This window comes from Oncorhynchus mykiss, unplaced genomic scaffold (genome assembly GCF_013265735.2).
Source record: "Oncorhynchus mykiss isolate Arlee unplaced genomic scaffold, USDA_OmykA_1.1 un_scaffold_227, whole genome shotgun sequence".
Classification (NCBI taxonomy): domain Eukaryota; kingdom Metazoa; phylum Chordata; class Actinopteri; order Salmoniformes; family Salmonidae; genus Oncorhynchus; species Oncorhynchus mykiss.
The window spans coordinates 122,792-194,880 of record NW_023493695.1 but is presented as its reverse complement, the minus strand read 5'-3'; the positions used below and the strand labels follow the sequence as shown (position 1 = coordinate 194,880).

At 41.9% G+C, this 72,089-nt stretch overlaps 3 protein-coding genes across 3 annotated transcripts in view; 2 read left to right on the top strand and 1 right to left on the bottom strand.

The window, feature by feature from the left end:
- Positions 1–198, bottom strand: part of LOC110487098 (toll-like receptor 13) — a 2,069-nt gene extending 1,871 nt beyond the window's left edge. Inside the window, exon 1 of the mRNA XM_021559022.2 lies at positions 1–198. This exon is cut by the window's left edge and continues 1,871 nt beyond it. The gene's annotated coding sequence lies outside the window, so the exon portion shown is untranslated.
- Positions 199–25,020: 24,822 nt separating this feature from the next.
- Positions 25,021–28,676, top strand: LOC110485316 (toll-like receptor 13). Its single transcript, XM_036973281.1, has one exon. It carries the CDS (start codon positions 25,413–25,415, stop codon positions 28,305–28,307), a length of 2,895 nt encoding a protein of 964 aa, XP_036829176.1. The 5' UTR covers positions 25,021–25,412; the 3' UTR covers positions 28,308–28,676.
- A 25,263-nt stretch (positions 28,677–53,939) lies between these two features.
- Positions 53,940–59,404, top strand: LOC110496441 (toll-like receptor 13). Its single transcript, XM_036973280.1, has one exon. It carries the CDS (start codon positions 54,336–54,338, stop codon positions 57,228–57,230), a length of 2,895 nt encoding a protein of 964 aa, XP_036829175.1. The 5' UTR covers positions 53,940–54,335; the 3' UTR covers positions 57,231–59,404.
- The last annotated feature ends 12,685 nt before the right edge of the window (positions 59,405–72,089 follow it).

Genomic DNA, 72,089 nt, shown 5'->3' with positions numbered 1-72,089 from the left:
CTGTTCAGTCGCAACAAAGAGCACAAAGCCAACCTCTGTTGTGCAGTTTGCTTCTGTGTACTTGACAAAATTAGGTGTGTCTATTCCATTGTCCGACAAGCATATCAAGTCCTCCAAAGCATACATAACGGGACTAGTATACGGAGTAAGCATGATCACTTCAACCTGCCTGCACCCCTTTGCCCATGTAATGAGCCAAGCATTGTCACAACTGCAAAACATCTGTAAATTATCAAATGCCAGAAGCTTAAGGCTAGAGAGAGGTTCAATAAAGCTATAGAATACATTATAAATGTTCTCTATATGCAAATACACTCTTTTCAAAGATTTCAAGTCTTTAGTTAAACTCCCCTCTAAGGAGTAAATCCTGCAGTGGTAAATTTCCAGATCCTCCAGTTTGGTCAAGTTGTGAAAAATGATGTCTGCAGAACGCTGTATTAAAAGATCCACCTGTCGTAGAGTCAGTTTCCTCAGGTGAATCAGCTGATTAATTGATGTTAAATCAACCCTTTTAGCTGAAAGCTTTGATCTGTAGTCAAATGTCTCCACAGACGTGAAGTACTTTCCCATGAATTCAGATCCACAAAGGAATTCTTCAGCATCAGCATGAAGATGGGTTACAGACTGAAAGAAAGGTCTGTCACAGTCCTGAAATGACACCGTCTGGCCTTTGAGCTGGAGACTCAGGTTCTGTTTAGATGTGATGTTACTGCCGATAGTCAACTGCATTGGCCTCATAGCTGAACTAATGTACAGATGAGTCAGTTGACTCAGAATTCCACCAAATATAAGTGTCAGATTCAGCTTGATCACAGGTTCTGTTAGTGGGTTGTGCACTTGCCCGAGAAACACTTGTCTAAGAGACATGAGGTGTGTGAAAGACATTGCCTCAATGTTGTGAATAAGTGGATTGTTCCTGAGGTCTAACCATGTCAAACTATGTAAACCATAAAATGTGTTTGCATTTATCTGTGTTATGTTATTACTTGTAATGTCTAAGGACTCCAGATTCGTTAATCCCAGGAAAGCAAAGTCTTCAATGTTTGAAATTAAATTCTGTGTCAAGTCCAGATACTGCAGCTTAACAAGACAGATAAATTGTTTAGCAAAAAGTATTTGTATATTGATTAACAAAGTGAGTTTTGTTAACCATGTGATTGGTTGTTTTTGGAATGAGCAAATCTCAGGGTTTTTATCTCTCAGGAAATCTATGTCTAATTGGTTAAGGTTTTTGAGACTGGAAATAAAATTCCATTTCAAATGGGGAGAAGGATGGACGGATCCAAGTCCACTTAAATACATATATTCTAGCCCAGTGCACAATTCAACACTGGACATAGAGAGGCTGCTTGTATTGAAATTGTTTACAAATATTTTCTTGATTGAAAGCAAAAACACTACATTACAGATACTTTCAATATCAATGACATTGATCCCAGAGCAACTGAAGTCCTGGATTTGTTTAATCCCAGACAGGGGAAGGTCCAGTAGGACTTCCTGGCTGAAAACCCCTGTTAACATTGTGAGGTTCTGGAGCCAAGCCAGTGCATCTTCCTCTATATGTGTTATTTCACCAAATGAGAAGTCAGAGAATGCTAGATTGTTAAAAACAGGTTTCATGCTTTCGTTGGTTATTAAAATGGAGCAGTTTGATTGGTTTATCGATTGTATCTCTGGTGCTACTATTTTTAGCTCTATAAGTGACTTTATAGTCATTATTCTGCATAGTATCTCTGACAAATCATCTACACAGGGTTCAATAATGATGAGACTTTGTAACAGAGGAATGCCATGGAAAACATCTGGGGACATTGCTGTTAACCTGTAACCCTGTATTGTCAAATCACATAACTTAACTAGATCTATGAATGTATGTGGCCCAATATGACAATCACAGCACCCAGAGCCTGTTCCCCATTTATCTATCAAGTACATATGTTGCAGATTTAGAAGGTGACTGTTCCCAGATGGAAGGATTTGAGTAAAACAGCCATCAATGTACAGGTACTCCAGATCCTGAAACTGAGAGAAAAAGCCCAGAGACATGGATCTATTTTCACCATGTGTCATAGATATGCAGAGGGTATTGATATTAGGGGGAAGTCCAAGTAGATCCTCCTCGATGGCTGTGACATCTTGACAGGCAGCAGTGTAACGTTCTGCATGATGAGGTATGTGGCTGCAGATCCAGGTGGGAAAGTGTTCCAAGTCTTCACTACTGTCATAAATCTGGCATTTAGGATGCATCCATCCACTAGAACTCTGAATCCACAGGAACAGGACGGCAGGGTGGGAAAACATAGATCTCATCTCTTCCAACGTCAGTCAAATCTACTGAGATAATTGTCAGAATAGTTTGGTTCCGGTGGATATCTCTAGGACGTTGGTTTGATACAGTAAAACCCTTATGAACGCTGTAAACAGTATGGAGTCTCTCGTCTTCTTGTTGTTTGTCAGATGGGTTCCTCCTTGGTAACTAACAGCAGTTCATACCTTTTGGTTGTTCCAGTGTTCTTCCCTTTCACCCCTGCAGTTGAGTTGTATCTCAAGGTAACAGGAGTAAATATTTAATGGTTAGTTTGGTTCCAAAAGTAAAGAAACTATAAAATGTCCCACAGACAATGAAGAAATGGATGCAGAGCTGCAACGTGTTCTCTGACCGCCACAGTTGATGTCTGCGTAGATACAAGGACCAGCATCCTGTTTGTACAGCACAGTAACACTGTATGTAAAACAGCTTGTGAAAGTCTATTTTTACCTGTTTTACATCTCTCTCTTTCATTTCCTGAAAACAAAAATACTGTCTATAAAAAATGACAATTGACACGAAGGACCTGTTGGGACGGGATAGATTTCAGAAGACTGATTAGACTCATTCAAACGTCTGTAGATTGTAATGAGACATGAATTGGATTACAGTACTTCTTAATTATTAATGAATTCTCTAGTAGATATAAATATCAAAAGAGGAAGTGGGTAACTTCTTTAATGACGTTGGGCTGTTGACATTATTATTATTATTATTATTATTACTCTATGGGCTGTAGTCCTCTTCAGAGCCCTGTGACATGCCTCTATAATGACATTATTACTCTGGGGCGGAAGTCCTCTTCAGAGCCCTGTGACATGCCTCTATAATGACATTATTACTCTGGGGCTGTAGTCCTCTTCAGAGCCCTGTGACATGCCTCTATAATGACATTATTACTCTGGGGCTGTAGTCCTCTTCAGAGCCCTGTGACATGCCTCTATAATGACATTATTACTCTGGGGCTGTAGTCCTCTTCAGAGCCCTGTCACATGCCTCTATAATGACATTATTACTATTATTATTACTGTTACTCTATGGGCTGTAGTCCTCTTCAGAGCCCTGTGACATGCCTCTATAATGACATTATTACTCTGGGGCTGTAGTCCTCTTCAGAGCCCTGTCACATGCCTCTATAATGACATTATTACTCTGGGGCTGTAGCCCTCTTCAGAGCCCTGTGACATGCCTCTATAATGACATTATTATTCTGGGGCTGCATGCTTTGTTCCACTCTTATTAGATATCCTACTGTACTCACTATCCTACTATACTCCTCCTACTGTACTCCTCCTACTGTTTCAAATACATGTGTAATGAATCATATACAGGCAACACTCAAGCAACACATTTATTTGAACAACTTCCAACAAATGTTGCTCAAAATCTAGCAACACATTGAGCTGAACAACTAGCAAATACATTTAGTTAAACAACTAACAACATATTTAGTTAATTAAAACTTCTTCGGGATCGGTGTCCCTTTATTGGCTAAAAGCTAAATTGCACCTAGCAACTGCATGCAACTACATTTAGTTATACAACTAGCAACTGCATTTAGTTATACAACTAGCAACTGCATTTAGTTATACAACTAGCAACTACATTTAGTTAAACAACTAGCAGCTACATTTAGTTAAACAACTAGCAACTGCATTTAGTTATACAACTAGCAACTACATTTAGTTAAACAACTAGCAACTGCATTTAGTTATACAACTAGCAACTACATTTTGTTAAACAACTAGCAACACATTTAGTTAAACACCTAGCAACTACATTTAGTTAAACAACTAGCAACTACATTTAGTTATACAACTAGCAACTACATTTAGTTAAACACCTAGCAACTACATTTAGTTATACAACTAGCAACTACATTTAGTTAAACACCTAGCAACTACATTTAGTTAAACAACTAGCAACTGTGTTTAGTTAAACAACTAGCAACTACATTTAGTTAAACAACTAGCAACTACATTTAGTTAAACAACTAGCAACTACATTTAGTTAAACACCTAGCAACACATTTAGTTAAACAACTAGCAACTACATTTAGTTAAACAACTAGCAACTGTGTTTAGTTAAACAACTAGCAACACATTTAGTTAAACACCTAGCAACACATTTAGTTAAACAACTAGCAACTACATTTAGTTAAACAACTAGCAACTGTGTTTAGTTAAACAACTAGCAACACATTTAGTTAAACACCTAGCAACTACATTTAGTTAAACAACTAGCAACTACATTTAGTTATACAACTAGCAACTACATTTAGTTAAACACCTAGCAACTACATTTAGTTATACAACTAGCAACTACATTTAGTTAAACAACTAGCAACTGTGTTTAGTTAAACAAATAGCAACTACATTTTGTTAAACACCTAGCAACTACATTTAGTTATACAACTAGCAACTACATTTAGTTAAACAACTAGCAACTGTGTTTAGTTAAACAACTAGCAACTACATTTAGTTAAACAACTAGCAACTACATTTAGTTATACAACTAGCAACTACATTTAGTTAAACAACTAGCAACTGTGTTTAGTTAAACAACTAGCAACTACATTTAGTTAAACAACTAGCAACTACATTTAGTTATACAACTAGCAACTACATTTAGTTAAACAACTAGCAACACATTTAGTTAAACACCTAGCAACACATTTAGTTAAACAACTAGCAACTACATTTAGTTAAACAACTAGCAACTGTGTTTAGTTAAACAACTAGCAACACATTTAGTTAAACACCTAGCAACACATTTAGTTAAACAACTAGCAACTACATTTAGTTAAACAACTAGCAACTGTGTTTAGTTAAACAACTAGCAACACATTTAGTTAAACACCTAGCAACTACATTTAGTTAAACAACTAGCAACTACATTTAGTTATACAACTAGCAACTACATTTAGTTAAACACCTAGCAACTACATTTAGTTATACAACTAGCAACTACATTTAGTTAAACAACTAGCAACTGTGTTTAGTTAAACAAATAGCAACTACATTTTGTTAAACACCTAGCAACTACATTTAGTTATACAACTAGCAACTACATTTAGTTAAACAACTAGCAACTGTGTTTAGTTAAACAACTAGCAACTACATTTAGTTAAACAACTAGCAACTACATTTAGTTATACAACTAGCAACTACATTTAGTTAAACAACTAGCAACTGTGTTTAGTTAAACAACTAGCAACTACATTTAGTTAAACAACTAGCAACTACATTTAGTTATACAACTAGCAACTACATTTAGTTAAACAACTAGCAACTACATTTAGTTAAACAACTAGCAACTACATTTAGTTAAACAACTAGCAACTGCATTTAGTTAAACAACTAGCAACTACATTTAGTTAAACACCTAGCAACACATTTAGTTAAACAACTAGCAACTACATTTAGTTAAACAACTAGCAACTGTGTTTAGTTAAACAACTAGCAACACATTTAGTTAAACACCTAGCAACTACATTTAGTTAAACAACTAGCAACTACATTTAGTTATACAACTAGCAACTACATTTAGTTAAACACCTAGCAACTACATTTAGTTATACAACTAGCAACTACATTTAGTTAAACACCTAGCAACTACATTTAGTTAAACAACTAGCAACTGTGTTTAGTTAAACAACTAGCAACTACATTTAGTTAAACAACTAGCAACTACATTTAGTTAAACAACTAGCAACTACATTTAGTTAAACACCTAGCAACACATTTAGTTAAACAACTAGCAACTACATTTAGTTAAACAACTAGCAACTGTGTTTAGTTAAACAACTAGCAACACATTTAGTTAAACACCTAGCAACACATTTAGTTAAACAACTAGCAACTACATTTAGTTAAACAACTAGCAACTGTGTTTAGTTAAACAACTAGCAACACATTTAGTTAAACACCTAGCAACTACATTTAGTTAAACAACTAGCAACTACATTTAGTTATACAACTAGCAACTACATTTAGTTAAACACCTAGCAACTACATTTAGTTATACAACTAGCAACTACATTTAGTTAAACAACTAGCAACTGTGTTTAGTTAAACAAATAGCAACTACATTTTGTTAAACACCTAGCAACTACATTTAGTTATACAACTAGCAACTACATTTAGTTAAACAACTAGCAACTGTGTTTAGTTAAACAACTAGCAACTACATTTAGTTAAACAACTAGCAACTACATTTAGTTATACAACTAGCAACTACATTTAGTTAAACAACTAGCAACTGTGTTTAGTTAAACAACTAGCAACTACATTTAGTTAAACAACTAGCAACTACATTTAGTTATACAACTAGCAACTACATTTAGTTAAACAACTAGCAACACATTTAGTTAAACACCTAGCAACTACATTTAGTTAAACAACTAGCAACTACATTTAGTTATACAACTAGCAACTACATTTAGTTAAACACCTAGCAACTACATTTAGTTATACAACTAGCAACTACATTTAGTTAAACACCTAGCAACTACATTTAGTTAAACAACTAGCAACTGTGTTTAGTTAAACAACTAGCAACTACATTTAGTTAAACAACTAGCAACTACATTTAGTTAAACAACTAGCAACTACATTTAGTTATACAACTAGCAACTACATTTAGTTAAACACCTAGCAACTACATTTAGTTATACAACTAGCAACTACATTTAGTTAAACAACTAGCAACTGTGTTTAGTTAAACAAATAGCAACTACATTTTGTTAAACACCTAGCAACTACATTTAGTTATACAACTAGCAACTACATTTAGTTAAACAACTAGCAACTGTGTTTAGTTAAACAACTAGCAACTACATTTAGTTAAACAACTAGCAACTACATTTAGTTATACAACTAGCAACTACATTTAGTTAAACAACTAGCAACTGTGTTTAGTTAAACAACTAGCAACTACATTTAGTTAAACAACTAGCAACTACATTTAGTTATACAACTAGCAACTACATTTAGTTAAACAACTAGCAACTACATTTAGTTAAACAACTAGCAACTACATTTAGTTAAACAACTAGCAACTGCATTTAGTTAAACAACTAGCAACTACATTTAGTTAAACACCTAGCAACACATTTAGTTAAACAACTAGCAACTACATTTAGTTAAACAACTAGCAACTGTGTTTAGTTAAACAACTAGCAACACATTTAGTTAAACACCTAGCAACTACATTTAGTTAAACAACTAGCAACTACATTTAGTTATACAACTAGCAACTACATTTAGTTAAACACCTAGCAACTACATTTAGTTATACAACTAGCAACTACATTTAGTTAAACACCTAGCAACTACATTTAGTTAAACAACTAGCAACTGTGTTTAGTTAAACAACTAGCAACTACATTTAGTTAAACAACTAGCAACTACATTTAGTTAAACAACTAGCAACTACATTTAGTTAAACAACTAGCAACTACATTTAGTTAAACAACTAGAAACTGCATTTAGTTAAACAACTAGCAACTACATTTAGTTAAACACCTAGCAACACATTTAGTTAAACAACTAGCAACTACATTTAGTTAAACAACTAGCAACTGTGTTTAGTTAAACAACTAGCAACACATTTAGTTAAACACCTAGCAACTACATTTAGTTAAACAACTAGCAACTACATTTAGTTATACAACTAGCAACTACATTTAGTTAAACACCTAGCAACTACATTTAGTTATACAACTAGCAACTACATTTAGTTAAACAACTAGCAACTGTGTTTAGTTAAACAACTAGCAACTACATTTTGTTAAACACCTAGCAACTACATTTAGTTATACAACTAGCAACTACATTTAGTTAAACAACTAGCAACTGTGTTTAGTTAAACAACTAGCAACTACATTTAGTTAAACACCTAGCAACTACATTTAGTTATACAACTAGCAACTACATTTAGTTAAACAACTATTAACTGTGTTTAGTTAAACAACTAGAAACTACATTTAGTTAAACAACTAGCAACTACATTTAGTTAAACAACTAGCAACTACATTTAGTTAAACAACTAGCAACTACATTTAGTTATACAACTAGCAACTACATTTAGTTAAACAACTAGCAACTACATTTAGTTATACAACTAGCAACTACATTTAGTTATACAACTAGCAACACATTTAGTTAAACAACTAGCAACTACATTTAGTTAAACAACTAGCAACTGTGTTTAGTTAAACAACTAGCAACACATTTAGTTAAACACCTAGCAACTACATTTAGTTAAACAACTAGCAACTACATCTAGTTAAACAACTAGCAACTACATTTAGTTAAACAACTAGCAACTACATTTAGTTATACAACTAGCAACTACATTTAGTTAAACAACTAGCAACTACATTTAGTTATACAACTAGCAACTACATTTAGTTAAACAACTAGCAACTACATTTAGTTAAACAACTAGCAACTACATTTAGTTAAACAACTAGCAACTACATTTAGTTAAACAACTAGCAACTACATTTAGTTATACAACTAGCAACTACATTTAGTTAAACAACTAGCAACTGTGTTTAGTTAAACAACTAGCAACTACATTTTGTTAAACACCTAGCAACTACATTTAGTTATACAACTAGCAACTACATTTAGTTAAACACCTAGCAACTACATTTAGTTATACAACTAGCAACTACATTTAGTTAAACAACTAGCAACTGTGTTTAGTTAAACAACTAGCAACTACATTTTGTTAAACACCTAGCAACTACATTTAGTTATACAACTAGCAACTACATTTAGTTAAACAACTAGCAACTGTGTTTAGTTAAACAACTAGCAACTACATTTAGTTAAACAACTAGCAACTACATTTAGTTATACAACTAGCAACTACATTTAGTTAAACAACTAGCAACTGTGTTTAGTTAAACAACTAGCAACTACATTTTGTTAAACAACTAGCAACTACATTTAGTTATACAACTAGCAACTACATTTAGTTAAACAACTAGCAACTACATTTAGTTAAACAACTAGCAACTACATTTAGTTAAACAACTAGCAACTGCATTTAGTTAAACAACTAGCAACTACATTTAGTTAAACACCTAGCAACACATTTAGTTAAACAACTAGCAACTACATTTAGTTAAACAACTAGCAACTGTGTTTAGTTAAACAACTAGCAACACATTTAGTTAAACACCTAGCAACTACATTTAGTTAAACAACTAGCAACTACATTTAGTTATACAACTAGCAACTACATTTAGTTAAACACCTAGCAACTACATTTAGTTATACAACTAGCAACTACATTTAGTTAAACAACTAGCAACTGTGTTTAGTTAAACAACTAGCAACTACATTTTGTTAAACACCTAGCAACTACATTTAGTTATACAACTAGCAACTACATTTAGTTAAACAACTAGCAACTGTGTTTAGTTAAACAACTAGCAACTACATTTAGTTAAACACCTAGCAACTACATTTAGTTATACAACTAGCAACTACATTTAGTTAAACAACTAGCAACTGTGTTTAGTTAAACAACTAGCAACTACATTTAGTTAAACAACTAGCAACTGTGTTTAGTTAAACAACTAGCAACTACATTTTGTTAAACAACTAGCAACTACATTTAGTTAAACAACTAGCAACTGTGTTTAGTTAAACAACTAGCAACTACATTTAGTTAAACAGCTAGCAACTACATTTAGTTAAACAACTAGCAACTACATTTAGTTAAACAACTAGCAACTGCATTTAGTTAAACAACTAGCAACTACATTTAGTTAAACACCTAGCAACACATTTAGTTAAACAACTAGCAACTACATTTAGTTAAACAACTAGCAACTGTGTTTAGTTAAACAACTAGCAACACATTTAGTTAAACACCTAGCAACTACATTTAGTTAAACAACTAGCAACTACATTTAGTTATACAACTAGCAACTACATTTAGTTAAACACCTAGCAACTACATTTAGTTATACAACTAGCAACTACATTTAGTTAAACACCTAGCAACTACATTTAGTTATACAACTAGCAACTACATTTAGTTAAACACCTAGCAACTACATTTAGTTAAACAACTAGCAACTGTGTTTAGTTAAACAACTAGCAACTACATTTAGTTAAACAACTAGCAACTACATTTAGTTAAACAACTAGCAACTACATTTAGTTAAACAACTAGCAACTACATTTAGTTAAACAACTAGCAACTGCATTTAGTTAAACAACTAGCAACTACATTTAGTTAAACACCTAGCAACACATTTAGTTAAACAACTAGCAACTACATTTAGTTAAACAACTAGCAACTGTGTTTAGTTAAACAACTAGCAACACATTTAGTTAAACACCTAGCAACTACATTTAGTTAAACAACTAGCAACTACATTTAGTTATACAACTAGCAACTACATTTAGTTAAACACCTAGCAACTACATTTAGTTATACAACTAGCAACTACATTTAGTTAAACAACTAGCAACTGTGTTTAGTTAAACAACTAGCAACTACATTTTGTTAAACACCTAGCAACTACATTTAGTTATACAACTAGCAACTACATTTAGTTAAACAACTAGCAACTGTGTTTAGTTAAACAACTAGCAACTACATTTAGTTAAACACCTAGCAACTACATTTAGTTATACAACTAGCAACTACATTTAGTTAAACAACTAGCAACTGTGTTTAGTTAAACAACTAGCAACTACATTTAGTTAAACAACTAGCAACTACATTTAGTTAAACAACTAGCAACTACATTTAGTTATACAACTAGCAACACATTTAGTTAAACAACTAGCAACACATTTAGTTAAACAACTAGCAACTACATTTAGTTAAACAACTAGCAACTGTGTTTAGTTAAACAACTAGCAACACATTTAGTTAAACACCTAGCAACTACATTTAGTTAAACAACTAGCAACTACATTTAGTTAAACAACTAGCAACTACATTTAGTTAAACAACTAGCAACTACATTTAGTTATACAACTAGCAACTACATTTAGTTAAACAACTAGCAACTACATTTAGTTATACAACTAGCAACTACATTTAGTTAAACAACTAGCAACTACATTTAGTTAAACAACTAGCAACTACATTTAGTTAAACAACTAGCAACTACATTTAGTTAAACACCTAGCAACTACATTTAGTTATACAACTAGCAACTACATTTAGTTAAACAACTAGCAACTGTGTTTAGTTAAACAACTAGCAACTACATTTTGTTAAACACCTAGCAACTACATTTAGTTATACAACTAGCAACTACATTTAGTTAAACACCTAGCAACTACATTTAGTTATACAACTAGCAACTACATTTAGTTAAACAACTAGCAACTGTGTTTAGTTAAACAACTAGCAACTACATTTTGTTAAACACCTAGCAACTACATTTAGTTATACAACTAGCAACTACATTTAGTTAAACAACTAGCAACTGTGTTTAGTTAAACAACTAGCAACTACATTTAGTTAAACAACTAGCAACTACATTTAGTTATACAACTAGCAACTACATTTAGTTAAACAACTAGCAACTGTGTTTAGTTAAACAACTAGCAACTACATTTAGTTAAACAACTAGCAACTACATTTAGTTATACAACTAGCAACTACATTTAGTTAAACAACTAGCAACTACATTTAGTTAAACAACTAGCAACTACATTTAGTTAAACAACTAGCAACTGCATTTAGTTAAACAACTAGCAACTACATTTAGTTAAACACCTAGCAACACATTTAGTTAAACAACTAGCAACTACATTTAGTTAAACAACTAGCAACTGTGTTTAGTTAAACAACTAGCAACACATTTAGTTAAACACCTAGCAACTACATTTAGTTAAACAACTAGCAACTACATTTAGTTATACAACTAGCAACTACATTTAGTTAAACAACTAGCAACTACATTTAGTTATACAACTAGCAACTACATTTAGTTAAACAACTAGCAACTGTGTTTAGTTAAACAACTAGCAACTACATTTTGTTAAACACCTAGCAACTACATTTAGTTATACAACTAGCAACTACATTTAGTTAAACAACTAGCAACTGTGTTTAGTTAAACAACTAGCAACTACATTTAGTTAAACACCTAGCAACTACATTTAGTTATACAACTAGCAACTACATTTAGTTAAACAACTAGCAACTGTGTTTAGTTAAACAACTAGCAACTACATTTAGTTAAACAACTAGCAACTGTGTTTAGTTAAACAACTAGCAACTACTTTTTGTTAAACAACTAGCAACTACATTTAGTTAAACAACTAGCAACTGTGTTTAGTTAAACAACTAGCAACTACATTTAGTTAAACAACTAGCAACTACATTTTGTTAAACAACTATCAACTGTGTTTAGTTAAACAACTAGCAACACATTTAGTTAAACACCTAGCAACTACATTTAGTTAAACAACTAGCAACACATTTAGTTAAACACCTAGCAACACATTTAGTTAAACAACTAGCAACTACAATTAGTTAAACAACTAGCAACTACATTTAGTTAAACAACTAGCAACTACAATTAGTTAAACAACTAGCAACACATTTAGTTAAACACCTAGCAACACATTTAGTTAAACACCTAGCAACTACATTTAGTTATACAACTAGCAATTACATGTAGATAAACAACTAGCAACTACATTTAGTTATACAACTAGATACTACATTTAGTTAAACACCTAGCAACTGCATTTAGTTAAACAACTAGCAACACATTTAGTTAAACACCTAGCAACACATTTAGTTAAACAACTAGCAACTACATTTAGTTATACAACTAGCAACTACATTTAGTTAAACAACTAGCAACTGTGTTTAGTTAAACAACTAGCAACTACATTTTGTTAAACACCTAGCAACTACATTTAGTTATACAACTAGCAACTACATTTAGTTAAACAACTAGCAACTGTGTTTAGTTAAACAACTAGCAACTACATTTAGTTAAACACCTAGCAACTACATTTAGTTATACAACTAGCAACTACATTTAGTTAAACAACTAGCAACTGTGTTTAGTTAAACAACTAGCAACTACATTTAGTTAAACAACTAGCAACTACATTTAGTTAAACAACTAGCAACTACATTTAGTTAAACAACTAGCAACTACATTTAGTTATACAACTAGCAACTACATTTAGTTATACAACTAGCAACACATTTAGTTAAACAACTAGCAACTACATTTAGTTAAACAACTAGCAACTGTGTTTAGTTAAACAACTAGCAACTACATTTAGTTAAACAACTAGCAACTACATTTAGTTAAACAACTAGCAACTACATTTAGTTAAACAACTAGCAACTACATTTAGTTATACAACTAGCAACTACATTTAGTTATACAACTAGCAACACATTTAGTTAAACAACTAGCAACTACATTTAGTTAAACAACTAGCAACTGTGTTTAGTTAAACAACTAGCAACACATTTAGTTAAACACCTAGCAACTACATTTAGTTAAACAACTAGCAACTACATTTAGTTAAACAACTAGCAACTACATTTAGTTAAACAACTAGCAACTACATTTAGTTATACAACTAGCAACTACATTTAGTTAAACAACTAGCAACTACATTTAGTTATACAACTAGCAACTACATTTAGTTAAACAACTAGCAACTACATTTAGTTAAACAACTAGCAACTACATTTAGTTAAACAACTAGCAACTACATTTAGTTAAACACCTAGCAACTACATTTAGTTATACAACTAGCAACTACATTTAGTTAAACAACTAGGAACTGTGTTTAGTTAAACAACTAGCAACTACATTTTGTTAAACACCTAGCAACTACATTTAGTTATACAACTAGCAACTACATTTAGTTAAACACCTAGCAACTACATTTAGTTATACAACTAGCAACTACATTTAGTTAAACAACTAGCAACTGTGTTTAGTTAAAAAACTAGCAACTACATTTTGTTAAACACCTAGCAACTACATTTAGTTATACAACTAGCAACTACATTTAGTTAAACAACTAGCAACTGTGTTTAGTTAAACAACTAGCAACTACATTTAGTTAAACAACTAGCAACTACATTTAGTTATACAACTAGCAACTACATTTAGTTAAACAACTAGCAACTGTGTTTAGTTAAACAACTAGCAACTACATTTAGTTAAACAACTAGCAACTACATTTAGTTATACAACTAGCAACTACATTTAGTTAAACAACTAGCAACTACATTTAGTTAAACAACTAGCAACTACATTTAGTTAAACAACTAGCAACTGCATTTAGTTAAACAACTAGCAACTACATTTAGTTAAACACCTAGCAACACATTTAGTTAAACAACTAGCAACTACATTTAGTTAAACAACTAGCAACTGTGTTTAGTTAAACAACTAGCAACACATTTAGTTAAACACCTAGCAACTACATTTAGTTAAACAACTAGCAACTACATTTAGTTATACAACTAGCAACTACATTTAGTTAAACACCTAGCAACTACATTTAGTTATACAACTAGCAACTACATTTAGTTAAACAACTAGCAACTGTGTTTAGTTAAACAACTAGCAACTACATTTTGTTAAACACCTAGCAACTACATTTAGTTATACAACTAGCAGCTACATTTAGTTAAACACCTAGCAACTACATTTAGTTATACAACTAGCAACTACATTTAGTTAAACAACTAGCAACTGTGTTTAGTTAAACAACTAGCAACTACATTTTGTTAAACACCTAGCAACTACATTTAGTTATACAACTAGCAACTACATTTAGTTAAACAACTAGCAACTGTGTTTAGTTAAACAACTAGCAACTACATTTAGTTAAACAACTAGCAACTACATTTAGTTATACAACTAGCAACTACATTTAGTTAAACAACTAGCAACTGTGTTTAGTTAAACAACTAGCAACTACATTTAGTTAAACAACTAGCAACTACATTTAGTTATACAACTAGCAACTACATTTAGTTAAACAACTAGCAACTACATTTAGTTAAACAACTAGCAACTACATTTAGTTAAACAACTAGCAACTGCATTTAGTTAAACAACTAGCAACTACATTTAGTTAAACACCTAGCAACACATTTAGTTAAACAACTAGCAACTACATTTAGTTAAACAACTAGCAACTGTGTTTAGTTAAACAACTAGCAACACATTTAGTTAAACACCTAGCAACTACATTTAGTTAAACAACTAGCAACTACATTTAGTTATACAACTAGCAACTACATTTAGTTAAACACCTAGCAACTACATTTAGTTATACAACTAGCAACTACATTTAGTTAAACAACTAGCAACTGTGTTTAGTTAAACAACTAGCAACTACATTTTGTTAAACACCTAGCAACTACATTTAGTTATACAACTAGCAACTACATTTAGTTAAACAACTAGCAACTGTGTTTAGTTAAACAACTAGCAACTACATTTAGTTAAACACCTAGCAACTACATTTAGTTATACAACTAGCAACTACATTTAGTTAAACAACTAGCAACTGTGTTTAGTTAAACAACTAGCAACTACATTTAGTTAAACAACTAGCAACTGTGTTTAGTTAAACAACTAGCAACTACATTTTGTTAAACAACTAGCAACTACATTTAGTTAAACAACTAGCAACTGTGTTTAGTTAAACAACTAGCAACTACATTTAGTTAAACAACTAGCAACTACATTTTGTTAAACAACTATCAACTGTGTTTAGTTAAACAACTAGCAACACATTTAGTTAAACACCTAGCAACTACATTTAGTTAAACAACTAGCAACACATTTAGTTAAACACCTAGCAACACATTTAGTTAAACAACTAGCAACTACAATTAGTTAAACAACTAGCAACTACATTTAGTTAAACAACTAGCAACTACAATTAGTTAAACAACTAGCAACACATTTAGTTAAACACCTAGCAACACATTTAGTTAAACACCTAGCAACTACATTTAGTTATACAACTAGCAATTACATTTAGTTAAACAACTAGCAACTACATTTAGTTATACAACTAGATACTACATTTAGTTAAACACCTAGCAACTGCATTTAGTTAAACAACTAGCAACACATTTAGTTAAACACCTAGCAACACATTTAGTTAAACAACTAGCAACTACAATTAGTTAAACAACTAGCAACACATTTAGTTAAACACCTAGCAACTACATTTAGTTACATAACTAGCAAAACATTTAGTTAAACAACTAGCAACTACATTTAGTTAAACAACTAGCAACTACATTTAGTTAAATAACTAGCAACACATTTAGTTAAACAACTAGCAACACATTTAGTTAAACACCTAGCAACACATTTAGTTAAACAGCTAATAACTACACTTCTGTACAAATCTTGTTGATCCATGTTTAAATAAAAATTGCTTCGTGGTCATTCATGTATTGTCCTTAATAACTGGTTCATGGTCATTAGTCGTTAATGTATTGTCTTTCACAGCAGCATACAGTAGCTGTTATCTGAAATAAAACAGATGTTCACAAAATCACACCCTTTTTCAGTTCCTCTTAGTAACATATATACAGTTGAAGTCGAAAGTTTACATACACTTAGGTTGGAATCATTAAAACTCGATTTTCAACCACTTCACAAATTTCTTGTTAATTAACCAACTATAGTTTTATCAAGTTGGTTAGGACATCTACCTTTTGCATGACACAAGTAATTTGTTTCCAGACAGATTATTTCACTTATAATTCACTGTATCACAATTCCAGTGGGTCAGAAGTTTACATACACTAAGATGACTGTGCCTTTAAACAGCTTGGAAGATTCCAGAAAATTATGTCATGACTTTAGAAGCTAAATTACATTATTTGAGTCAATTGGAGGTGTACCTGTGGATGTATTTCAAAGCCTAACCCTCGCCGCAGGCCCCGGACTGGGGACCCTCGCCGCAGGCCCCGGACTGGGGACCCTCGCTGCAGGCCCCGGACTGGGGACCCTCGCCGCAGGCCCCGGACTGGGGACCCTCGCCGCAGGCCCCGGACTGGGGACCCTCGCTGCAGGCCCCGGACTGGCCCGTGGAGCAGGCACAGGACTCACCAGGCTGGGGAGACCTACTGGAGGCCTGGATCTTGGAGCAGGCACAGGATTCACCAGGCTGGGGAGACATATTGGAGGCCTGGTTCTGGGAGCAGGCAAAGGACTCACCAGGCTGGGGAGACATATTGGAGGCCTGGTCTGTGGAGCAGGCACAGGTCGAACCAGGCTGTGGGGGAGCACTGGAGATCTGGTGCTTAAAGCTGTCCCCACTCGTCCTGGCTGAATGCCCACTTTGACCCGGCACGTGCGGAGCGCAGGCACAGGGCGCACTGGGCTGTGATTGCGCACCGGAGACACAGTGATCAGAGCCGGCGCAAGATACCCTGGGCCGAAGACGCGCACCGGAGACCAGGAGCGCTGTGCTGGCACAATCCGTCCTGGCTGGATGCCCACTCTAGCACGACACATGCGGAGCGCTGGCTCCGGGCTGTGAACGCACACTGGAGACACTGTGCACTTCACCGCATAACATGGTACCTGACCAGTATCATGCTCCCGACCGTGAGCACGGGGAGTGAGCTCCGCCAACCTCCCCGTGTGCCTCCCCCCAAAAAATAATATTTTGGAGTGGCCTCCCAGTCTTCCTTGCCAGCCGTGACCCTGTGTAACGCTGTGCCCCTTTACTAGCTGCCTCCGCCTTCCTCGTTGCTTCCACCTGCTACCACGTCAGGCGATCCTTTCCAGCCAGGATCTCCTCCCACGTCCAGGATCCCTTTCCTTCCAGAATGTATTCCCATGTCCACTCTGTCTGCTCCTCCTGGCCATGCTGCTTGGTCCGTTTGAGGTGGGTTATTTTGTCACAATCGTCTTCAAGGAAATGACCGGACCAAGGTGCAGTGTGGTAGGCGTACATTTTTCTTTATTTTAAAGAATGTTGCCAACAAAACAATAAACAACAAAACGAACGTGAAGCTCTGTAAGGCAATACATGCATTCAACGAAGACAACAACCCACAAATGAGAAAAGGAAAAAAGGCTGCCTAAGTATGATTCCGACTCAGAGACAACGAGAGACAGCTGTCCCTGATTGAGAATCATACCCGGCCAAAAAAAAAGAAGCAGAAAGCATAGACATTCCCAAACGAGTCACAGCCTGACCAAACAAACATAGAGAATAAAAGGATCTCTACGGTCAGGGCGTGACAAATATGAGAGTATAAACAACATGGGACCACGCAGTCGTCATATGGCTCAGGAAGGAGATGCGTTCTGTCTCCTAGAGATGAACGTACTTTGGTGAGAAGAGTGCAAATCAATCCCAGAACAACAGCAAAGGACCTTGTGAAGATGCTGGAAGAAACAGGTACAAAAGTATCTATATCCACATTAAAATGAGCCTTATCTCAACATATCATGAAAGGCCGCTCAGCAAGGAAAAAGCCACTGCTCAAAAACTCCCTTAAAAAACAGACTAGTTTGCAACTGCACACATGGACGAAGATCGTACTTTTTGGAGAAATGTCCTCTGGTCTGATGAAACAAAAATAGAACTGTTTGACCATAATGACCATCGTCATGTTTGGAGGAAAAAGGGGGAGACTTGCAAGCCGAAGAACACCACTCCTACTGTGAAGCACCAGGGTGGCAGCATCATGATGTGCGGGTGCTTTGCTGCAGGAGGGACTGGTGCACTTCACAAAATAGATGACATCATGAGGTAGGAAAATTATGTGGATATATTAAAGCAACATCTCAAGACATCAGTCAGGAAGTTATAGCTTGGTCGCAAATGGGTCTTCCAAATGGACAATGACCCCAAGCATACTTCCAAAGTTATGGCAAAATGGCTTAAGGACAACAATGTAAAGGTATTGGAGTGGCCATCACAAAGTCTTGACCTCAACCCTATAGAAAATGCGTGGGCAGAACTGAAAAAGCGTGTGCGAGCAAGGAGGCCTACAAACCCAACTCAGTTACACAAGCTCTGTCAGGAGGAATGGGCCAACACTCACCCAACTTATTGTGGGAAGCTTGTGGAAGGCTACCCGAACCATTTGACCCAAGTGAAACAATTTAAAGGCAATGCTACCAAATACTAATTGAGTGAATGTAAACTTCTGACCCACTGGGAATGTGATGAAAGAAATAAAAGCTGCAATAAATCATTCTCTCTACTATTATTCTGACATTTCACATTCTTAAAATAAAGTTGTTATCCTAACTGACCTAAAACAGGGAATTATTACTGGGATTAAATCTCAGGAATTGTGAAAACTGAGTTTAAATGTATTTGGCTAAGGTGTTTGTAAACTTCCGACTTCAAATGTACATGCAAAGGTTTGTGTTAGCGAAAAGGTGTTGAAAAATCTAAAAAGGATCTGATAAAAAAATGTGGAAGAAAAAAATGTATGGGCTTTTTTCTAAGTAATTTAAATACAATTCATTCTAAATAAGATGTAATTAAGATGTAATTTAAAGATGTAAAATGTAATCTATGTAATTTAAATAGGATTATTTCTTTGTAATTTAAATCTGAATATTTCTAAGTACTTGAAAAATTATTATTTCTAAGTAATTTCAAATTAATCAGAAAAAAATACACTCCCTATAAAGCATTTAAAAGGACTTCATCAGATTTGTCAGAACAAATCTCAAATACTAGTAGACATTTTGAACGACAAATTCAATACCGCAACATATGTGACCGAACTGCTTGATTCGGTCTTATGTAACAAGTTATGCTAAAACAGGGACCTGTGAAATATAGCATTTAACTTAAAAACAGAAACAGAAGCCAGTTTCCATATTTCGGTTGGATGCCTTGGTCAAGAGCATAAACAATTACCAAATCAAATCAAACTTTATTTGTCACATACAAGTGTAGACCTTACCGTGAAATGCTTACTTACAAGCCCTTAACCAACCGTGTAGACTTTACAGTGAAATGCTTACTTACAAGCCCTTAACCAACAGTATAGACCGTACCGTGAAATGTTTACTTACAAGCCCTTAACCAACAGTGTAGACCTTACCGTGAAATGCTTTTACTTACAAGCCCTTAACCAACAGTGTAGACCTTACCGTGAAATGCTGACTTACAAGCCTTTAACCAACAGTGTAGACCTCACCGTGAAATGCTTTTACTTACAAGCCTTTAACCAACAGTATAGACCTTACCGTGAAATGTTTACTTACAAGCCCTTAACCAACAGTGTAGACCTTACCGTGAAATGCTTTACTTACAAGCCCTTAACCAACAGTGCAGTTCAAGAAGAGTTAAGAAAATATTTACCAAATAAACTGTAGTCTCTTACAATTTTATGGGCTTTCCTCTGACACCACCTATTATATAGGTCCTGCATTGCAGGAAGCTTGGCCGAAGTGATGTACTGGGCCATACGCACTACCCTCTGTAGCGCCTTACGATCAGATGCCAAGCAGTTGCCATATCAGGCGGTGATACAACCGGTCATGATGCTTTCGATGGTGCAGCTGTAGAACTAAAATTGGGGACCTATGCAAAATCTTTTCAGTCTCCAGAAGGGGAATAGGTTTTGTCGTGCCCTCTTCACGACTGTCTTGGAGTATTTGGACCATGATAGTTTGTTTGCAATGTGGACATCAAGGAACTTGAAACTCTCGACCCGCTCCACTACAGCCCAGTTGATTTTAATGAGGGCCTGTTCAGCCCGCCTTTTCCTGTAGTCCACGATCAGCTCTGTTGTCTTGCTCACATTAAGGGAGAGGTTGTTTTCATGGCACCACACTGCCAGTTATCTTACCTCCTCCCTATAATCTGTCTCATTGGTGGTGAACACGTCCTGGTAATCCATCTGCCCCCGCAGCTTTGTGAATGTTGACCTGTTTAAAGGTCTTGCTCACATTGGCTACAGAGAGCGTTATCACAAAGTCATCCAAAACAGCTGGTGCTCTTGTGGATGCTCTTGTGCTGCTTTCCACGATGCATTTAGCTCATCTGGTAGGTTCCCTGGGCTCACTGGCTTTCCCTTTGTAGTCCGTAATAGTTTTCAAGCCCTGCCACATCCGACGAGCATCTTTTCTTGTTTGATGGTTCGGCTGAGGGCATAGCAAGATTTCTTATAGGCGTCCGGATTAGTGTCCCGCTCCTTGAAAGCAGCATCCATGGTTTCTGGTTTGGATATGTACGAACGGTCATCTTGGGGACGACATTGTCGATGCACTTATTGATGAAGCCGATGACTGAGGTGTTATACTATTCAATGCCATAGGATGAATCCCGGAACATGTTCCAGTTATTGCTAACAAAATAGTCCTGAAGCGTAGCATATATGGCCATATACAGTGCCTTGCGAAAGTATTCGGCCCCCTTGAACTTTGCGACCTTTTGCCACATTTCAGGCTTCAAACATAAAGATATAAAACTGTATTTTTTTGTGAAGAATCACAAGTGGAACACAATCATGAAGTGGAACGACATTTATTGGATATTTCAAACTTTTTTAACAAATCAAAAACTGAAAAATTGGACGTGCAAAATTATTCAGCCCCCTTAAGTTAATACTTTGTAGCGCCACCTTTTGCTGTGATTACAGCTGTAAGTCGCTTGGGGTATGTCTCTATCAGTTTTGCACATCGAGAGACTGACATTTTTTTCCATTCCTCCTTGCAAAACAGCTCGAGCTCAGTGAGGTTGGATGGAGAGCATTTGTGAACAGCAGTTTTCAGTTCTTTCCACAGATTCTCGATTGGATTCAGGTCTGGACTTTGACTTGGCCATTCTAACACCTGGATATGTTTATTTTTGAACCATTCCATTGTAGATTTTGCTTTATGTTTTGGATCATTGTCTTGTTGGAAGACAAATCTCCATCCCAGTCTCAGGTCTTTTGCAGACTCCATCAGGTTTTCTTCCAGAATGGTCCTGTATTTGGCTCTATCCATCTTCCCATCAATTTTAACCATCTTCCCTGTCCCTGCTGAAGAAAAGCAGGCCCAAACCATGATGCTGCCACCACCATGTTTGACAGTGGGTATGGTGTGTTCAGGGTGATGAGCTGTGTTGCTTTTACGCCAAACATAACGTTTTGCATTGTTGCCAAAAACCTTCTTCCACATGTTTGGTGTGTCTCCCAGGTGGCTTGTGGCAAACTTTAAACGACACTTTTTATGGATATCTTTAAGAAATGGCTTTCTTCTTGCCACTCTTCCATAAAGGCCAGATTTGTGCAATATACGACTGATTGTTGTCCTATGGACAGAGTCTCCCACCTCAGCTGTAGATCTCTGCAGTTCATCCAGAGTGATCATGGGCCTCTTGGCTGCATCTCTGATCAGTCTTCTCCTTGTATGAGCTGAAAGTTTAGAGGGACGGCCAGGTCTTGGTAGATTTGCAGTGGTCTGATACTCCTTCCATTCCAATATTATCGCTTGCACAGTGCACCTTGGGATGTTTAAAGCTTGGGAAATATTTTTGTATCCAAATCCGGCGTTAAACTTCTTCACAACAGTATCTCGGACCTGCCTGGTGTGTTCCTTGTTCTTCATGATGCTCTCTGCACTTTTAACGGACCTCTGAGACTATCACAGTGCAGGTGCATTTATGCGGAGACTTGATTACACATAGGTGGATTGTATTTATCATCATTAGTCATTTAGGTCAACATTGGATCATTCAGAGATCCTCACTGAACTTCTGGAGAGAGTTTGCTGCACTGAAAATAAAGGGGCTGAATAATTTTGCACGCCCAATTTTTCAGTTTTTGATTTGTTAAAAAAGTTTGAAATATCCAATAAATGTCGTTCCACTTCATGATTGTGTCCCACTTGTTGTTGATTCTTCACAAACAAATACAGTTTTATATCTTTATGTTTGAAGCCTGAAATGTGGCAAAAGGTCGCAAAGTTCAAGGGGGCCAAATACTTTCGCAAGGCACTGTATGCCTAATGAAGGGCGGGGGAGAGCTTAGTACTCATCTCTGTGTGTGGAGTAGAAGTGGTACTTGAAATGTTTTCTCCTTGTTGCACATTTGACATGCTGGTAAAGATTTGGTAAAACTGATTTAAGTTTGCCTGCATTTTTTTATTTTATTTTACCTTTATTAAACTAGGCAAGAGTAATAATGTCATTATAGAGGCATGTCACAGGGCTCTGAAGAGGACTACAGCCCCAGAGTAATAATGTCATTATAGAGGCATGTCACAGGGCTCTGAAGAGGACTACAGCCCCAGAGTAATAATGTCATTATAGAAGCATGTCACAGGGCTCTGAAGAGGACTCCAGCCCCAGAGTAATAATGTCATTATAGAGGCATGTCACAGGGCTCTGATGAGGACTACAGCCCCAGAGTAATAATGTCATTATAGAAGCATGTCACAGGGCTCTGAAGAGGACTACAGCCCCAGAGTAATAATGTCATTATAGAGGCATGTCACAGGGCTCTGAAGAGGACTACAGCCCCAGAGTAATAATGTCATTATAGAGGCATGTGACAGGGCTCTGAAGAGAACTACAGCCCCAGAGTAATAATGTCATTATAGAGGCATGTCACAGGACTCTGAAGAGGACTACAGTCCCAGAGTAATAATGTCATTATAGAGGCATGTCACAGGACTCTGAAGAGGACTACAGCCCCAGAGTAATAATGTCATTATAGAGGCATGTCACAGGGCTCTGAAGAGGACTACAGCCCCAGAGTAATAATGTCATTATAGAGGCATGTCACAGGGCTCTGAAGAGGACTACAGCCCCAGAGTAATAATGTCATTATAGAGGCATGTCACAGGGCTCTGAAGAGGACTACAGCCCATAGCGTAATAATGCCACATTATAGAGGCATGTCACAGGGCTCTGAAGAGGACTACAGCCCATAGAGTAATAATGTCATTATAGAGGCATGTCACAGGGCTCTGAAGAGGACTACAGCCCATAGAGTAATAATGTCATTATAGAGGCATGTCACAGGGCTCTGAAGAGGACTACAGCCCCAGAGTAATAATGTCATTATAGAGGCATGTCACAGGGCTCTGAAGAGGACTACAGCCCATAGAGTAATAATGCCACATTATAGAGGCATGTCACAGGGCTCTGAAGAGGACTACAGCCCATAGAGTAATAATGTCATTATAGAGGCATGTCACAGGGCTCTGAAGAGGACTACAGCCCCAGAGTAATAATGTCATTATAGAGGCATGTGACAGGGCTCTGAAGAGGACTACAGCCCCAGAGTAATAATGTCATTATAGAGTCATGTCACAGGGCTCTGAAGAGGACTACAGCCCATAGAGTAATAATGTCATTATAGAGGCATGTCACAGGGCTCTGAAGAGGACTACAGCCCATAGAGTAATAATAATAATAATAATAATAATGTCAACAGCCCAACGTCATTAAAGAAGTTACCCACTTCCTCTTTTGATATTTATATCTACTAGAGAATTCATTAATAATTAAGAAGTACTGTAATCCAATTCATGTCTCATTACAATCTACAGACGTTTGAATGAGTCTAATCAGTCTTCTGAAATCTATCCCGTCCCAACAGGTCCTTCGTGTCAATTGTCATTTTTTAAAGACAGTATTTTTGTTTTCAGGAAATGAAAGAGAGAGATGTAAAACAGGTAAAAATAGACTTTCACAAGCTGTTTTACATACAGTGTTACTGAGCTGTACAAACAGGATGCTGGTCCTTGTATCTACGCAGACATCAACTGTGGCGGTCAGAGAACACGTTGCAGCTCTGCATCCATTTCTTCATTGTCTGTGGAACATTTTATTGTTACTTTACTTTTGGAACCAAACTAACCATTAAATATTTACTCCTGTTACCTTGAGATACAATTCAACTGCAGGGTGAAAGGGAAGAACACTGGAACAACCAAAAGGTATGAACTGCTGTTAGTTACCAAGGAGGAACCCATCTGACAAACAACAAGAAGACCAGAGACTCCATACTGTTTACAGCGTTCATAAGGGTTTTACTGTATCAAACCAACGTCCTACAGAGATCCACCGGAACCAAACTATTCTGACAATTATCTCAGTAGATTTGACTGACGTTGGAAGAGATGAGATCTATGTTTTCCCACCCTGCCGTCCTGTTCCTGTGGATTCAGAGTTCTAGTGGATGGATGCATCCTAAATGCCAGATTTATGACAGTAGTGAAGACTTGGGACACTTTCCCACCTGGATCTGCAGCCACATACCTCATCATGCAGAACGTTACACTGCTGCCTGTCAAGATGTCACAGCCATCGAGGAGGATCTACTTGGACTTCCCCCTAATATCAATACCCTCTGCATATTTATGACACATGGTGAAAATAGATCCATGTCTCTGGGCTTTTTCTCTCAGTTTCAGGATCTGGAGTACCTGTGCATTAAGGGCTGTTTTACTCAAATCCTTCCATCTGGGAACAGTCACCTTCCAAATCTGCAACATATGTACTTAAGTAATTGGGGAATGGACTATGATTGCTGTGAATGTCATATTGGGCCCCATACATTCAGAGATCTCGTCAACCTAAGTCATTTGACTCTTTGTAGTTATAGACTGTCAGCAATGTCCCCGGATGTTTTCCATGGCATTCCTCTGTTACAAAGTCTCATCATTAGGGAACCCTATTTAGAGGATTTGTCAGAGATAGCATGCAGAATTATGAAAATTAAGTCACTCGTTAGGTTATATGTAGACGCAACAAACATACAATCGTTAAACATTTCAAACTGCTCCGTCTTAAACACCAACGAAAGCATGACACCTGTTTTTATAAATCTAGCGAGGATTGACTTATCATTTGGTGAAATAACACATATAGAGGAAGGTTCACTGGCTTGGCTCCAGAACCTCACAAGGTTAAGAGGGGTTTTCAGCCAGGAAGTCCTACTGGACCTTCCCCTGTCTGGGATTAAACAAATCCAGGACTTCAGTTGCTCTGGGATCAATGTCATTGATATTGAAAGTATCTGTAATGTAGTGTTTTTGCTTTCAATCAAGAAATTATTTGTAAACAATGCCAATACAAGCAGCCTCTCTATGTCCAGTGTTGAATTGTGCACTGGGCTAGAATATATGTATTTAAGTGTACCTTTGTCTTTCCATCCTACTACCCATTTGGAATGGAATTTTATTTCCAGTCTCAAAAACCTTAATCAATTAAAAATAGATGGCCTGGAAGATAACAGACTAGATATTTGCTCTTTCCAAAAACAACCAATAACATGGTTAACAAATCTCACTTTAGGGTTGAAAAATCTAATGCCTTTTGCTAAACAATTTATCTGTCTTGTTAAGCTGCAGTATCTGGACTTGACACAGAATTTAATTTCAAACATTGAAGACTTTGCTTTCCTGGGATTAACGAATCTGGAGTCCTTAGACATTACAAGTAATAACATAACACAGATAAATGCAAACACATTTTATGGTTTACATAGTTTGACATGGTTAGACCTCAGGAACAATCCACTTATTCACAACATTGAGGCAATGTCTTTCACACACCTCATGTCTCTTAGACAAGTGTTTCTCGGGCAAGTGCACAACCCACTAACAGAACCTGTGATCAAGCTGAATCTGACACTTATATTTGGTGGCATTCTGAGTCAGCTGACTCATCTGTACATTAGTTCAGCTATGAGGGCAATGCAGTTGACTATCGGCAGTAACATCACATCTAAACAGAACCTGAGTCTCCAGCTCAAAGGCCAGACGGTGTCATTTCAGGACTGTGACAGACCTTTCTTTCAGTCTGTAACCCATCTTCATGCTGATGCTGAAGAATTCCTTTGTGGATCTGAATTCATGGGAAAGTACTTCACGTCTGTGGAGACATTTGACTACAGATCAAAGCTTTCAGCTAAAAGGGTTGATTTAACATCAATTAATCAGCTGATTCACCTGAGGAAACTGACTCTACGACAGGTGGATCTTTTAATACAGCGTTCTGCAGACATCATTTTTCACAACTTGACCAAACTGGAGGATCTGGAAATTTACCACTGCAGGATTTACTCCTTAGAGGGGAGTTTAACTAAAGACTTGAAATCTTTGAAAAGAGTGTATTTGCATATAGAGAACATTTATAATGTATTCTATAGCTTTACTGAACCTCTCTCTAGTCTTAAGCATTTGACATTTGATAATTTACAGATGTTTTGCAGTTGTGACAATGCTTGGCTCATTACATGGGCAAAGGGGTGCAGGCAGGTTGAAGTGATCATGCTTGGTCCGTATGCTAAAACCGGTATGTATGCTTTGGAGGACTTGATATGCTTGTCGGACAATGGAATAGACACACCTAATTTTGTCAGGTACACAGAAGCAAACTGCACAACCGAGGTTGGCTTTGTGCTCTTTGTTGCGACTGGCCTGGGAGTCCTGTTCTTCATGCTGGTGGTGTTGGTCCATAACCTGGCCGGCCCCTACCTCCTCCCCCTCTACCACATCACCCTTGGCTGGCTGTTAGAAGCCATGCGATCCAACACCAGGGGGCGCTACCACTACGATGCGTTTGTCTCCTATAGCGGGAAGGACGAGAGCTGGGTGGTGGAGGAGCTGCTTCCCAATCTGGAGCAGAGGGGTCCTCCTTTCCTGCGCCTCTGTCTGCACAGCAGGGACTTCCAGCTGGGGAAGGACATTGTGGAGAACATCACAGACAGCCTCTACCGGAGCCGCCACACCCTCTGCCTAGTCAGCCGCCACTACCTACGCAGTAACTGGTGCTCTCTGGAGATGAAGCTGGCCACCTACAGGCTGCAGGTGGAGCAAAGGGACATCCTCCTTCTGGTCTTCCTGGAGAAGATCCCCCCTCGACATCTGTCTGCCCACCACAGGCTGGCTCGCCTGCTGAAAACCAGGACTTATCTGGACTGGCCCCAGGACCCCCTTCAGCACCAGGCATTCTGGGACAGACTGTGGGCTAAACTGAAACCTCAGACCGAGCTTGAGATCAGAGGTTGATGTTGAACCATGTGGACTGAAGCTAGACATCAGCTGTTGATGTAGAACCTTGTGAACTGAAAAGTGACATCAGAGGTTGATGTAGAACCTTGTGGACTGAAGCATGAGATCAGCGGTTGATGTAGAACCTTGTGGACTGAAATGTGACATCAGAGGTTGATGTAGAACCTTGGGTATAGAAATTTGACCAGAGGTTGATGTAGGACTGTGTAGACTGACTTGTGTCTTCAGAGGTTGATGTAGAACCTTGTGGACTGAAATGTGACATGAGAAGATGATGTTTAACCTTGTGGACTGAAATGTGACATGCAATGTTGACACATATGTTGAGCTGTTGAATTTGTTGTTAAAAGTCCTCCGTACAAAATGTCTACCGCTGTTTGAAATTTGTTTTGTCAATTCCTTTTAAATGCTCTGTCTGGAGTGTACTTTTTGCGATTCATCTGAAATTACTTTTAATAGCCTTATTTAAATTGCTCATAAAAATGCCTAAACATTTTATAAATTCCCTAAATTTTATCAGATCCTATTTGTATTTTTAAACACCTAATTGCTAACACATATCTTTGTTTGTATATTTGTTGCTAAGAGGAACTGAAAAAGGGTGTGACTACTGTGTACTGCAGTGAATGACTAAACATACATACAACATGTCCAATGACCATGAACCAGTTATTAATGACTATACATGAATGACCAATGACCATGAACCAGTTATTAATGACTATACATGAATGACCAATGACCATGAACCAGTTATTAATGACAAAACATAAATGTCCAATGGCCATGAAGCAGTTATTAATGACAAAACATAAATGTCCAATGACCATGAAGCAGTTATTAATGACTATACATGAATGACCAATGACCATGAAGCAGTTATTAATGACAAAACATAAATGTCCAATGACCATGAAGCAGTTATTAATGACTATACATGAATGACCAATGACCATGAAGCAGTTATTAATGACAAAACATGAATGACCAATGACCATGAAGCAGTTATTAATGACAAAACATGAATGACCAATGACCATGAAGCAGTTATTAATGACAAAACATAAATGTCCAATGGCCATGAAGCAGTTATTAATGACAAAACATAAATGTCCAATGACCATGAAGCAGTTATTAATGACTATACATGAATGACCAATGACCATGAAGCAGTTATTAATGACAAAACATAAATGTCCAATGACCATGAAGCAGTTATTAATGACTATACATGAATGACCAATGACCATGAAGCAGTTATTAATGACAAAACATAAATGTCCAATGGCCATGAAGCAGTTATTAATGACAAAACATACATGTCCAATGACCATGAAGCAGTTATTAATAACAAAACATAAATGTCCAATGACCATGAAGCAGTTATTAATGACAAAACATAAATGACCAATGACCATGAAGCAGTTATTAATGACTGTACATGAATGACCAATGACCATGAACCAGTTATTAATGACAAAACATAAATGACCAATGACCATGAAGCAGTTATTAATGACTATACATGAATGACCAATGACCATGAAGCAGTTATTAATGACTATACATGAATGACCAATGACCATGAAGCAGTTATTAATGACTATACATGAATGACCAATGACCATGAACCAGTTATTAATGACAATACATGAATGACCAATGACCATGAACCAGTTATTAATGACAATACATGAATGACCACGATGCAGATATTTTATTTGAACATCGATCGAAGAGATTTGTACAGAAACGTTGTTGCTAGTTGTTTAACTAAATGTTGTTGCAAGTGTTTTAACTACAGTGCCTTGCGAAAGTATTTGGCCCCCATTTGGGCCGGATACTTTCGCAAGGCACTGTAAATGTGTTTGCTATTTGTTTACCAAAATGTAATTGCTAGTTGTTTAACTAAATGTAGTTGCTAGTTGTTTAACTAAATGTAGTTGCTAGTTGTTTAGCTAAATGTAGTTGCTAGTTGTTTAACTAAATGTAGTTGCTAGTTGTTTAGCTAAATGTAGTTGCTAGTTGTTTAACTAAATGTAGTTGCTAGTTGTTTAGCTAAATGTAGTTGCTAGTTGTTAAACTAAATGTGTTGTTAGTTGTTTAACTAAAATGCAGTAGCTAGATGTTTAACTCAATGTGGTGAAGTTTTTTAACTAAATCTAATTGCGAGTTGTTTAGCTAAATCATGTTGTTATTTTTTAAAATAAATGTGTTGCTATTTGTTCAACTAATTGTAGTTGCTAGTTGTTAACTAAATGTAGACTTTTGTGGTTTAACTAAAGGTAGCTTGTTGTTTAACATTTTGAAGATGCTGGTTGTTTAACTAAATGTAGCTGCTAGTTGTAGAACTAAATCTAGTTGCTAGTTGTTTAACTAAATGTGTTGCTAGTTGTTTAATTAAATGTAGTTGCTATTTCTTTAACCAATTGTATTTCTGCGCAATATTGGAGGTAACATAGTTTTATTGAATTATTTCATTACTGTTTATTCTTTTGATAAAGGCATTCATAGGCATTAGGCATTTTGGAAACTGTCTTGTGTTTCTGTTTTTAAATAAAGATCATCCCTGCATTAGAATAACTCTTTGTATTGTTCTATTCTAGAATGCCTCCATATTCTCTATTCTATAAGTTCAGGAGACAGGAGGGGTCAGGAGACACTGTGGCCCCATCCGAGGACACCCCCGGACAGGGCCAAACAGGAAGGATATAACCCCACCCACTTTGCCAAAGCACAGCCCCCACACCACTAGAGGGATATCTTCAACCACCAACTTAGCATCCTGAGACAAGGCTGAGTATAGCCCACAAAGATCTCCGCCACGGCACAACTCAAGGGGGGGGGGGGGGGGGGGCGCCAACCCAGACAGGAAGATCACATCAGTGACTCAACCCACTCAAGTGACGCAGCCCTCCCAGGGTCGGTATGAAAGAGCCCCAGTAAGCCAGTGACTCAGCCCCTGTAATAGGGTTAGAGGCAGAGAATCCCAGTGGAAAGAGGGGAACCGGCCAGGCAGAGACAGCAAGGGCGGTTCGTTGCTCCAGAGCCTTTCCGTTCACCTTCCCACTCCTGGGCCAGACTACACTCAATCATATGACCCACTGAAGAGATGAGTCTTCAGTAAAGACTTAAAGGTTGAGACCGAGTTTGCGTCTCTTACATGGGTAGGCAGACCATTCCATAAAAATGGAGCTCTATAGGAGAAAGCCCTGCCTCCAGCTGTTTGCTTAGAAATTCTAGGGACAATTAGGAGGTCTGCGTCTTGTGACCGTAGCGTACGTGTAGGTATGTACGGCAGGACCAAATCAGAGAGATAGGTAGGAGCAAGCCCATGTAATGCTCTGTAGGTCAGCCCTTGCCTTGACAGGAAGCCAGTGTAGGGAGGCTAGCACTGGAGTAATATGATCACATTTTTTGGTTCTAGTCAGGATTCTAGCAGCCGTGGTTAGCACTAACTGAAGTTTATTAAGTGCTTTATCCGGGTAGCCGGAAAGTAGAGCATTGCAGTAGTCTAACCTAGAAGTGACAAAAGCATGGATTCATTTTTCTGCATAATTTTTGAACAGAAAGTTTCTGATTTTTGCAATGTTACGTAGATGGAAAAAGGCTGTCCTTGAAATGGTCTTGATATGTTCTATATATATATATTTGAGACGACTGTACAACCATTAAGATTAATTGTCAGATTCAACAGAAGATCTCTGTTTCTTGGGACCTAGAACAAGCATCTCTGTTTTGTCCGAGTTTAAAGTAGAAAGTTTGCAGCCATCCACTTCCTTATGTCTGAAACACATGCTTCTAGCGAGGGCAATTTTGGGGCTTCACCATGTTTCATTGAAATGTACAGCTGTGTGTCATCCGCATAGCAGTGAAAGTTAACATTATGTTTTCGAATGACATCCCCAAGAGGTAAAATATATAGTGAAAACAATAGTGGTCCTAAAACGGAACCTTGAGGAACACCGGAATTTACAGTATATTTGTCAGAGGACAAACCATTCACAGAGACAAACTGATATCTTTCCGACAGATAAGATCTAAACCAGGCCATGTCACGTTTCTTCAAAATCGAACCCAGAAGCAGACCAGGACAAGGAGAGTAGGAAGAAGGTGAGAATTTATTTACAAGTGAATGTGAATGGGTAGATATATCCAGGTGGCGTAGCGGGTAGCGTTGGTGAGTTGATGGGAGTAAATAGGTGGATCCAATGGGGAAGCGGAATCCTCAAACGACCAGGCGGGAATGGGGTAAATGATCCGGGTGAGTAACTGAAGACAGGACAAACGGAGGTAAGTTCAAGGCAAGCAATACGTAACAAACAACAAAACAAATTCTATCCAACTTGAGGCTGATACTCTGGCACAACATACTGTTCATGGCTAACGATCCGGCAGGGAATGGATGTCAGGTCCGGGCTTATGAAGAGGAGAGATGATGATCAGGTGTGCAGATAGCTGATGGGATACAGGTGCGGGTAATCAGAAACCCCAACTGGCTACATTGCCCGGCAACCAGACAGGGTGCGTTCCAGGACGCCGGAAAAAACACTCCAGGACAGAACATAGGCAAAAAACAGAGACTCAGGAAACGGGATTCGTGACAGGCCAATCTCTCCAAAAGAATGTGGTGATCGATGGTATCAAAAGCAGCACTAAGGTCTAGGAGCACGAGGACAGATGCAGAGCCTCGGTGTGATGCCATTAAAAGGTAATTTACCACCTTCACAAGTGCAGTCTCAGTGCTATGATGGGGTCTAAAACCAGACTGAAGCATTTCGTATACATTGTTTGTCTTCAGGAAGGCAGTGAGTTGCTGCGCAACAGCCTTTTAGAAAATTTTTGAGAGGAATGGAAGATTCGATATAGGCCGATAGTTTTTTATATTTTCTGGGTCAAGGTTTGGCTTTTTCAAGAGAGGCTTTATTACTGCCACTTTTAGTGAGTTTGGTACACATCCGGTGGATAGAGAGCCGTTTATTATGTTCAACATAGGAGAGTCAAGCACAGGAAGCAGCTCTTTCAGTAGTTTAGTTGGAATAGGGTCCAGTACGCAGCTTGAAGGTTTAGAGGCCATGATTATTTTCATCATTGTGTCAAGAGATATAGTACTAAAACACTTGAGCGTCTCTCTTGATCCTAGGTCCTGGCAGAGTTGTGCAGACTCAGGACAACTGAGCTTTGAAGGAATACGCAGATTTAAAGAGGAGTTCGTAATTTGCTTTCTAATAATCATGATCTTTTCCTCAAAGAAGTTCATGAATTTATCACTGCTAAAGTGAAAGCCATCCTCTCTTGGGGAATGCTGATTTTTAGTTTGCTTTGCGACACTATCAAAAAGGAATTTGGGATTGTTCTTATTTTCCTCAATTAAGTTAGAAAAATAGGATAATCGAGCAGCAGTAAGGGCTCTTCTGTACTGCACGGTACTGTCTTTCCAAGCTAGTCGGAAGACTTCCAGTTTGGTGTGGCGCCATTTCCGTTCCAATTTTCTGGAAGCTTGCTTCAGGGCTTGGGTATTTTCTGTGTACCAGGGAGCTAGTTTCTTTTGAGAAATGTTTTTAGTTTTTAGGGGTGCAACTGCATCTAGGGTATTGCGCAAGGTTAAATTGAGTTCCTCAGTTAGGTGGTTAACTGATTTTTGTCCTCTGGCGTCCTTGGGTAGACAGAGGGAATCTGGAAGGACATCAAGGAATCTTTGTGTTGTCTGTGAATTTATAGCACGACTTTTAATGTTCCTTGGTTGGGGTCTGAGCAGATTGTTTGTTGCAATTGCAAACGTAATAAAATGGTGGTCCGATAGTCCAGGATTATGAGGAAAAACATTAAGATCCACAACATTTATTCCATGGGACAAAACTAGGTCCAGCGTATGACTGTGACAGTTAGTGGGTCCAGAGACGTGTTGGACAAAACCCACTGAGTCAATGATGGAACGTGACAGAATCCCCCCCCCCACCTAAATCTATAGGGGAGGGTCTGGGTGGGCATCTGTCCGCGGAGGCGGCTCTGGCGCTGGACGTGGACCCCACTCCATCATTGTCTTAGTCCACCTCCTTAGCGTCCTTTGAGTGGCGACCCTCGCCGCCAACATTGGCCTAGGAACCCTAACAAAGGGCCCCACTGGACTGAGGGGCAGCTCCGGACTGAGGGGCAGCTCGGGACTGAGGTAGCTCAGGACTGAAGGGTAGCTCAGGACCGAGGGGTAGCTCAGGACCGAGGGGTAGCTCAGGCCTGAGGGGTAGCTCAGGACTGAGAGGTAGCTCTGGCTGGTTGATGGCTCTGGCAGCTTCTGGCTGACTGACGGCTCTGGCAGATCCTGGCTGAATGGCGGCTCTGGCAGATCCTGGATGAATGGCGGCTCTGGCAGATACTGGCTGAATGGCGGCTCTGGCAAATCCTGGCTGAATGGCGGCTCTGGCAGATCCTGGCTGAATGGCGGCTCTGGCAGATCCTGGCTGACAGGCGGGAGACTCTAGCAGCTCTGGACAGACGGGAGACTCTAGCAGCTCTGGACAGACGGGAGACTCTAGCAGCTCTGGACAGACGGGAGACTCCGGCAGCGCTGGTGAGGAGGAAAGCTCTGACTGCGCTGGACAGAGGAGCTCTGGCGCCTCTGGACTGAGGGGCTCTGGCACCTCTCGACTGAGGGCCTCTGGCGCCTCTCGACTGAGGGGCTGAAACTCTGGTAGCGCCGGACAGGCGGGAGCACCTGTATTGATGGGACGGAGAGACAGCCTGGTGCGGGGTGCCGGCACTGGTGGTACCGGGCTGGGGACACGCACCTCAGGGCGAATACCTTGCATACTACGCCAAATCAACTGCTCTCTCTCTTCACTCTCCCCCAATTCTATTAACACCTCCTCGAGTGTCTCCTCATCTCCCATCCGTTCACTCTCCTCCATTCTGTCCAATAACTCCTCGACCCTCTCAGACTCAGCCCTCAGCTTCACCGACAGCTCCAAGTGCCGGCCCCCAATACATTTTTGGGGCTGCCTCTAGGGGCTTCCTTGCCAGTCTCGTTCCCTCGTATCGATGGATCCTCTCTCCGGCTGCCTCTGCTTTCCTCAATGCCTCCACCTGTTCCCATGGTAGGCAATCCCTACCAGCCTGGATCTCCTCCCATGTGTAGCAACCCTTGCCATCCAACACATCATCCCATGTCCAGGAATCCTGACATTTCTACTGCTTCTGCTGTTGCTGCTGCTGCCGCTTCCTCTGCTGCTTCTGTTGCTTCTTCTGCTGCTGCTTTTGCTGCTGCTGCTGTTTCTCCTGCTGCTGCTGCTTCTCCTGCTGCACCTTGGGACGGCGACACTCCCCTGGCTTTGCCCAGGGTCCTCTCCCGTCAAGTATAACCTCCCATGTCCAGGAGTCTTGTGTCTTCGGCCGCTGTTGCTGCTGCCCGTTACCACTGCTTCTTCTGCTTGGTCCTGTTGTGGTGGGTGGTTCTGTAAGGGTTTTCCTCCTCCTCTTCGTCTGAAGAGGAGAGGCGAGAAGGATCAGAGGACCAATGTGCAGCGTGGTAAGTGTCCATGGTTTTTTAATAAGAGAAAACTCAAAACATGAACACACTACAAAACAATAAACGTGGCAAAACCCGAAAACAGTCCTATCTGGTGCAGAGAACACAAAGACAGGAAACAACCACTAACAAAACCCAACACAAAACAGGCTACCTAAATATGGTTCCCAATCAGAGACAATGACTAACACCTGCCTCTGATTGAGAACCATATCAGGCCATACATAGAAACGGACAAACTAGACACACAACATAGAATGCCCTCCCAGCTCACGTCCTGACCAACACTAAAATAAGGAAAACACACAATAACTATGGTCAGGTATACTCGTTAATGTATTTGTGCTGTTGACATTATTAATTATAATTTTAACATTTTAATTATTATTAGTTGTATTACTCTGGGGCTGAAGTCCTCTCCAAAGCCCTGTGATATGCCTCTATAATGGCATTATTACTCTGGGGCTGTAGTCCTCCTCAGAGCCCTGTGACATGCCTCTATAATGACATTATTACTCGTGGGCTGTAGTCCTCATCAGAGACCAAGGCTCTATAATGACATTATAACTCTGGGGCTGTAGTTCTCTTCAGAGCCCTGTGACATGCCTCTATAATGACATTATTACTCTGGGGCTGTTGTCCTCTTCAGAGTCCATGCTTCTAGAATGACATTATTACTCTGGGACTGTAGTTATCAGACCTGAGGATAAGACCCAGATGAAGACAGTTAAGAATAATAAAAGGTTATTACAAAAACAGGGGGCAGGCAAACGACAGGTCAAGGGCGGGCAGAGGTCAGTAATCCAGGGCAGAGTCCGTAAGGTTCAGAACTGCAGGCAGGCTGGGGATCAGTCTTGTTCTGAGCACTGAAGGCGGCGACGAACACGGAGACGTCAGGGACCACGGTGTGACACCAAAAGGGTTGTCGCACAAAGGCCAGGGTCTGACGGGAACCAGGGTGACAGGCAAGCCTGGAGGAACGAGCCCATTCCAGGACCGTGGAGCGGGCAGCATCTGAGGTAGGAGGAATGGTCTCTGGGTCCGAGGATGTAGATGTGGGGCTAGAGGCATGAAAGTGTGTCCAGGAGATGGTGAATTTGAACCGGCCCACTGAGCTTGCCTGGAGTTGAGACCCTTGGTGATGCGAAAATATTCCAGGTTCTTGTGGTCCGTCCACACTATGAACGGACGTTCCGCCCCCTCTAACCAGTGTCTCCTCTCCTCCAATGCCATCTTCACCGCATGCAGTTCTCGATTCCACACATCATAATTCCCCTCTGTGGCGTAAAGACGATTGGAGAGGAATCCGCATGGATGTAGCTTAAGGCCCAGGGCAGAATGCTGGGACAGGACGGCCAGCACTCTCGCATCCGAGGCGTCTACCTCCACCACGAGCTGACGGGACGGATCCGGTTGGATCAATATGGGAGGGTTGGTGGAGAGGTGTTTAATGTGAACGGGACATTGGAAGAGGTGGGTGCTCTTACCTCTCCTGGATCCCATCTGCACAGTCCCAGCAGCTTTCACATATCCAAGGAAGGAGATGGTAGAGTGATGGGAATCACATTTTTCAGGTTTGACAAAAAGCTGGTTCTTCATGAGATGCTGTGGAGCTGTCGGACGTGGAAAACGTGTTCTTGAGCTGAGCGGGAAAAGCCGAACACAAACCAGTTCAACATGTCATGGAGAACATCATTAACCAAGGCCTGCAACACAGCAGGAGCATTGGTCAGACCGAATGGCATCACCAGGTATTCATAGTGTCTGCAGTGTTGAAGGCTGTCTTCAATCAATCAATCAAATGTATGTATTTATAAAGTCCATTTTACATCAGCCGATGTCACAAAGTGCTGTACAGAAACCTAGCATAAAACCAGAAACAGCAAGCAACGCAGATGTAGAAGCACGGTGGCTAGGAAAAACTCCCAAGAAAGGCAGGAACATAGGAAGAAACCTAGAGAGGAACCAGGCTCTAAGTGGTGGCCAGTCCTCTTCTGGCTGTGCCGGGTGGAGATTATAACAGTGCATGTCCAAGATGTTCAAGCGTTCATAGATGACCAGCAGGGTCAAATAATAATAATAATAATCACAGTGGTTGTTAGAGGGTGCAACAGGTCAGCACCTCAGGAGTAAATGTCAGTTGGTTTCTCATAGCCGATCATTCAGATTTAGAGACAGCAGGTGCGGTAGAGAGATAGTCGAAAACACCAGGTCCGTGACAGGGTAGTACATCAGGTGAACAGGTTAGGGTTCCATAGACACAGGCAGAACAGTTGAAACTGGAGCAGCAGCACGGTTAATTTGGGACAGCAAGGAGTCATCATGCCAGGTAATCCTGAGGCATGGTCCTAGGGCTCAGGTCCTCTGAGAGAAAGAGAGAATTAGAGAGGGGCTAATAAAAACCTCTTTATGGCCAGGGTGTGACAACAGCTGGTGCGCGATGTCTAATATTAAAGAAGTCTCGAGAACAGCGGCGTCTGGTAAGACATGGGGCGGAGGACTATGTCTTTTTGCAAATAACAGGTGGCGTTGCACGATATCGAAGGAAGTCTCGAGCTATTGCCCGCCTGAGGTAGAGTACCTTAAAGTAAGCTGTAGACTACACTATCTACCAAGATAGTTCTCATCTATATTGTTTATAGCCGTCTATTTACCACCACAGACCAATTGTGGCACTAAGACTGCACTCAACCAACTCTATAAGGCCAAAAGCAAACAAGAAAATGCTCACCCAGGAGCGGCGCTCCTAGTGGCAGGGGACATTAATGCAGGCAAACTTAAATCAGTTTTACCAAATCTTTACCAGCATGTCAAATGTGCAACAAGAGGAAATCAATTCAAGACCACTTTTACTCCACACACAGAGATGCGTACTAAGCTCTCCCCAGCCCTCCATTTGGCATATATGACAATAAATCTATCCTCCTGATTCCTGCATACAAGCAAAAACTAAAGCAGGAAGCACCAGTGACTCGCTCAATACGGAAGTGGTCAGATGACGCGGATGCTACGCTTCAGGGCTGTTTTGCTAGCAAAAACTGGAACATGTTACAGGATTCATCCAATGACATTGAAAAGTATACCACCTCAGTCATCGGCTTCATCAATAAGTGCATCGACAATGTCGTCCCCACAGTGACCGCACGTACATATCCAAACCAGAAACCATGGATTACAGGCAACATCCGCACCGAGCTAAAGGCTAGAGCTTGTCACGGCCGTCCTCCTCTTCATCTGAAGAGGAGAGACGAGATGGATCTGAGGACCAATACGCGGCGTGGTAAGTGTCCATGGCAAATCTTTAATCAAGAAAGACTGAACACTATACAAACGAGTAACAAAAACAATAAACCAAATTCGACCGTGACGCTACAAAATGAGACCTGTGCTGAAACAAGCCATCAACATAGACAATCACCCACAAACAAACAGTGCAACCCAGGCTACCTAAGTATGATTCTCAATCAGAGACAACTAATGACACCTGCCTCTGATTGAGAACCATACTAGGCCGAAAACAAAGAACTGCCAAAAAACATAGAAAAACAAACATAGACTGCCCACCCAACTCACGCCCTGACCATACTAAATAAATACAAAACAGAAATAAAGGTCAGAACGTGACAGTACCCCCCCCCAAAGGTGCGGACTCCGGCCGCAAAACCTTGACCTATAGGGGAGGGTCTGGGTGGGCGTCTGTCCGCGGTGGCGGCTCTGGCGCGGGACGCGGACCCCACCTCATCATTGTCTTAGTCCGCCTTATTGTCCGCCTCCGTGGCTTTCTCAGCATGACCACCCCTCTCAATAACCCCACTGGACAGAGGGGCAGCTCGGGACAGAGAGGCAGCTGCTCGGGACAGAGGGGCAGCTGCTCGGGACAGAGGGGCAGCTGCTCGGGACAGAGGGGCAGCTGCTCGGGACAGAGGGGCAGCTGCTCGGGACAGAGGGGCAGCTGCTCGGGACAGAGGGGCAGCTGCTCGGGACAGAGGGGCAGCTGCTCGGGACAGAGGGGCAGCTGCTCGGGACAGAGGGGCAGCTGCTCGGGACAGAGGGGATCCGGCAGCGGCGCCGGACAGGCGGGGGGCTCCGGCAGCGGCGCCGGGCAGGCGGGAGGCTCCGGCAGAGGCGCCGGGCAGGCGGGAGGCTCCGGCAGAGGCGCCGGGCAGGCGGGAGGCTCCGGCAGAGGCGCCGGGCAGGCGGGAGGCTCCGGCAGAGGCGCCGGGCAGGCGGGAGGCTCCGGCAGAGGCGCCGGACAGGCGGGAGGCTCCGGCAGAGGCGCCGGACAGGCGGGAGGCTCCGGCAGAGGCGCCGGACAGGCGGGAGGCTCCGGCAGAGGCGCCGGACAGGCGGGAGGCTCCGGCAGAGGCGCCGGACAGGCGGGAGGCTCCGGCAGAGGCGCCGGACAGGCGGGAGGCTCCGGCAGAGGCGTCGGACAGGCGGGAGGCTCCGGCAGAGGCGCCGGACAGGCGGGAGGCTCCGGCAGAGGCGCCGGACAGGCGGGAGGCTCCGGCAGAGGCGCCGGACAGGCGGGAGGCTCCGGCAGAGGCGCCGGACAGGCGGGAGGCTCCGGCAGAGGCGCCGGACAGGCGGGAGGCTCCGGCAGAGGCGCCGGACAGGCGGGAGACTCCGGCAGAGGCGCCGGACAGGCGGGAGACTCCGGCAGAGGCGCCGGACAGGCGGGAGACTCCGGCAGAGGCGCCGGACAGACAGGACCACCTGCAGGGAGGAGACAGAAAGACAGCCTGGTGCGTGGGGCTGCCACAGGAACCACCAGGCTGGGAAGACCTTCAGGAGGCTTGGGGTTAAGAGGAGGCACCTGAAAGACCGGGCTGTGGGGGAGCACTGGAGCTCTGGTGCGCAACCTTGGCACCACTTCCCCAGGCTGGATAACCACTCTAGCCCGGACCGTCCAGAGTGCAGGCACAGGTTGAACCGGGCTGTGGGTAAGCACGGGAGATCTAGTGCTTACTACACGCACCTCTCCCTTCGGCTCCATTCCCACATTCGCCCGGCACGAGCGGAGCGCGGGCAGAGGACGCACTGCACCCTCCCAGCGCCCCGGAGACACAGCACGCAGAGCCGGCGCAGGATACCCTGGGCCAAAACTGCGTACCGGCGACCAGACCCGCTGAGCAGGCACCATACGCCCTGTCTCGATGCCCGCACTCGCATGACACTCTCGGGGGGCTGTCCCATAGCGCACCGGGCTATGGGCACGTACTGGCGACACCGTGCGCTTAACCGCATAACACGGTGCCTGCCCAGTATCTCGCTGCTTATAATAAGCACGAGGAGTGAGCGCAGGTCTGCTACCTGGCTTAGCTCCACCCCTCGTGTGCCCCCCCCAAAAAATTTTTTGGGGCTGTCTCTCGTACCTGTCGCACTGCCGTGCTGCCTCCTCATATCGCCGCCGCTCAGCTTTCGCTGCCTCCAGCTCTGCTTTGGGGCGGCGATATTCCCCAGCCTGTGCCCAGGGTCCCTCTCCGTTCAGTATCTCCTCCCATGTCCAGGAGTCCTGTGATACCGGCCGCTGTTGTTGCTGCTGCTGCTGCTGCTGTCGTCGCTGTTTTCTACCACGCCGCTTGGTCCTTGGTTGGTGGGTGATTCTGTCACGGCCGTCCTCCTCTTCATCTGAAGAGGAGAGACGAGATGGATCTGAGGACCAATACGCGGCGTGGTAAGTGTCCATGGCAAATCTTTAATCAAGAAAGACTGAACACTATACAAACGAGTAACAAAAACAATAAACCAAATTCGACCGTGACGCTACAAAATGAGACCTGTGCTGAAACAAGCCATCAACATAGACAATCACCCACAAACAAACAGTGCAACCCAGGCTACCTAAGTATGATTCTCAATCAGAGACAACTAATGACACCTGCCTCTGATTGAGAACCATACTAGGCCGAAAACAAAGAACTGCCAAAAAACATAGAAAAACAAACATAGACTGCCCACCCAACTCACGCCCTGACCATACTAAATAAATACAAAACAGAAATAAAGGTCAGAACGTGACAGAGCTGCTGCTTTCAAGGAGCGGGACACTAATCTGACGCCTTTAAGAAATCTTGCTATGCCCTCAGCCGAACCATCAAACAAGAAAAGATGCTCATCGGATGTGGCAGGGCTTGAAAACTATTACGGACTACAAAGGGAAAGCCAGATGCGAGCTGCCCAGTGAGCCTACCAGATGAGTTAAATGCATCGTGGAAAGCAGCACTGAAGCATCCACAAGAGCACCAGCTGTTTTGGATGACTGTGATAACGCTCTCGGTAGCCAGTGTGAGCAAGACCTCTAAATATGTTGCTAGTTGTTTAAATAAATGTATTTGCTAGTTGTTTAACTAAATGTGTTGCTAGATTTTGAACAACATTTGTTGCTAGTTGTTGAAATAAATGTGTTGCTTGAGTGTTGCCTGTATATGGTTCATTACACATGTATTTGATACAGTAGGAGGAGTATAGTAGGATAGTGAGTACAGTAGGATATCTAACAAGAGTGGAACAAAGCATGCAGCCCCAGAGTAATAATGTCATTATTGAGGCATGTCACAGGGCTCTGAAGAGGACTACAGCCCCAGAGTAATAATGTCATTATAGAGGCATGTCACAGGGCTCTGAAGAGGACTTCAGCCCCAGAGTAATAATGTCATTATAGAGGCATGTCACAGGGCTCTGAAGAGGACTTCAGCCCCAGAGTAATAATGTCATTATAGAGGCATGTCACAGGGCTCTGAAGAGGACTTCAGCCCCAGAGTAATAATGTCATTATAGAGGCATGTCACAGGACTCTGAAGAGGACTACAGCCCCAGAGTAATAATGTCATTATAGAGGCATGTCACAGGGCTCTGAAGAGGACTACAGCCCCAGAGTAATAATGTCATTATAGAGGCATGTCACAGGGCTCTGAAGAGGACTTCAGCCCCAGAGTAATAATGTCATTATAGAGGCATGTCACAGGGCTCTGAAGAGGACTACAGTCCCAGAGTAATAATGTCATTATAGAGGCATGTCACAGGGCTCTGAAGAGGACTTCAGCCCCAGAGTAATAATGTCATTATAGAGGCATGTCACAGGGCTCTGAAGAGGACTACAGCCCCAGAGTAATAATGTCATTATAGAGGCATGTCACAGGGCTCTGAAGAGGACTACAGCCCCAGAGTAATAATGTCATTATAGAGGCATGTCACAGGGCTCTGAAGAGGACTACAGCCCCAGATAATGGTGACATCATAGAGGCATGTCACAGGGCTCTGAAGAGGACTACAGCCCCAGAGTAATAATGTCATTATAGAGGCATGTCACAGGGCTCTGAAGAGGACTTCAGCCCCAGAGTAATAATGTCATTATAGAGGCATGTCACAGGGCTCTGAAGAGGACTACAGTCCCAGAGTAATAATGTCATTATAGAGGCATGTCACAGGGCTCTGAAGAGGACTACAGCCCCAGATAATGGTGACATCATAGAGGCATGTCACAGGGCTCTGAAGAGGACTACAGCCCCAGAGTAATAATGTCATTATAGAGGCATGTCACAGGGCTCTGAAGAGGACTTCAGCCCCAGAGTAATAATGTCATTATAGAGGCATGTCACAGGGCTCTGAAGAGGACTTCAGCCCCAGAGTAATAATGTCATTATAGAGGCATGTCACAGGGCTCTGAAGAGGACTTCAGCCCCAGAGTAATAATGTCATTATAGAGGCATGTCACAGGGCTCTGAAGAGGACTACAGCCCCAGAGTAATAATGTCATTATAGAGGCATGTCACAGGGCTCTGAAGAGGACTTCAGCCCCAGAGTAATAATGTCATTATAGAGGCATGTCACAGGGCTCTGAAGAGGACTACAGCCCCAGAGTAATAATGTCATTATAGAGGCATGTCACAGGGCTCTGAAGAGGACTTCAGCCCCAGAGTAATAATGTCATTATAGAGGCATGTCACAGGGCTCTGAAGAGGACTACAGCCCCAGAGTAATAATGTCATTATAGAGGCATGTCACAGGGCTCTGAAGAAGACTTCAGCCCCAGAGTAATAATGTCATTATAGAGGCATGTCACAGGGCTCTGAAGAGGACTACAGCCCCAGAGTAATAATGTCATTATAGAGGCATGTGACAGGGCTCTGAAGAGGACTACAGCCCCAGAGTAATAATGTCATTATAGAGGCATGTCACAGGGCTCTGAAGAGGACTACAGCCCCAGAGTAATAATGTCATTATAGAGGCATGTGACAGGGCTCTGAAGAGGACTACAGCCCCAGAGTAATAATGTCATTATAGAGGCATGTCACAGGACTGAAGAGGACTACAGCCCCATAGTAATAATGTCATTATAGAGGCATGTCACAGGGCTCTGAAGAGGACTACAGCCCCAGAGTAATAATGTCATTATAGAGGCATGTCACAGGGCTCTGAAGAGGACTACAGCCCCAGAGTAATAATGTCATTATAGAGGCATGTGACAGGGCTCTGAAGAGGACTACAGCCCCAGAGTAATAATGTCATTATAGAGGCATGTCACAGGGCTCTGAAGAGGACTACAGCCCCAGAGTAATAATGTCATTATAGAGGCATGTCACAGGGCTCTGAAGAGGACTACAGCCCCAGAGTAATAATGTCATTATAGAGGCATGTCACAGGGCTCTGAAGAGGACTACAGCCCCAGAGTAATAATGTCATTATAGAGGCATGTCACAGGGCTCTGAAGAGGACTACAGCCCCAGAGTAATAATGTCATTATAGAGGCATGTCACAGGGCTCTGAAGAGGACTACAGCCCCAGAGTAATAATGTCATTATAGAGGCATGTCACAGGGCTCTGAAGAGGACTACAGCCAATAGAGTAATAATGTCATTATAGAGGCATGTAACAGGGCTCTGAAGAGGACTACAGCCCAAGAGTAATAATGTCATTATAGAGGCATGTCACAGGGCTCTGAAGAGGACTACAGCCCCAGAGTAATAATGTCATTATAGAGGCATGTCACAGGGCTCTGAAGAGGACTACAGCCCCAGAGTAATAATGTCATTATAGAGGCATGTCACAGGGCTCTGAAGAGGACTACAGCCCCAGAGTAATAATGTCATTATAGAGGCATGTCACAGGGCTCTGAAGAGGACTACAGCCCCAGAGTAATAATGTCATTATAGAGGCATGTCACAGGGCTCTGAAGAGGACTACAGCCCCAGAGTAATAATGTCATTATAGAGGCATGTCACAGGGCTCTGAAGAGGACTACAGCCCCAGAGTAATAATGTCATTATAGAGGCATGTCACAGGGCTCTGAAGAGGACTACAGCCCCAGAGTAATAATGTCATTATAGAGGCATGTCACAGGGCTCTGAAGAGGACTTCAGCCCCAGAGTAATAATGTCATTATAGAGGCATGTCACAGGGCTCTGAAGAGGACTTCAGCCCCAGAGTAATAATGTCATTATAGAGGCATGTCACAGGGCTCTGAAGAGGACTTCAGCCCCAGAGTAATAATGTCATTATAGAGGCATGTCACAGGGCTCTGAAGAGGACTACAGCCCATAGAGTAATAATGTCATTATAGAGGCATGTCACAGGACTCTGAAGAGGACTTCAGCCCCAGAGTAATAATGTCATTATAGAGGCATGTCACAGGGCTCTGAAGAGGACTTCAGCCCCAGAGTAATAATGTCATTATAGAGGCATGTCACAGGGCTCTGAAGAGGACTACAGCCCATAGAGTAATAATGTCATTATAGAGGCATGTCACAGGACTCTGAAGAGGACTACAGCCCCAGAGTAATAATGTCATTATAGAGGCATGTCACAGGGCTCTGAAGAGGACTACAGCCCCAGAGTAATAATGTCATTATAGAGGCATGTCACAGGGCTCTGAAGAGGACTTCAGCCCCAGAGTAATAATGTCATTATAGAGGCATGTCACAGGGCTCTGAAGAGGACTACAGCCCCAGAGTAATAATGTCATTATAGAGGCATGTCACAGGGCTCTGAAGAGGACTACAGCCCCAGAGTAATAATGTCATTATAGAGGCATGTGACAGGGCTCTGAAGAGGACTTCAGCCCCAGAGTAATAATGTCATTATAGAGGCATGTCACAGGGCTCTGAAGAGGACTACAGCCCCAGAGTAATAATGTCATTATAGAGGCATGTCACAGGGCTCTGAAGAGGACTTCAGCCCCAGAGTAATAATGTCATTATAGAGGCATGTCACAGGGCTCTGAAGAGGACTACAGCCCCAGAGTAATAATGTCATTATAGAGGTATGTGACAGGGCTCTGAAGAGGACTTCAGCCCCAGAGTAATAATGTCATTATAGAGGCATGTCACAGGGCTCTGAAGAGGACTACAGCCCCAGAGTAATAATGTCATTATAGAGGCATGTCACAGGGCTCTGAAGAGGACTACAGCCCATAGAGTAATAATGTCATTATAGAGGCATGTCACAGGGCTCTGAAGAGGACTTCAGCCCCAGAGTAATAATGTCATTATAGAGGCATGTCACAGGGCTCTGAAGAGGACTTCAGCCCCAGAGTAATAATGTCATTATAGAGGCATGTCACAGGGCTCTGAAGAGGACTACAGCCCCAGAGTAATAATGTCATTATAGAGGCATGTCACAGGGCTCTGAAGGGGACTACAGCCCCATAGTAATAATGTCATTATAGAGGCATGTCACAGGGCTCTGAAGAGGACTACAGCCCCAGAGTAATAATGTCATTATAGAGGCATGTCACAGGGCTCTGAAGAGGACTACAGCCCCAGAGTAATAATGTCATTATAGAGGCATGTCACAGGGCTCTGAAGAGGACTACAGCCCCAGAGTAATAATGTCATTATAGAGGCATGTCACAGGGCTCTGAAGGGGACTACAGCCCCATAGTAATAATGTCATTATAGAGGCATGTCACAGGGCTCTGAAGGGGACTACATCCCCAGAGTAATAATGTCATTATAGAGGCATGTCACAGGGCTCTGAAGAGGACTACAGCCCCAGAGTAATAATGTCATTATAGAGGCATGTCACAGGGCTCTGAAGAGGACTACAGCCCCAGAGTAATAATGTCATTATAGAGGCATGTCACAGGGCTCTGAAGAGGACTACAGCCCCAGAGTAATAATGTCATTATAGAGGCATGTCACAGGACTCTGAAGAGGACTACAGCCCCAGAGTAATAATGTCATTATAGAGGCATGTCACAGGGCTCTGAAGAGGACTACAGCCCCAGAGTAATAATGTAATTATAGAGGCATGTCACAGGGCTCTGAAGAGGACTACAGCCCCAGAGTAATAATGTCATTATAGAGGCATGTGACAGGGCTCTGAAGAGGACTACAGCCCCAGAGTAATAATGTCATTATAGAGGCATGTCACAGGGCTCTGAAGAGGACTACAGCCCCAGAGTAATAATGTCATTATAGAGGCATGTCACAGGGCTCTGAAGGGGACTACATCCCCAGAGTAATAATGTCATTATAGAGGCATGTCACAGGGCTCTGAAGAGGACTTCAGCCCCAGAGTAATAATGTCATTATAGAAGCATGTCACAGGGCTCTGAAGAGGACTACAGCCCCAGAGTAATAATGTCATTATAGAGGCATGTCACAGGGCTCTGAAGAGGACTACAGCCCCAGAGTAATAATGTCATTATAGAGGCATGTCACAGGGCTCTGAAGAGGACTTCAGCCCCAGAGTAATAATGTCATTATAGAGGCATGTCACAGGGCTCTGAAGAGGACTACAGCCCCAGAGTAATAATGTCATTATAGAGGCATGTCACAGGGCTCTGAAGAGGACTACAGCCCCAGAGTAATAATGTCATTATAGAGGCATGTCACAGGGCTCTGAAGAGGACTTCAGCCCCAGAGTAATAATGTCATTATAGAGGCATGTCACAGGGCTCTGAAGAGGACTACAGCCCCAGAGTAATAATGTCATTATAGAGGCATGTCACAGGGTTCTGAAGAGGACTACAGCCCCAGAGTAATAATGTCATTATAGAGGCATGTCACAGGGCTCTGAAGAGGACTACAGCCCCAGAGTAATAATGTCATTATAGAGGCATGTCACAGGGCTCTGAAGAGGACTTCAGCCCCAGAGTAATAATGTCATTATAGAGGCATGTCACAGGGCTCTGAAGAGGATTTCAGCCCCAGAGTAATAATGTCATTATAGAGGCATGTCACAGGGCTCTGAAGAGGACTACAGCCCCAGAGTAATAATGTCATTATAGAGGCATGTCACAGGGCTCTGAAGAGGACTTCAGCCCCAGAGTAATAATGTCATTATAGAGGCATGTCACAGGGCTCTGAAGAGGACTACAGCCCCAGAGTAATAATGTCATTATATAGGCATGTCACAGGGCTCTGAAGAGGACTTCAGCCCCAGAGTAATAATGTCATTATAGAGGCATGTCACAGGGCTCTGAAGAGGACTTCAGCCCCAGAGTAATAATGTCATTATAGAGGCATGTCACAGGGCTCTGAAGAGGACTACAGCCCCAGAGTAATAATGTCATTATAGAGGCATGTCACAGGGCTCTGAAGAGGACTACAGCCCATAGAGCAATAATGTCATTATAGAGGCATGTCACAGGGCTCTGAAGAGGACTTCAGCCCCAGAGTAATAATGTCATTATAGAGGCATGTCACAGGGCTCTGAAGAGGACTACAGCCCCAGAGTAATAATGTCATTATAGAGGCATGTCACAGGGCTCTGAAGAGGACTACAGCCCCAGAGTAATAATGTCATTATAGAGGCATGTCACAGGGCTCTGAAGAGGACTACAGCCCCAGAGTAATAATGTCACTATAGAGGCATATCACAGGGCTCTGAAGAGGACTACAGCCCCAGAGTAATAATGTCATTATAGAGGCATGTCACAGGGCTCTGAAGAGGACTACAGTCCCAGATTAATAATGTCATTATAGAGGCATGTCACAGGGCTCTGAAGAGGACTACAGTCCCAGATTAATAATGTCATTATAGAGGCATGTCACAGGGCTCTGAAGAGGACTTCAGCCCCAGAGTAATAATGTCATTATAGAGGCATGTCACAGGGCTCTGAAGAGGACTACAGTCCCAGATTAATAATGTCATTATAGAGGCATATCACAGGGCTCTGAAGAGGACTTCAGCCCCAGATTAATAATGTCATTATAGAGGCATGTCACAGGGCTCTGAAGAGGACTTCAGCCCCAGAGTAATAATGTCATTATAGAGGCATGTCACAGGGCTCTGAAGAGGACTACAGTCCCAGATTAATAATGTCATTATAGAGGCATATCACAGGGCTCTGAAGAGGACTTCAGCCCCAGAGTAATAATGTCATTATAGAGGCATGTCACAGGGCTCTGAAGAGGACTACAGCCCCAGAGTAATAATGTCATTATAGAGGCATGTCACAGGGCTCTGAAGAGGACTACAGTCCCAGAGTAATAATGTCATTATAGAGGCATGTCACAGGGCTCTGAAGAGGACTACAGCCCCAGAGTAATAATGTCATTATAGAGGCATGTCACAGGGCTCTGAAGAGGACTTCAGCCCCAGAGTAATAATGTCATTATAGAGGCATGTCACAGGGCTCTGAAGAGGACTACAGCCCCAGAGTAATAATGTCATTATAGAGGCATGTCACAGGGCTCTGAAGAGGACTACAGCCCCAGAGTAATAATGTCATTATAGAGGCATGTCACAGGGCTCTGAAGAGGACTACAGCCCCAGAGTAATAATGTCATTATAGAGGCATGTCACAGGGCTCTGAAGAGGACTTCAGCCCCAGAGTAATAATGTCATTATAGAGGCATGTCACAGGGCTCTGAAGAGGACTTCAGCCCCAGAGTAATAATGTCATTATAGAGGCATGTCACAGGGCTCTGAAGAGGACTTCAGCCCCAGAGTAATAATGTCATTATAGAGGCATGTCACAGGGCTCTGAAGAGGACTTCAGCCCCAGAGTAATAATGTCATTATAGAGGCATGTCACAGGGCTCTGAAGAGGACTACAGCCCCAGAGTAATAATGTAATTATAGAGGCATGTCACAGGGCTCTGAAGAGGACTTCAGCCCCAGAGTAATAATGTCATTATAGAGGCATGTCACAGGGCTCTGAAGAGGACTACAGCCCCAGAGTAATAATGTCATTATAGAGGCATGTCACAGGGCTCTGAAGAGGACTTCAGCCCCAGAGTAATAATGTCATTATAGAGGCATGTCACAGGGCTCTGAAGAGGACTTCAGCCCCAGAGTAATAATGTCATTATAGAGGCATGTCACAGGGCTCTGAAGAGGACTACAGCCCCAGAGTAATAATGTCATTATAGAGGCATGTCACAGGGCTCTGAAGAGGACTACAGCCCATAGAGCAATAATGTCATTATAGAGGCATGTCACAGGGCTCTGAAGAGGACTTCAGCCCCAGAGTAATAATGTCATTATAGAGGCATGTCACAGGGCTCTGAAGAGGACTACAGCCCCAGAGTAATAATGTCATTATAGAGGCATGTCACAGGGCTCTGAAGAGGACTACAGCCCCAGAGTAATAATGTCATTATAGAGGCATGTCACAGGGCTCTGAAGAGGACTACAGCCCCAGAGTAATAATGTCATTATAGAGGCATATCACAGGGCTCTGAAGAGGACTACAGCCCCAGAGTAATAATGTCATTATAGAGGCATGTCACAGGGCTCTGAAGAGGACTACAGTCCCAGATTAATAATGTCATTATAGAGGCATGTCACAGGGCTCTGAAGAGGACTACAGTCCCAGATTAATAATGTCATTATAGAGGCATGTCACAGGGCTCTGAAGAGGACTTCAGCCCCAGAGTAATAATGTCATTATAGAGGCATGTCACAGGGCTCTGAAGAGGACTACAGTCCCAGATTAATAATGTCATTATAGAGGCATATCACAGGGCTCTGAAGAGGACTTCAGCCCCAGATTAATAATGTCATTATAGAGGCATGTCACAGGGCTCTGAAGAGGACTTCAGCCCCAGAGTAATAATGTCATTATAGAGGCATGTCACAGGGCTCTGAAGAGGACTACAGTCCCAGATTAATAATGTCATTATAGAGGCATATCACAGGGCTCTGAAGAGGACTTCAGCCCCAGAGTAATAATGTCATTATAGAGGCATGTCACAGGGCTCTGAAGAGGACTACAGCCCCAGAGTAATAATGTCATTATAGAGGCATGTCACAGGGCTCTGAAGAGGACTACAGTCCCAGAGTAATAATGTCATTATAGAGGCATGTCACAGGGCTCTGAAGGGGACTACAGCCCCAGAGTAATAATGTCATTATAGAGGCATGTCACAGGGCTCTGAAGAGGACTACAGCCCCAGAGTAATAATGTCATTATAGAGGCATGTCACAGGGCTCTGAAGAGGACTACAGTCCCAGAGTAATAATGTCATTATAGAGGCATGTCACAGGGCTCTGAAGAGGACTACAGCCCCAGAGTAATAATGTCATTATAGAGGCATGTCACAGGGCTCTGAAGAGGACTACAGCCCCAGAGTAATAATGTCATTATAGAGGCATGTCACAGGGCTCTGAAGAGGACTACAGCCCCAGAGTAATAATGTCATTATAGAGGCATGTCACAGGGCTCTGAAGAGGACTACAGTCCCAGAGTAATAATGTCATTATAGAGGCATGTCACAGGGCTCTGAAGAGGACTTCAGCCCCAGAGTAATAATGTCATTATAGAGGCATATCACAGGGCTCTGAAGAGGACTTCAGCCCCAGAGTAATAATGTCATTATAGAGGCATGTCACAGGGCTCTGAAGAGGACTTCAGCCCCAGAGTAATAATGTCATTATAGAGGCATGTCACAGGGCTCTGAAGAGGACTACAGCCCCAGAGTAATAATGTCATTATAGAGGCATGTCACAGGGCTCTGAAGAGGACTACAGCCCCAGAGTAATAATGTCATTATAGAGGCATGTCACAGGGCTCTGAAGAGGACTTCAGCCCCAGAGTAATAATGTCATTATAGAGGCATGTCACAGGGCTCTGAAGAGGACTTCAGCCCCAGAGTAATAATGTCATTATAGAGGCATGTCACAGGGCTCTGAAGAGGACTACAGCCCCAGAGTAATAATGTCATTATAGAGGCATGTCACAGGGCTCTGAAGAGGACTTCAGCCCCAGAGTAATAATGTCATTATAGAGGCATGTCACAGGGCTCTGAAGAGGACTACAGCCCCAGAGTAATAATGTCATTATAGAGGCATGTCACAGGGCTCTGAAGAGGACTTCAGCCCCAGAGTAATAATGTCATTATAGAGGCATGTCACAGGGCTCTGAAGAGGACTACAGCCCCAGAGTAATAATGTCATTATAGAGGCATGTCACAGGGCTCTGAAGAGGACTACAGCCCCAGAGTAATAATGTCATTATAGAGGCATGTCACAGGGCTCTGAAGAGGACTACAGCCCCAGAGTAATAATGTCATTATAGAGGCATGTCACAGGGCTCTGAAGAGGACTACAGCCCCAGAGTAATAATGTCATTATAGAGGCATGTCACAGGGCTCTGAAGAGGACTTCAGCCCCAGAGTAATAATGTCATTATAGAAGCATGTCACAGGGCTCTGAAGAGGACTACAGCCCCAGAGTAATAATGTCATTATAGAGGCATGTCACAGGGCTCTGAAGAGGACTACAGCCCCAGAGTAATAATGTCATTATAGAGGCATGTCACAGGGCTCTGAAGAGGACTACAGCCCCAGAGTAATAATGTCATTATAGAGGCATGTCACAGGGCTCTGAAGAGGACTACAGCCCCAGAGTAATAATGTCATTATAGAGGCATGTCACAGGGCTCTGAAGAGGACTTCAGCCCCAGAGTAATAATGTCATTATAGAGGCATGTCACAGGGCTCTGAAGAGGACTACAGCCCCAGAGTAATAATGTCATTATAGAGGCATGTCACAGGGCTCTGAAGAGGACTACGGCCCCAGAGTAATAATGTCATTATAGAGGCATGTCACAGGGCTCTGAAGAGGACTACAGTCCCAGAGTAATAATGTCATTATAGAGGCATGTCACAGGGCTCTGAAGAGGACTACAGCCCCAGAGTAATAATGTCATTATAGAGGCATGTCACAGGGCTCTGAAGAGGACTACAGCCCCAGAGTAATAATGTCATTATAGAGGCATGTCACAGGGCTCTGAAGAGGACTAGAGCCCTAGAGTAATAATGTCATTATAGAGGCATGTCACAGGGCTCTGAAGGGGACTACAGCCCCAGAGTAATAATGTCATTATAGAGGCATGTCACAGGGCTCTGAAGAGGACTACAGCCCCAGAGTAATAATGTCATTATAGAGGCATGTCACAGGGCTCTGAAGAGGACTACAGCCCCAGAGTAATAATGTAATTATAGAGGCATGTCACAGGGCTCTGAAGAGGACTACAGCCCCAGAGTAATAATGTCATTATAGAGGCATATCACAGGGCTCTGAAGAGGACTTCAGCCCCAGAGTAATAATGTCATTATAGAGGCATGTCACAGGGCTCTGAAGAGGACTACAGCCCATAGAGTAATAATGTCATTATAGAGGCATGTCACAGGGCTCTGAAGAGGACTACAGCCCCAGAGTAATAATGTCATTATAGAGGCATGTCACAGGGCTCTGAAGAGGACTACAGTCCCAGAGTAATAATGTCATTATAGAGGCATGTCACAGGGCTCTGAAGAGGACTACAGCCCCAGAGTAATAATGTCATTATAGAGGCATGTCACAGGGCTCTGAAGAGGACTACAGCCCCAGAGTAATAATGTCATTATACAACTAATAATAATTAATAATGTCAACAGAACAAATACATTAAAGAGTTGTACATGTAAAAGATAATTCAGTAAAGTAATACTAAAATGAAGTACTGTACTCTAATTCATATTTCATTACAATCTGTTGATGTTTTAGTGAGACTCAACGGTCTTCTGTAATCTATCATGTCCAAACAGGTCCTTCATGTCAATTGTATTTTTATTGACTGTAAGTTTATTTTCAGGAACTGAAAGAGAGACATGAAAAAACATGTAAAAATAGACTTTCACAAGCTGTTTAACATACTGTGTGACTGTGCTGTACAAACAGGATGCTGGTCCTCGGACACATTCAGACATCAACTGTGGCGGTCAGAGAACACGTTGCAGCTCTGCATTCATTTCTTCATTGTCTGTGGGACATTTGATTGTTACTTTACTTTTGGAACCAAACTAACCATTAAATATTTACTCCTGTTACCTTGAGATACAATTCAACTGCAGGGTGAAAGGGAAGAACACTGGAACAACCAAAAGGTATGAACTGCTGTTAGTTACCAAGGAGGAACCCATCTGACAAACAACAAGAAGACCAGAGACTCCATACTGTTTACAGCGTTCATAAGGGTTTTACTGTATCAAACCAACGTCCTACAGAGATCCACCGGAACCAAACTATTCTGACAATTATCTCAGTAGATTTGACTGACGTTGGAAGAGATGAGATCTATGTTTTCCCACCCTGCCGTCCTGTTCCTGTGGATTCAGAGTTCTAGTGGATGGATGCATCCTAAATGCCAGATTTATGACAGTAGTGAAGACTTGGAAAACTTTCCCACCTGGACCTGCAGCCACATACCTCATCATGCAGAACGTTACACTGCTGCCTGTCAAGATGTCACAGCCATCGAGGAGGATCTACTTGGACTTCCCCCTAATATCAATACCCTCTGCATATATATGACACATGGTGAAAATAGATCCATGTCTCTGGGCTTTTTCTCTCAGTTTCAGGATCTAGAGTACCTGTACATTGATGGCTGTTTTACTCAAATCCTTCCAACTGCGAATAGTCACCTTCCAAATCTGCAACATATGCACTTAGGTAAATGGGGAACTGACTCAGATTGCTGTGAATGTCATATTGGGCCCCATACATTCAGAGATCTCGTCAACCTAAGTCATTTGATTCTTTGGAGATATAGACTGTCAGCAATGTCCCCGGATGTTTTCCATGGCATTCCTCTGTTACAAAGTCTCATCATTACGGAACCCTGTTTAGAGGATTTGTCAGAGATAGCATGCAGAATTATGAATATTAAGTCACTTGTTAGGTTATATGTAGACGCAACAAACATACGATCGTTAAACATTTCAAACTGCTCCGTCTTAAACACCAACGAAAGCATGACACCTGTTTATATAAATCTAGCGAGGATTGACTTATCATTTGGTGAAATAACACACATAGAGGAAGGTTCACTGGCTTGGCTCCAGAACCTCACAAGGTTAGCAGGGGCTTTCAGCCAGGAAGTCCTACTGGACCTTCCCCTGTCTGGGATAAAACAAATCCAGGTCCTCAGTTGCTCTGGGATCAATGTCATTGATATTGAAAGTATCTGTAATGTAGTGTTTTTGTTTTCAATCAAGAAAATATATGTAAACAATGCCAATACAAGCAGCCTCTCTATGTCCAGTGTTGAATTGTGCACTGGGCTAGAATATATGTATTTAAGTGTACCTTTGTCTTTCCATCCTACTACCCATTTGGATTGGCATTTTATTTACAGTCTCAAAAACCTTAGTCAATTAAACATAGTCGGCCTGGAAGACAACAGACTTGATATTTGCTCCTTCCAAAAACAACCAATAACATGGTTAACAAATCTCACTTTAGGGTTGAAAAAGCAAATGCTTTTTGCTAAACAATTTATCTGTCTTGTTAAGCTCCTGTATCTGGATATAAAATATAATTTAATTTCAAACATTGAAGACTTTGCTTTCCAGGGATTGACAAATCTGGAGTCCTTAGACATTACAAGGAATAAGATAACACAGATAAATGCAAACACATTTTATGGTTTACATAGTTTGACATGGTTAGACCTCAGGAACAATCCACTTATTCACAACATTGAGGCAATGTCTTTCACACACCTCATGTCTCTTAGACAAGTGTTTCTCGGGCAAGTGCACAACCCACTAACAGAACCTGTGATCAATCTGAATCTGACACTTATATTTGGTGGAATTCTGAGTCAACTGACTCGTCTGTACATTAGTTCAGCTATGAGGCCAATGCAGTTGACTATCGGCAGTAACATCACATCTAAACAGAACCTGAGTCTCCAGCTCAAAGGCCAGACGGTGTCATTTCAGGACTGTGACAGACCTTTCTTTCAGTCTGTAACCCATCTTCATGCTGATGCTGAAGAATTCCTTTGTGGATCTGAATTCATGGGAAAGTACTTCACGTCTGTGGAGACATTTGACTACAGATCAAAGCTTTCAGCTAAAAGGGTTGATTTAACATCAATTAATCAGCTGATTCACCTGAGGAAACTGACTCTACGACAGGTGGATCTTTTAATACAGCGTTCTGCCGACATCATTTTTCACAACTTGACCAAACTGGAGGTTCTGGAAATGTACCACTGCAGGATTTACTCTTTAGAGGGGAGTTTAACTAAAGACTTGAAATCTTTGAAAAGAGTGTATTTGCATATAGAGAACATTTATAATGTATTCTATAGCTTTACTGAACCTCTCTCTAGTCTTCAGCATTTGACGTTTAATAATTTACAGATGTTTTGCAGTTGTGACAATGCTTGGCTCATAACATGGGCAAAGGGGTGCAGGCAGGTTGAAGTGATCATGCTTGGTCCGTATGCTAAAACCGGTATGTATGCTTTGGAGGACTTGATATGCTTGTCGGACAATGGAATAGACACACCTAATTTTGTCAAGTACACAGAAGCCAACTGCACAACAGAGGTTGGCTTTGTGCTCTTTGTTGCGACTGGCCTGGGAGTCCTGTTCTTCATGCTGGTGGTGTTGGTCCATAACCTGGCCGGCCCCTACCTCCTCCCCCTCTACCACATCACCCTTGGCTGGCTGTTAGAAGCCATGCGATCCAACACCAGGGGGCGCTACCACTACGATGCGTTTGTCTCCTATAGCGGGAAGGACGAGCGCTGGGTGGTGGAGGAGCTGCTTCCCAATCTGGAGCAGAGGGGTCCTCCTTTCCTGCGCCTCTGTCTGCACAGCAGGGACTTCCAGCTGGGGAAGGACATTGTGGAGAACATCACAGACAGCCTCTACCGGAGCCGCCACACTCTCTGCCTAGTCAGCCGCCACTACCTACGCAGTAACTGGTGCTCTCTGGAGATGAAGCTGGCCACCTACAGGCTGCAGCTGGAGCAAAGGGACATCCTCCTTCTGGTCTTCCTGGAGAAGATCCCCCCTCGCCGTCTGTCTGCCCACCACAGGCTGGCTCGCCTGCTGAAAACCAGGACTTATCTGGACTGGCCCCAGGACCCCCTTCAGCACCAGGCATTCTGGGACAGACTGTGGGCTAAACTGAAACCTCAGACTGAGCTTGAGATCAGAGGTTGATGTTGAACCTTGTGGACTGAAGCTAGACATCAGCTGTTGATGTAGAACCTTGTGAACTGAAAAGTGACATCAGAGGTTGATGTAGAACCTTGTGGACTGAAGCATGAGATCAGTGGTTGATGTAGAACCTTGTGGACTGAAATGTGACATCAGAGGTTGATGTAGAACCTTGGGTATAGAAATTTGACCAGAGGTTGATGTAGGACTGTGTAGACTGAATTGTGTCTTCAGAGGTTGATGTAGAACCTTGTGGACTGAAATGTGACATGAGAAGATGATGTTTAACCTTGTGGACTGAAATGTGACATCCGAGGTTGATGTAGAACCTTGTGTTATTGCAGATGCAATGTTGACACATGTTGAGCTGTTGCATTTGTTGTTGAAAGTCCTCCGTACAAAATGTCTACCGCTGTTTGAAATTTGTTTTGTCAATTCCTTTTAAATGCTCTGTCTGGAGTGTACTTTTTGCGATTCATCTGAAATTACTTTTAATAGCCTTATTTAAATTGCTCATAAAAAAGACTAAACATTTTATAAATTCCCTACATTTTATCAGATCCTATTTGTATTTTTAAACACCTAATTGCTAACACATATCTTTGTTTGTATATTTGTTGCTAAGAGGAACTGAAAAAGGGTGTGACTACTGTGTACTGCAGTGAATGACTAAACATACATACAACATGTCCAATGACCATGAACCAGTTATTAATGACTATACATGAATGACCAATGACCATGAACCAGTTATTAATGATTATACATGAATGACCAATGACCATGAACCAGTTATTAATGACTATACATGAATGTCCAATGACCATGAACCAGTTATTAATGACTATACATGAATGACCAATGACTATGAAGCAGTTATTAATGACTATACATGAATGACCAATGACCATGAACCAGTTATTAATGACTATACATGAATGACCAATGACCATGAACCAGTTATTAATGACAATACATGAATGTCCAATGACCATGAACCAGTTATTAATGACTATACATGAATGACCAATGACCATGAACCAGTTATTAATGACTATACATGAATGACCAATGACCATGAACCAGTTATTAATGACTATACATGAATGACCAATGACCATGAAGCAGTTATTAATGACTATACATGAATGACCAATGACCATGAAGCAGTTATTAATGACTATACATAAATGTCCAATGACCATGAAGCAGTTATTAATGACTATACATGAATGACCAATGACCATGAAGCAGTTATTAATGACTATACATGAATGACCACGATGCAGATATTTTATTTGAACATCGATCGAAGATATTTGTACAGAAATGTTGTTGCTAGTTGTTTAACTAAATGTTGTTGCAAATGTTTTAACTAAATGTCTTTGCTATTTGTTTACCAAAATGTAATTGCTAGTTGTTTAGCTAAATGTAGTTGCTAGTTGTTTAACTAAATCTAGTTGCTAGTTATTTAACTAAATGTGTTGTTAGTTGTTTAACTAAAATGCAGTAGCTAGATGTTTAACTAAATGTAATTGCGAGTTGTTTAGCTAAATCATGTTTCTATTTGTTTAAATAAATGTGTTGCTATTTGTTCAACTAATTGTAGTTGCTAGTTGTTAACTAAATGTAGTTTTTAGTTGTTTAACTAAAGGTAGCTGCTAGTTGTTTAACTAAATGTGTTGCTAGTTGTTTAATTAAATGTAGTTGCTATTTCTTTAACCAATTGTAGTTTCTATTTGTTTACCTAAATGTAGTTGCTAGGCGTTAAACTAAATGTGTTGCTAGTTGTTTAACTAAATGTGTTGCTAGTTGTTTAACTAAATGTGTTGCTAGTTGTTTAACTTAATGTGTTGCTAGGTGTTTAACTTAATGTGTTGCTAGGTGTTAAACTAAATGTGTTGCTAGTTGTTTAACTAAATGTGTTGCTAGTTGTTTAACTAACGGTGTTGCTTGAGTGTAGCCTGTATATGGTTCATGGCTCATATATTTGATACATGTCTTAACTCATGGGTGTGGGGAGGTGTACCCCTTTCTGGACAATGAAGTAATTTCTGCGCAATATTTGAGGTAACATAGTTTTATTGAATTATTTCATTACTGTTTATGCTTTTGATAAAGGCATTCATCCGAAATGTTGGAAACTGTCTTCTGTTTTTAAATAAAGAGCATCCCTGCATTAGAATAACTCATTGTATTGTTCTATTCTAGAATGCCTCTATATTCTCTATTCTATAAGTTCTTAGATCTGACACATGCAGAACAGATCTCTAACTGAGGCCAGCTTTCAGCAGCTTGCACAGGCTATCAATGCGCTGACTACAGTAGACCACAGAGTAAGCCTGATATGTCTGGTTAACCTCCATTATCATGGTGTATGATGGAGACTCCAGCATTATCAGTTCTAGTCACAGATAAGCATCATCCCTCCAGCTAAAGGGCAGGTCTTCCCCGGTGGTAACCTCGCCTGAGAGCTGAAGAATTATCCTACTAGAGTCCTAGGCTTGAGTTCAGTTTTAATTTAATCTTTATTTTACCAGGTATTTTGACAGAGAACACATCTTCATTTACATTAACAACCTGGGGAATAGTTACAGGGGAGAGGAGGGATGAGCCAAAGCTGGGGAGAGTTAGATGGTCATGACGGTATGAGGTCCAGATTAGAAATATAGCCAGGACATCGGGGTTAACACCTCTACTCGTATGATAAGTCCTGCATGTACAAATAACCTCAACTAACCTGTAATCGAGAAAACTGACTCAGTACCTGTACCCCTGCACACTGACTCAGTACCTGTACCCCTGCACACTGACTCAGTACCTGTACCCCACACACTGACTCAGTACCTGTACCCCCACACACTGACTCGGTACCTGTACCCCTGCACACTGAATCAGTACCTGCAACCCTGCACACTGACTCAGTACCTGTACCCCGCACACTGACTCGGTACCGGTGCCCCTGTATATAACCTCATTATTGTTATTCTAATTGTGTTACCTTCAATTATTACTTTTTATTTTAGTCTACCTGGTAAATATTTTCTTTAGCTCTGCATCCATTTCTTCAATGACCATGGAACATTTTATTGTTACTTTACTTTTGGAACCAAACTAACCATTACATATTTACTCCGGTTAACTTGAGATACAATTCAACTGCAGGGTGAAAGGGAAGAACATTGGAACAACCAAAAGGTATGAACTGCTGTTAGTTACCAAGGAGGAACCCATCTGACAAACAACAAGAAGACCAGAGACTCCATACTGTTTACAGCGTTCATAAGGGTTTTACTGTATCAAACCAACGTCCTACAGAGATCCACCGGAACCAAACTATTCTGACAATTATCTCTATGTTTTCCCACCCTGCCGTCCTGTTCCTGTGGATTCAGAGTTCAAGTGTAACGCTCCGGGTGTCGTGGGTGTGGAGTCAGACGCAGGAAACAGAGAGTGCGATGCTGTGCTCTTTAATGCACCAAAACGCAACACAGTGTGCTCACAACCAAAAATACACAACCAGGAACAAACACGTTCCTCTACTACCAAACAGAAGGTCACAATAATTAATCCCGCACAAAGAACCAGACGGGCCGGCTGACTAATAAAGCCTCCCTAATTATACCCAACACAAAACAGGTGTACTCAATAAACACATAAGGAGGGGGAGGAAAGAATCAGTGGCAGCTAGTAGGCCAGCAACGTCAACCGCCGAGCGCCACCCAAACGTGAAGGGGAGCCACCTTCGGTCGGAGTCGTGACAGTACCCCCCCCCCCTGACGCGTGGCTCCCGCAGTGCGCCGACACCGGCCTCGAGGTCGACCCGGAGGACGAGGCGCAGGGCGATCCAGATGGAGGCGATGGAAATCCCTCAACATTGACGGATCCAAAATGTCCCCCACCGGTACCCAGCACCTCTCCTCCGGCCCGTACCCCTCCCAGTCCACGAGCTACTGCAGGCCCCTCTCCCGGCGTCTCGAATTCAGAATGGCCCGTATCGTATACGCCGGGGACCCCTCGATGTCCAGAGGGGGAGGAGGGACCTCCAGCACCTCCCCGACCTGTAGGGGACCAGCTACCACCGGCCTGAGGAGAGACACATGAAACGAGGGGTTAATACGATAATAGGAAGGGAGTTGTAATCGATAACACACCTCGTTTATTCTCCTCAGGACTTTGAAGGGCCCTACACACTGTGGCCCAAGCTTCCGGCAGGGCAAGCGGAGGGGCAGGTTTCGGGTCGAGAGCCAGACCCTGTCCCCCGGTACAAACACGGGGGCCTCACTGCGGTGGCGGTCAGCACTCCTTTTCTGCCATCCACTAGCTTGTTGAAAGGATTCCTGGACGGCCCTCCAGGTCTCCTTGGAACGCTGCACCCATTCCTCCACCGCAGGAGCCTCGGTCTGGCTCGGATACCACGGTGCCAGTACCACAACACACACTGAAAGGGACATGACAGTAGAGGAGTGGCGTAGTGAGTTCTGGGCCATTTCGGCCCAGGGGATGTATCTTGCCCACTCCCCTGGCTGGTCCTGGCAATACGACCGCAGAAACCTACCCACCTCCTGGTTTACTATCTCCACCTGCCCATTGCTCTCGGGGTGATAACCGGAGGTCAGGCTGACCGAGACCCCCAGACACTCCATGAACACCCTCCATACTCGGGACTTGAACTGGGGGCCCCGATCAGAAACGATGTCCTCCGGCACCCCGTAGTGCCAGAAGACATGGGTGAATAATGCCTCCGCAGTCTGTAGGGCTGTAGGGATATCGGGCAACGGGAAGAGACGGCAGGACTTAGAGAACCGATCCACAATCACCAGAACCGTGGTGTTCCCTTGAGACGGGGGAAGATCGGTTAGGAAATCTACGAATAGATGTGACCATGGCCGTTGTGGAACGGGGAGGGGTTGTAACTTCCCTCTAGGAAGGTGCCTAGGATTCTGGGCGCATACCGAACAGGAGGAGACATAAACCTTAACGTCCCTAGCCAAGGTAGGCCACCAATACCTCCCCCGAAGGCTCCCCACTGTCCCCCTCACCCCAGGGTGACCCAAGGAGGGTAGGACATGAGCCCACCGAATCAGTTGGTCCCGAACACCAAGCGGCACGTACTTCCGCCCCGCCGGACACTGAGGAGGCGCTGGTTCAGCCCATAACGCCCGCTCGATGTCCGAGTCCAACTCCCATACCACTGGTGCTATCAGCCTTGAGGAGGGAAGGATGGGAGTAGGTTCGGTGGACCTATCCTCCGTGTCGTAAAGGCGGAACAGTGTGTCCGCCTTCACGTTCTGGGAGCCCGGTCTATACGATAACGTGAACCGGAATCAGGTGAAAAATATGTCCCACCTTGCTAGCTGCCCGAATATACTCCAGATTTTGGTGGTCTTTCCAAATGAGAAAGGGGTGCTTAGCCCCCTCAAGCCAGTGTCTCCACACCTTCAGAGCCCTGACCACCGCTAACAACTCCTGGCCCCCACATCATAGTTACGCTCCACTGGGCTGTGCTTTCTCGAGAAGAAAGCGCAGTGGCAGAGTTTTGGTGGCGTACCCGAGCGCTGTGATAGCACGGCACCCACCCCAGCCTCGGACGCGTCCACCTCCACTATGAATGCTAGAGAGGGGTCCAGATGCGCCAACACGGGTGCATCAGTGAACAGCGCCTTCAACCTGTTGAAAGCTCCGTCCGCCTCCAACCGCAACCGCACCGGGCCCCCCTTCAGCAGTGAGGTAATTGGAGCCACTATCTGGCCAAAACCCCGGATAAACCTCCGGTAGTAGTTGGCAAAACCCCAAAACCGCTGCACCTCTTTTACCGTGGTCGGAGTCGGCCAATTACGCACGGCCTTACTGCGGTCACCCTCCATCTCCACCCCCGAGGTGGAAATGCGATAACCCAGAAAGGAGACGGCTCGTTTGGAGAACACACACTTCTCAGCCTTGACGTATAGGTCATGCTCCAGCAGTCTACCAAGCACCTTGCGTACCAGAGACACATGCGTGGCGTGAGTGGCTGAGTAGATCAGAATGTCATCGATGTAAACAACCACTCCCTGCCCGTGCAGGTCCCTGAGAATCTCGTCTACAAAGGATTGGAAAATGGCTGGAGCATTCTTTAACCCATACGGCATGACGCAGTACTCATAGTGGCCTGATGTGGTACTAAATGCGGTTTTCCACTCGTCTCCCTTCCAAATACGCACCAGACTATACGCGCTCCTGAGATCCAATTTTGTGAAGAACTGCGCTCCTTGAAATGATTCCACTGCCGTAGCAATGAGAGGTAGTGGGTAGCTGAACCCCATTGTGATGGCATTTAGACCTCTATAATCAATACACGGACGCAAACCTCCCTCCTTTATCTTCACAAAAAAGAAACTCGAGGAGACGGGTGAGATGGAGGACCGAATGTACCCCTGTCCCAGAGACTCCGTGACATATGTCTCCATAGCCAACGTCTCCTCTTGGGACAATGGGTACACGTGACTCTTGGGAAGCGCAGCGTTTACCTGGAGATCTATCGCACAATCCCTTTCCGGTCGATGTGGTGGTAATTTAGTCGCCTTCTTTTTACTGAAAGCGGTTGCCAAATTGGCATACTCGGGGGGAATGCACACCGTGGGACCCTGGTCTGGACTCTCCACCGACGTGGCACCGATGGAAACGCCCAGACACCTTCCAGAACACTCCTCCGACCACCCCTGGAGAACCCCCTGTCTCCACTAAATTTTAGGATTGTGCCGGGCCAACCAGGCAATTCCAGACTGTGTTCGCCCACTCCAGAGCACGACCCGTGAGGCAGGAGATGAGGACACTCACCCTCTCCGCTCCCGAGGGAGAGGGTCTGACGGTGGCCAGGTACAGTTCCAGCTGGAGTAAGAACCCCTGGCACCCCGTCGCCTCTCCATCATAAACCCTCGGGAGCGTAAGACGGAGGGTGCTGGAGTCGGGAGATGGGGAGTCTTGAGCTGGGGGAGCCGAGGGCGGAGAGAGGAGACCACTTCTCTCCCATCGGTCCATTCTCTCCATCACCTGATCCATAGCCGTTCCGATCCGATGGAGAATGGTGGTATGATGTAGAACCCTTTCCTCCATCGATGGGAGAGGGTTGGCTGTTGCTCCTACTGACTTCATTCTTTCGTAGGTGCGGGATTCTGTAACGCTCCGGGTGTTGTGGGTGTGGAGTCAGACGCAGGAAACAGAGAGTGCGATGCTGTGCTCTTTAATGCACCAAAACGCAACACGGTATGCTCACAACCAAAAATACACAACCAGGAACAAACACGTTCCTCTACTACCAAACAGAAGGTCACAATAATTAATCCCGCACAAAGAACCAGGCGGGCCGGCTGACTTATAAAGCCTCCCTAATTATACCCAACACAAAACAGGTGTACTCAATAAACACATAAGGAGGGGAAGGAAAGAATCAGTGGCAGCTTGTAAGCCGGCCCTGAAGGGGAGCCACCTTCGGTCGGAGTCGTGACATCAAGTGGATGGATGCATCCTAAATGCCTTTCGGTTACTGGCCCAACTCTCTAACCACTAGGCTACCTGCCACCCAAACAATTAAACAATTCAACAATTAGCAACATACTTAGTCAAACAACCAGCAACACATTTAGTTAAATAACTACCAGCTACATTTAGTTAAACAACTAGCAACACGTTTTGTAAAATAACTAGCAATTACATTTAGTTAAATAACTACCAGCTATATTGAGTTAAACAACTAGCAACGATATTTAGTTAAACAACTAGCAACACATTTAGTTAAACAACTAGCAACTACATTTAGTTAAACAACTAGCCACTATATTTAGTTAAAGAAACAATTAAACAATTAAACAATTAGCAACATACTTAGTTAAACAACAAGCAACACATTTAGTCGAACAACTAGCAACTACATTTAGTTAAACAACTAGCAACTACATTTAGTTAAACAACTAGCCACTATATTTAGTTAAAGAAACAATTAAACAATTAAAATTTTAGCAACATACTTACTTAAACAACAAGCAACAGGTTTAGTTAAACAACAAGCAACTACATTTAGTTAAACAACTAGCAACTGCATTGAGTTAAACAACTAGCAACACGTTTAGTTAAACAACTAGCAACAACATTTACTTAAACAACTAGCAACACATTGAGTTAAACAACTAGCAACAACATTTACTTAAACAACTAGCAACACATTTAGTTAAACAACTAGCAACTACATTTAGTTAAACAACTAGCAACTACATTTAGTTAAACAACTAGCAACTACATTTAGTTAAACAACTAGCAACTGCATTGAGTTAAACAACTAGCAACACGTTTAGTTAAACAACTAGCAACAACATTTACTTAAACAACTAGCAACACATTTAGTTAAACAACTAGCAACTACTTCAGTTAAACAACTAGCAACAACATTTCTTAAACAAATAACAAAAGATTGAGTTGGTAACCTAGCAACTAGTATGTTTAACAGTAACTAGTATGTTTAACAGCTACTAGTATGTTTAACAGCAACTAGTATGTTTAACAGCAACTAGTATGTTTAACAGCAACTAGTATGTTTAACAGCAACTAGTATGTTTAACAGCTACTAGTATGTTTAACAGCTACTAGTATGTTTAACAGCAACTAGTATGTTTAACAGCAACTAGTATGTTTAATAGCAACTAGTATGTTTAACAGCAACTAGTATGTTTAACAGCTACTAGTATGTTTAACAGCAACTAGTATGTTTAACAGCAACTAGTATGTTTAACAGCAACTAGTATGTTTAACAGCAACTAGTATGTTTAACAGCAACTAGTATGTTTAACAGCAACTAGTATGTTTAACAGCTACTAGTATGTTTAACAGCAACTAGTATGTTTAACAGCAACTAGTATGTTTAACAGCAACTAGTATGTTTAACAGCTACTAGTATGTTTAACAGCAACTAGTATGTTTAACAGCAACTAGTATGTTTAACAGCAACTAGTATGTTTAACAGCAACTAGTATGTTTAACAGCAACTAGTATGTTTAATAGCAACTAGTGTGTTTAACAGCAACTAGTATGTTTAACAGCAACTAGTATGTTTAACAGCAACTAGTATGTTTAACAGCAACTAGTATGTTTAACAGCAACTAGTATGTTTAACAGCTACTAGTATGTTTAACAGCAACTAGTATGTTTAACAGCTACTAGTATGTTTAACAGCTACTAGTATGTTTAACAGCAACTAGTATGTTTAACAGCAACTAGTATGTTTAACAGCAACTAGTATGTTTAACAGCAACTAGTATGTTTAACAGCTACTAGTATGTTTAACAGCAACTAGTATGTTTAACAGCAACTAGTATGTTTAACAGCTACTAGTATGTTTAACAGCAACTAGTATGTTTAACAGCAACTAGTATGTTTAACAGCAACTAGTATGTTTAACAGCAACTAGTATGTTTAACAGCAACTAGTATGTTTAACAGCAACTAGTATGTTTAACAGCAACTAGTATGTTTAACAGCAACTAGTATGTTTAACAGCAACTAGTATGTTTAACAGCAACTAGTATGTTTAACAGCAACTAGTATGTTTAACAGCTACTAGTATGTTTAACAGCAACTAGTATGTTTAACAGCAACTAGTATGTTTAACAGCAACTAGTATGTTTAACAGCAACTAGTATGTTTAACAGCTACTAGTATGTTTAACAGCAACTAGTATGTTTAACAGCAACTAGTATGTTTAACAGCAACTAGTATGTTTAACAGCAACTAGTATGTTTAACAGCAACTAGTATGTTTAACAGCAACTAGTATGTTTAACAGCAACTAGTATGTTTAACAGCTACTAGTATGTTTAACAGCAACTAGTATGTTTAACAGCAACTAGTATGTTTAACAGCTACTAGTATGTTTAACAGCAACTAGTATGTTTAACAGTAACTAGTATCTTTAACAGCTACTAGTATGTTTAACATCAACTAGTATGTTTAACAGCAACTAGTATGTTTAACAGCTACTAGTATGTTTAACAGCAACTAGTATGTTTAACAGCAACTAGTATGTTTAACAGCAACTAGTATGTTTAACAGCTACTAGTATGTTTAACAGCAACTAGTATGTTTAACAGTAACTAGTATGTTTAACAGCTACTAGTATGTTTAACAGCAACTAGTATGTTTAACAGTAACTAGTATGTTTAACAGCTACTAGTATGTTTAACAGCAACTAGTATGTTTAACAGCAACTAGTATGTTTAACAGCGACTAGTATGTTTAACAGCAACTAGTATGTTTAACAGCTACTAGTATGTTTAACAGCAACTAGTATGTTTAACAGCAACTAGTATGTTTAACAGCAACTAGTATGTTTAACAGCAACTAGTATGTTTAACAGCAACTAGTATGTTTAACAGCAACTAGTATGTTTAACAGCAACTAGTATGTTTAACAGCAACTAGTATGTTTAACAGCAACTAGTATGTTTAACAGCTACTAGTATGTTTAACAGCAACTAGTATGTTTAACAGCAACTAGTATGTTTAACAGCTACTAGTATGTTTAACAGCAACTAGTATGTTTAACAGCTACTAGTATGTTTAACAGCAACTAGTATGTTTAACAGCAACTAGTATGTTTAACAGCAACTAGTATGTTTAACAGCAACTAGTATGTTTAACAGCAACTAGTATGTTTAACAGCTACTAGTATGTTTAACAGCAACTAGTATGTTTAACAGCAACTAGTATGTTTAACAGCAACTAGTATGTTTAACAGCAACTAGTATGTTTAACAGCAACTAGTATGTTTAACAGCAACTAGTATGTTTAATAGCAACTAGTGTGTTTAACAGCTACTAGTATGTTTAACAGCAACTAGTATGTTTAACAGCAACTAGTATGTTTAACAGCAACTAGTATGTTTAACAGCAACTAGTATGTTTAATAGCAACTAGTGTGTTTAACAGCAACTAGTATGTTTAACAGCAACTAGTATGTTTAACAGCAACTAGTATGTTTAACAGCAACTAGTATGTTTAACAGCAACTAGTATGTTTAACAGCTACTAGTATGTTTAACAGCAACTAGTATGTTTAACAGCAACTAGTATGTTTAACAGCAACTAGTATGTTTAACAGCAACTAGTATGTTTAACAGCAACTAGTATGTTTAACAGCAACTAGTATGTTTAACAGCAACTAGTATGTTTAACAGAACCTAGTGTGTTTAACAGCAACTAGTATGTTTAACAGAACCTAGTGTGTTTAACAGCCTGTGAAAGTTTATTTTGGCATGTTTTTACGTCTTTCTTTCAGTTCCTGAAATGAAACATTCAGTCTGTAAAAAATACTATTGACATGAAAGACTTTATTGCATGTGACAGATTTCAAAAGATACATGAGTCTCACTAAAATATCTGTAGATTGTAATAAAATATACATTGGAGTACAGTACTTAATTTAGTTTTTTTCTTTATAGAATTCTCTAGTAAATGTAAATATCAAAAGAGGAAGTTGGTAACTTCTTTAATGACGTTGTGCTGTTGACATTATTATTATTACTCTATGGGCTGTAGTCCTCTTCAGAGCCCTGTGACATGCCTCTATAATGACATTATTACTCTGGGGCTGTAGTCCTCTTCAGAGCCCTGTGACATGCCTCTATAATGACATTATTACTCTGGGGCTGTAGTCCTCTTCAGTCCTGTGACATGCCTCTATAATGACATTATTACTCTGGGGCTGTAGTCCTCTTCAGTCCTGTGACATGCCTCTATAATGACATTATTACTCTGGGGCTGTAGTCCTCTTCAGTCCTGTGACATGCCTCTATAATGACATTATTACTCTGGGGGTGTAGTCCTCTTCAGAGCCCTGTGACATGCCTCTATAATGACATTATTACTCTGGGGCTGTAGTCCTCTTCAGTCCTGTGACATGCCTCTATAATGACATTATTACTCTGGGGCTGTAGTCCTCTTCAGAGCCCTGTGACATGCCTCTATGATGACATTATTACTCTGGGACTGTAGTCCTCTTCAGAGCCCTGTGACATGCCTCTATAATGACATTATTACTCTGGGGCTGTAGTCCTCTTCAGAGCCCTGTCACATGCCTCTATAATGACATTATTACTCTGGGGCTGTAGTCCTCTTCAGAGTCCTGTGACATGCCTCTATAATGACATTATTACTCTGGGGCTGTAGTCCTCTTCAGAGCCCTGTGACATGCCTCTATAATGACATTATTACTCTGGGGGTGTAGTCCTCTTCAGGGCCCTGTGACATGCCTCTATAATGACATTATTACTCTGGGGCTGTAGTCCTCTTCAGAGCCCTGTGACATGCTTCTATAATGACATTATTACTCTGGGGCTGTAGTCCTCTTCAGAGCCCTGTGACATGCCTCTATAATGACATTATTACTCGGGGGCTGTAGTCCTCTTCAGAGCCCTGTGACATGCCTCTATAATGACATTATTACTCTGGGACTGTAGTCCTTTTCAGAGCCCTGTGACATGCCTCTATAATGACATTATTACTCTGGGGGTGTAGTCCTCTTCAGGGCCCTGTGACATGCCTCTATAATGACATTATTACTCTGGTGCTGTAGTCCTCTTCAGAGCCCTGTGACATGCTTCTATAATGACATTATTACTCTGGGGCTGTAGTCCTCTTCAGAGCCCTGTGACATGCCTCTATAATGACATTATTACTCTGGGGCTGTAGTCCTCTTCAGAGCCCTGTGACATGCCTCTATAATGACATTATTACTCTGGGACTGTAGTCCTCTTCAGAGCCCTGTGACATGTCTCTATAATGACATTATTACTCTGGGGATGTAGTCCTCTTCAGAGTCCTGTGACATGCCTATAATGACATTATTACCCTGGGGCTGTAGTCCTCTTCAGAGCCATGTGACATGCCTCTATAATGACATTATTACTCTGGGACTGTAGTCCTCTTCAGAGCCCTGTGACATGCCTCTATAATGACATTATTACTCTGGGGGTGTAGTCCTCTTCAGAGACCTGTGACATGCCTCTATAATGACATTATTACTCTGGGGGTGTAGTCCTCTTCAGAGCCCTGTGACATGCCTCTATAATGACATTATTACTCTGGGGCTGTAGTCCTCTTCAGAGCCCTGTGACATGCCTCTATAATGACACTATTACTCTGGGGCTGTAGTCCTCTTCAGAGCCCTGTGACATGCCTCTATAATGACATTATTACTCTGGGGCTGTAGTCCTCTTCAGAGCCCTGTGGCATGCTTCTATAATGACATTATTACTCTGGGGCTGTAGTCCTCTTCAGAGCCCTGTGACATGCTTCTATAATGACATTATTACTCTGGGACTGTAGTCCTCTTCAGAGCCCTGTGACATGCCTCTATAATGACATTATTACTCTGGGGCTGTAGTCCTCTTCAGAGCCCTGTGACATGCTTCTATAATGACATTATTACTCTGGGGCTGTAGTCCTCTTCAGAGCCCTGTGACATGCTTCTATAATGACATTATTACTCTGGAGCTGTAGTCCTCTTCAATGCCCTGTGACATGCCTCTATAATGACATTATTACTCTGGGGCTGTAGTCCTCTTCAGAGCCCTGTGACATGCTTCTATAATGACATTATTACTCTGGGGCTGTAGTCCTCTTCAGAGCCCTGTGACATGCCTCTATAATGACATTATTACTCTGGGACTGTAGTCCTCTTCAGTGCCCTGTGACATGCCTCTATAATGACATTATTACTCTGGGGCTGTAGTCCTCTTCAGAGCCCCGTGACATGCCTCTATAATGACATTATTACTCTGTGGCTGTAGTCCTCTTCAGAGCCCTGTGACATGCCTCTATAATGACATTATTACTCTGGGGCTGTAGTCCTCTTCAGAGCCCTGTAACATGCCTCTATAATGACATTATTACTCTGGGGCTGTTGTCCTCTTCAGAGCCCATGCTTCTAGAATGACATTATTACTCTGGGACTGTAGTTATCAGACCTGAGGATAAGACCCAGATGAAGACAGTTAAGAATAACAAACGGTTATTACAAAAACAGGGGGCAGGCAAACGACAGGTCAAGGGCGGGCAGAGGTCAGTAATCCAGGGCAGAGTCCGTAAGGTTCAGAACTGCAGGCAGGCTGGGGATCAGTCTTGTTCTGAGCACTGGCAGTGAAGGCGGCGACGAACACGGAGACGTCAGGGACCATGGTGTGACCCCAAAAGCGTTGTCGCACAAAGGCCAGGGTCTGACGGGAACCAGGGTGACAGGCAAGCCTGGAGGAACGAGCCCATTCCGGGACCGTGGAGCGGGCAGCATCTGAGGTAGGAGGATTGGTCTCTGGGTCCGAGGGTGTAGATGTGGGGCTAGAGGCATGAAAGTGTGTCCAGGAGATGGTGAATTTGAACCGGCCCACTGAGCTTGCCTGGAGTTGAGACCCTTGGTGATGTGAAAATATTCCAGGTTCTTGTGGTCCGTCCACACTATGAACGGACGTTCCGCCCCCTCTAACCAGTGTCTCCTCTCCTCCAATGCCATCTTCACCGCATGCAGTTCTCGATTCCACACATCATAATTCCCCTCTGTGGCGTAAAGACGATTGGAGAGGAATGCGCATGGATGTAGTTTAAGGCCCAGGGCAGAATGCTGGGACAGGACGGCCAGCACTCTCGCATCCGAGGCGTCTACCTCCACCACAAGCTGACGGGACGGATCCGGTTGGATCAATATGGGAGGGTTGGTGGAGAGGTGCTTAATGTGAACGGGACCTTGGAAGAGGTGGGTGCTCTTACCTTTCCTGGATCCATCTGCACAGTCCCAGCAGCTTTCACATATCCAAGGAAGTAGATGGTAGAGTAATGGGAATCACATT

Coding starts and splice junctions, on each gene's coding strand:
- LOC110496441 (XM_036973280.1), top strand. CDS start 54,336: ATGAGATCTATGTTTTCCCACCCTGCCGTCCTGTTCCTGTGGATTCAG.
- LOC110485316 (XM_036973281.1), top strand. CDS start 25,413: ATGAGATCTATGTTTTCCCACCCTGCCGTCCTGTTCCTGTGGATTCAG.